General features: G+C 38.1%; 2 protein-coding genes across 2 annotated transcripts; both read left to right on the top strand.

The window, feature by feature from the left end:
- The first annotated feature begins 24,551 nt into the window (after positions 1-24,551).
- LOC104210902 (bidirectional sugar transporter SWEET12-like) lies at positions 24,552-26,098 on the top strand. Its single transcript, XM_009759864.2, has 6 exons — positions 24,552-24,622; positions 24,773-24,809; positions 24,906-25,116; positions 25,234-25,395; positions 25,517-25,636; positions 25,724-26,098. The coding sequence occupies exons 1-6, from the start codon at positions 24,577-24,579 to the stop codon at positions 26,036-26,038; spliced, it is 891 nt and encodes a 296-aa protein (XP_009758166.1). The 5' UTR covers positions 24,552-24,576; the 3' UTR covers positions 26,039-26,098.
- Positions 26,099-48,267: 22,169 nt separating this feature from the next.
- LOC104210901 (bidirectional sugar transporter SWEET12-like) lies at positions 48,268-50,019 on the top strand. Its single transcript, XM_009759863.2, has 6 exons — positions 48,268-48,428; positions 48,577-48,613; positions 48,722-48,932; positions 49,050-49,211; positions 49,334-49,453; positions 49,541-50,019. Exons 1-6 carry the CDS (start codon positions 48,383-48,385, stop codon positions 49,853-49,855), a joined length of 891 nt encoding a protein of 296 aa, XP_009758165.1. The 5' UTR covers positions 48,268-48,382; the 3' UTR covers positions 49,856-50,019.
- Positions 50,020-72,089: the final 22,070 nt, after the last annotated feature.

Raw genomic sequence — 72,089 nt, 5'->3', positions numbered from 1 at the left:
CTAACGCATAAGTCAACATTCAATTGACTTTTCCAACTTAAGTTTCCTCAAAAGAGACTAAGTATCTCAAACCTTCTGAAAACCTTTCCGAACCCGAGCCAACCAACCCGATCACACATAGAACCGATAAACAAAGCAATAAGAAGCAGAAATGGGGAAAATGGAGCGGTAACTCATGAGACGACTAGCCGGGTCATCACACAGGAGTCGTTCCAAAGCCATCCAATCATGGTGTAACCTTACAAAGCATAAACCCGGGGGTGATCCCGTGTCACTCTGCTCCATATAAGCCCGCCAACACAACACCATTAGACATCCTTGCTTTGACCTTGGTCCTTAAACCTTAGAACTCCATCTCTACCATCCAGAATTCATTACAAGACACAAATTTCCATAGCCACACTCTGTATAAGTCTGAACAAGTTGTATCAAGTCATAATCATAACACACGATATAATCACATGATATACCCCGTCACTTAGACACTCACAGTAGGAACTAATGACCACCAATATTGCTCAAACACAAATCCAGTGTTGGTAGTAAACCTCATACTAATTAGAATCGCGTTCAAAACCTTCATACCCCACCGATGATGAAAGAAACACGCATAACCGCTTAACCACTTATCTGATCAATAAGCCAAGAAACTCACTTGCCTAACCAGGGTCATTGTCCAAATCCTCCTCAAGATATAGTGTTATTCTTCCAAACCTTCCTCATTCCAATACAATAGCGCAAAACTCAGATCTAGAAACCTCATCTCAACCAATACAAGCAGACACACTGATAAACATCAACAATAATCATATGGAGCCACACGCGGTCCGGTTCCGTACACTAACAAGTAATAACCTAGACATGACAAATACTAGAGAAAGCTAAATAAGAAGACTACTAAATAAGCTAAACAGACAGGGAAATTTTAGCACTTCACTATGAACTTTTCTAACAAGGTAAAAGCAAAATACACAAAACAGGAATAAGGAGTAACATTTCATCACTATACCGTTGCGGCTTTCAACCCGATCCCATCATATCAATCCATATAGGGTACCCATCGAGCCATAATACTCGGGCTCACTGATCACATGTGTGTCAACATCAAGCACAACAGAGTGCACAAAATATAACTGCAGGGAAATCATTAGGAACAACAATACTAAGAAAGATAAACACAACTATGGTGCAATAAGCTAAGCAACATCACAAGGCCATCTCACCCATAGTGCCACGAGGCCTAAACTGAATCACAACATGCATGCAAAGAATCATATAAACCTCAGAACACATCATAGTATAAGAGAGAAACACACTACAAAACCAAGATGCGAATATCATCCACTCCGCCCGACGATATACATATGGAACCAACTACGCAAGAGCAAGCAAATCCAACCTGATACAGAATACATTCCCTCATTAGGCTCAAAATAATCCCCAAACCAAATTCTAATCATCCTCAAACATGTTATAAACCTCCCAAAAGTCTATAGCAACCTTTCCATAACACTTACGATTAATCATCCAATCTTCTACACTCCTTCACAACTCACAATCGAGGAATAGTCTTCCAACAAGAACATTCAATCTTTGAGCCTCGCGAATACCACAATTCTCATTCCCAATCTCAAGACCGCATCTCAAATAGCTGACACGTAACACATACTACATCATCTTTCGTTAATGCACCCATAAATCAAAACACAATGTATCTACCAACAGGCACTCCAGTGAAAACACATAGTGCCAGCAAAACCTTAAACACCGAAAATCGTCCGAGACATCAAGATCTTGTATCCTTCCCTCCAAAACTAAACCGCAACCTTACATATGCAACTTCTTAACCTCACATGGCGCATCGCCTCTAACATGCTAACTTGCAACACTACGAAAACCTCATAGTCGACTCCGTACTTTACGCAAATTGAACACTTCACCAACCGAGAATCTTCCATCTATCTCAATCTAGGAGAACACCACCACACGCAATATAGCTCCTATAGCTGTAGAAAATATTAACTTCGACTGTGGTCATAACCATGATAAATTCTTCGGAACTCAGTAACACATAATTGTGTAATCAGAACCAATCGCCTCTAACTCAATCAAGTCACGCAGACAGACAACCCGAAAATAACTCAATCTGATATGATCGCCCCTGAAGAAACTTATGGAAACTTGAAAACATTTCTTGCATCACCCCAACATTGACTTGTGGACCTTTCTTGACAAGGAAACGCCAAAGATCCGATTACCATTTACTACCATTTTCAAGCCTACCTGTAGACAAATTTCAAAAGTCCAAAAGGCTACATAACACTTGGAACTCGCTAGAACCTTCTCGATAACCACTCATCTTATTCTGATCTTTGATACACAGCTAATACGCGTCGAGCAACCCGTGCTTCACCGGCATATGGCCATTGGAAGAAATAACCATGAAATCTCTCAGTCTGGAAAATGATACGGCCCATGATCCTACAATCCGATCGTCATTAGAAAACTCCACCACTTAACTCGAAGCCATAGAACACCTCAGCAGCAACCCCAAAGTACTATATCTTCACAGCATGCCCCGATACTACACGACTATTTAGTTGAATACTTCAAAACTTATGCAATGTTGATCACAGAAAACCCCAAAGACTCTGACAAGCACTTACCCATCATTATAATAGTCAAACAACATTCCCCAAATGCTCTGAAATGATGTCATATGCACCTCACCGAATGAAAACCTCATACGAGACACACAATCCAAACTCATCATGCAGGAGATGACCCACTGGTTGTACTTGAATTGACACCTTGCCATGAACTTACCTTAATCACAATAGCTTGGCCACCAACCATTCTTCCCCAAATCTGTGCTTACCAACCAGACATATGAACCTGCCTCCTACCACAAATGAAAGACTAGAAAATTTAACATTGCATCTGCTTCTGAGGCTAGACAGCACATCATGATGATAATCAAGCATCCACAGCCCATCGTAATCTATCTTCAGCATCACCGCTCCACAGCACATAGCAAATACTGAGCGCACAACATCACATATGAGCGATCGGAAGAGTCAAAGTCGTACGTTTCAATCTGAAATAAGTCCACACGATAAGGAAAGAAGAAAGGGAAAGTTTTTTCCTAAATGCCTTGTAGCCTCCCGAAGATAGGTATGGACGTCATCATACCGATCTGCAGGATTCTACTAGATGCTTGCTCATGACTCGTAAAACCTACGAACCTAGTACTCTGATACCACCTTGTCATGACCCAAAAACCACTAGTTGTAATTGCACCTAACTCGATCCTCTAGGTAAGTCAACTAACATAAAAATATAACTCGATTGATATTATAGCAAAATAGAGAATAAATAATTGATCGTTTACAAATTTATCCAAGACCTGGTAGTACGAATCACGAGCTTCTAAGATTTGAAATTTTAAAACAGATACAAATAAATAAACATTATGTTTGATGGTTACTTAAATAGATTAGCAATAATCTAGATTACCAAGGACAAGTGGCAGCTATAACCAAACGCACGAACATCTTCTGAATCAGCACCCAACGTCACCAGCAGCTCCGCTCCAAAATCTGCACGGAACGTACAAAAGTGCAGTATCAGTACAACCGACCCCATGTATTGGTAAGTATTTTGTCTAACCTCATCGAAGTAGTGACAAGGCTTTTACTTAAAAAGATACTTATTGCTATAACTTGTACAATAGATTAACAGTAAAGCAGTTCAAAGTATAACGGATAAAAGTATCATATACAACTCGGTGAGACAGTCAATAATTACTAAAAAGAACCACAGTAGAATATTTACGATCTTTCCTAGTATGAGATATATGTTCAAAATGTCAAAATGCCAAATCACATGGCATGGTAACACCCTTCATGCTTTTATCTCATCCTCACCATGTATAAATAAATTTATGTATCAATTCAATTAACACGGCAACACCCTTCGTGTGTTCAATTCATCTTTACAAATGATCGTATAACAAAGCCAACCATATCAAAGGAACACAATAATAGGAGTTACTAAGAAGGAAATATGCAAGTAACAACGGTGGACAAGGATGCACATGTGGGTCACAGTAAAGGACTAGGTGGAAAGTACGTGAGTAATAACAACAAATGAAAAACAAGGAATATCAACTTCAATTAACTAGCATATTGGAAGCCTAAGTACAAATATAACAATTAAGACGGAAACACATGATCTTTGCAAGTTAACAAGCAAGGGCATGAATGGCTAGCATGGTGGAAAGCTTAAACTAAAGTGCAACAGAATAGCTACAACATGAGTATAATTATAAAAGCAGGAAATAGGTACGGTATTCGCAAGTTAAGCAAGTAAAAGACATGGATAGTGCAACACCAATTGAGATAAAGGTCAAGTACAGGACAATAACAACAAGTCACATAAAATATATAAATAAAACAATAACAGCTCAAAGTAAGGGCACAAACGTATACACGGGAAACATGTATCACATCATAATGCATGTCCCTCTTCCTCACCTGCATGGAAACACCCTTTGTGCCATGACCTCACAATAACATACAAGCATAATAATATAAATGAAATGGCACGGAATCACCCGTCGTGCTTTTACTCTCAAATGATATGGTACGGCATCACCCTTCGTGCTTTTACTCTCAATAATGTGGCATGGCATCACCCTTCGTACTTTTACTCTCAATAATGTGGCACGGCATCACCCTTCGTGCTTTACACTTTTCCTCACATGATAATGTATAAACAATGGCACGACATCATCCTTCATGTTTTACACTCTTCCTTATTAAACATATATATATATATATATATATATATATATATATATATATATATATATATATATATATATATAACACAATAATAAACAAGGCATGAAGCATAAATGACATCAAAGAGAGTATTTTAAAGGATATTCCAAACAACTTCCAATCACAACCTTCCAAGTCAACAATGATTCAACAACCCTCAAGAACCGTATTATTCAAATTCTTCCACAAATCTCACAAATGATCCACAACACAAGTATGGAATCTAGCATCTCAAAATATCGTCCGTAGGAATGTAGAAATGATTTTGCATAGGGATGACCGAACTAAACACATCAATGTATTCTCAGAATTCTATCAAATTTGATCAAGTTATATTAGGCTAAGTCTTGATTACAAACATTTTATACTACGTTCTTAGTATCGGTAAATCTAGTGAGGCATGAAGCAAGGAAGTTATGTAATTCTACAAGACATAATTATACCACAACCTACCACCGAGCATGATTAACACTGGCACATACATATACGCTCGTCACCTCATGTATATATCACCCCTGCATGTGGCAAACAATGACAAATAGGAGGACAAATTCCCACAACAAAGTTAGGAAAAACACCTACCTCAATTCGGCAATTCCAACACTCAATTAGCCATTTCCTCTACAAATTACCCTCCGCTCGACTCAATCTATCCGATGACGACTTGAATACACCACACAATGCAAGAGAAAACAATTTTAGTTAATAGACCGCTCGGTCAAAACCCGAGTCCAAGGGTAGTTCTTGGCTATCCATAGCCTTACGAGTCCAAATATGTGTTTTGTTTTCAAATCCGAGTCATATTCGACTCACAAATCCTAAATTTTCAGCTTTCAAAACTTTAACAAAATTCCCAAATTTTCCTTAGATTTCTCATGAATTTGATGTTAAATCTTGTATAAAATCATAAAATATAGTTGGAAATTGATTAAAGATACTTACCCAATGTTTTGGTATGAAAATCACCTCACCTCGAAGCTAGGATTCAAAAATATGAAAAATGAAGCAAAAACTCAAAATTCTCAGCACTTAACAGGTTGCAGATGTAGAATTTGCGACAGGGGGTTCGCAAATGTGACCCTCTCAAATGCGAACACTATATTGCAAATACGAACTGGAAGGCCTATTGCTTAGGTCACAATTGCGACCCATACTTCGCAAATGCGATGGCAGGAGTTTTGCAAATGCAGCAGAGTCCTTTGCAAATGAGAACTCTACCCAACAGCCCAGACTTTGCAATTGCGATGGCTGCTTCGCAACTGCGGCTGTCGCATTTGTGACAAATACATCGAAAATGTGATGCTACCAGTACCAGTAATCAAAAACTATGAAAAATCATTATGAAACCAATCTGAAACTCACTCGAGCCCTCGGGGCTCCAAACCAAATATGCACACAAGTCTAAAAACACAACACCAACTCGCTCGCACACTCAAATCATCAAAATAACTTCTAAAACCACGAATCGGATGCCAAAACGCATGAAAATTAAACTAAACTTCAAGAACTTCTAGAATCACAACCGAGCGTCTGAACCATATCAAATCAACTCCGATTGGCGCCAAATTTTGTAGACAAGTTCTATATGACAAGACGAACCTACTCAAAGCTTTAAATTATGCATGACAACCTCGAAATGATGAATCACACCTCAAGTCAAAATCAATGAACTTTGAAACTTGAACCTCCACAACCGATGCTGAAACCTACCAAATCACCTCCGATTGACCTCAAATTTGTCACACAAGTCACGTTTGACATTACAGACCTATTTCAACTTTCGAAATTAAAATCCGACCCCGATATCAAAAAGTCCACTCCCGGTCAAACTTCCCAAAAATCCAACTTTCGCCATTTCGAGCCAAATTCAACTACGGATTCCCAAATCACAATCCGGACGTGCTCCAAAGTCCAAAATCACCCAATGGAATGGAAGAAACTCCATTCCGAGGTCAAATGCTAACAAGTCAAACTTGATCAACTTTTCCAACTTAGTACTCAACTCTCGAAGTTCATTCTTCCAAATCGATTTTGGATAACTCGAAAATCAATACCGACGATTTACGCAAGTCATATTACATCATGCGGAGATACTCGAGCCCTCAAAATATCGAGCGAAGTGTAGATACTTAAAATGACTAGTCATGTCATTACAAATAGCATTCTCACCTCGAGGGGAAGCGATTTCGGCTCTTTCTGGCTCGGGGACTTCGACTGAGGTCTCCCCCTCGGGCTCACCAAGTCAAGGCGGAGCAGTCTAAGCTCCTGCCTGCTCGGAGATCTTTTGAGCATCAGCGCCGGCCCGCAATCGGGCCACCAGCCCAGTTTTTTCTTCATCCTCTTCGGGGTCATCTAGTAGCTGACGGACTGATTCCATTGTTAGAGGGATAACATTTCCCTTACAGGTTCGCCTCTTTTTGGGTTTCTCGTCATCCAACTTCGTGGAGCTCGGAGCCCTTCTCCATTTTCGCTCTTTCTTCTGCTTCGGAGCAGATGGATTTGGAATGTTTTATTCATCGCCAGATGGGGGCCTCATCGGTACGTCCTTCCTGAGACCTGCAAAAAAAAGACGAGCAAGATCGAGAAAAAATTCAAATAATGGTCAAAATTGTCGAGTCATGGAGGAAAACAAATACTTACCATGGTTTCGGGCCTGCCATCGACCCTTCGCCAAATCACGCCATGCACTCTCAACATGTGTTGACTTCGATACTAGGATCCAAAACCCAATTCTCGAGGTGGGGAATCGCACCCGGTATCCAGGTAACAGCTGCACCAAGTAAAACGCTAATAAGAAAGGATGAAAAAGTGAAGACAACAAGCAGAAATTAAAGATGGAGTTACACTTACGTCTCATATTCCATTTCTTCGGGAATGGCATACTCTCGGTCGGGATCAAGTCAGAGGTCTTCATTTGGACAAATTGGCCCATCCAGCCCCGGTCCTTATCCTCATCTATGCTCGAGAAAGGTGCCTTGGAGGCCCGATGTTGAAGCTTTATTAGTCCCCTTCGATAGAATCGGGGGCTATATAGGCGTACGAGGCTATCGAGGGTAAAGGGAAGCCTATCGACTTGGCTCACAAATAAGCGAAGCAATATCACTATCCTCCAGAAAGAGGGGTGAATCTGACCGAGGGCCAATTCGTACTTCTTGCAGAAGTCTACAATGACCAGGTCCAAAGGACCCAATGTGAACGGGTAAGTGTAAACACTTAGAAACCTTTCTACATGGGTAGTGATTGACTCCTCAAGCGAGGGCACCACCACGTTCTTGTCAACCCAGTTGCAGTCCTCTTTAACTTGGTTGAGGAGATCGCTAATGATCGTGCATATGTACCTCGACATTGGCTCGCATCGACCTGCAACTGAAGGGGTCTTTTCAACCTTAAAGTCGGAGTCAATGACGCACCCTTCGGGAACGAACTCTTCAGGACGTGGCTCCGTTGCTGGTTATTCGTCGTCCCACCGGGACAGGGAAGCAGCTTCCTTTTGCAAAACGAATTTTGAAGTCTTAGACATTTTTACTTTTGCGAGTGAAGAAGAATGGAAAGAAAAGCTTGGTATTTTATGATGTAAGAGGCGGAGAAATACCAAAGGTTTGGGAGCTCAAAGCTTTTAGGCGGTAAAGGATTTTGGAGATTAGAACAATGAAGATTTGAAAGTAAAGTTTGGGCAAAAGAAGAAAGATATATTTATAGGTTGAAGACGACGGTTCAAAAACCCTCGTTAGAAATGCCACAATTTTGTTAAACGGCAATTGAATTATCTTCCAAAAAGAAATTTGTTCGAGAGGGATGGGCATGTAAATAGATATCAGGAAAGAGAAGATATAAAAAGAGAATCTTTTGTGAGATTTATTAAATGGTGTAAAAAGAAATTACAACAACTAGAATATAATCTGTCTCAAATTTAGTTTTCGATTGACATAATCGCCATGAAATATAACTTGATATATTGTTTGTTATCTCACTGAAACCATCGAAGTGTCCTTAAACAGGGACAAACAATCTTTTGCGACGTGAATTGACACTGCAGTTGTTTATTTATATGCTAGCGTAGACAATAAATTGCGTCGAGAAAATAAAATCAAGACAGAAAAATATTGTAACAATCATAGTGTTTGATTTCAAGTAATTTGAGTGTTACAGTCTCTATGATTCATCTGATTCTACTTTTTCAATATAAATTAAAGGGCCTTTGAGCTTGATCTTGAATTTGAATGTAATTTATTCATCGCGAACGCTTTGACTGTTGCCACGAATTTTATCACAAACAAGCAGCCATGATTTTGAACGCCTTGTATTTTATTTGACTTTGTTCTTGATCTTGAATACTTGAAATTTGTGTTGAAGTGCTTGAATGCTTGAACACTTGCAGTTTTCAGTGAATTGTGGACTTTGATCCACGAGCTCCCTTGTGCCTTCTTGTAATAACTTCTGATCCCTTTTCTGAGTTATGAAGACCCCTATTTATAGTTGTGAAAGGAAGGAGTTATCATAAGAACAAACTCTTTTCGACCATTCAGATTGAACCGTGACATTGCCGTATTTGATTGGCCAGAACATGTCACTTGCACATCTGGCGCGATTTTATTGGCCTTTTAATTTGACTTGGCATGCCTTGTCATTTTGACACATGGCATGATTTTATTGGCTCTTCCGTTTGACTTGGTGTGCCATGTTATTTGACGCGTGGCACCAAACTGGGCCTCTAGGAAGATTGCATATTGGGCCTAGTAAAGTGGGCTCATCATTAGCAACCCAATTAAATGGGTTAGCCCAGTCAATTTTATTGGACTTAAATAATTAATTCAATTATATTAGCCCATAATATTTATTTGAACTAATATTTTGAATTTAAAATATAGTCCAAATTATTTTATGAATTTAATTCTAATAAAATTTATATGCTTACAGTTAGCTTATTATCTTATATGTTTGTTTCTTATGCAGCTATTTTTTGGTATAATAGAATTACATAATTAATTTTCATAACTATACATGATACAATTAATAAGTATTCATATAAAAATACTTAGTTGGACAAATTTTCTATATTGTTGTTTTATATTATTTTCTTACATTTGTTGACTAAAATTTGAGAGAGTTTGTGTTTGAACTATCATCTTTTTTTAGATATTTTTGGGGTTAATAAATAATTAAATGATTAATTTCAATAACTACAAAGATAATTTAGTAATTATTCATATAACAGATACTTAGATTCATAAATTTTCTATATTAATATTTCATATGTTAGTTTTCAACATTTTTCTACTAAAGTAACACTACTCTAAATGGCCATGAACAAAGTCAACTATCATAAGCTAAAATTTATTAGTATCAATTTTACTATGCTAAAGGGCACAACATCACACTAAAAGGCACCAAACAGCAACAAAGTCACATATTAATATACGAACAACAATAAAATCACATATAACATTAATTATTCATAAAATAATAATTTATTTTACTAATTTTTTAGCGCATAAATAATCTAATCCGGATAAAAAATAACAAACTAAGTAAATCACAAAAGGATCGCAGAATAACATAGACCACAGTAAAAAATACCTAATAAGCATTTTATATACACGAGTTTTACCAAAAAGTAAGTGAGAATACCTCGATTTAAAAAATTTTGAAATGTGAAAATTTGATGATTTGGGGGCCGAAACGAGAAATAGACGAGATCCACTACACGATAACGCCTTGGATCCGGTGTAAGCTTGCTAAAATACAGAGAAAATACACTTTTTGTGGGACGGGTGGGCTCCAATGAGCTTTTTTTGCTTTAAAAATTGTGGGGGGAAAGGGGGGGGGGGGGACGCAGAAATGGGGTTTGGGTGTGCTACTGGTTTTCTGTTCGGGGAAGGAGATGGCCCGCTTTTTTAAGTAGGTATTGTGCATGTATAGGAGGCCCTATAATATAGCGCCTCCTACACATGCATTATAGCACCTCCTACACATGCGCTATACCTCCCGTCCTTTTTGAATTCAAATGTATAACTGCGTTATACCTTAATGAACAAACGTGTCGTTAAGGTATAACGCGATGAGCGCTATATATAAAATGGTAGCCGTTTATTTTTCCACTTATTTTTATCGTTTAAGTCCAAAAGAACAACACTTTGGTTCCGGACTCCACTAAAACACTCGACCACCAGAAGCTTTGTGGAATCTCCGATGCTGACTGATGCAGACCATCGAATTGCAGTGGTTGAAGTTTAACCTCTTCGGTCAAAATCAAATAGTTATAGAAAATTTTGGCAACCCAAAGTTCCGTACTAGTAGTTCTTTATAAAATTATGAAATTTTGTGTTGTGCAATAGTCAAAAATCGAATATTCCAGTCAAACAAAAGGATACTTGACAGTGGACGTACATTTTTCTTAGGTATCAATGGCCAAAAGAAACTTGTTTTGCATTTCAGTCTATCTCTATAAACCAGTAATAAAAGTCGTCAAAACTATAGGTCATAAATAGAAAGCCATTCACCAGTTATAAAGATTCAGATTGTACAATAAAAAATTGAGCCCCAACTTATCTTTTCGAAACATAACGGAAACCGTCAAATTTTTTATTGCAGTTTTAACTATAGGTCATAAACAGAAAGCCTCTTGACCAGTTAAAGATTCAGCCTTTTCTATAATAAAAGAATTGAGCCCTAAATTATCTTTTCAAAACATAAGGGGAGCCGTCAAATTTTTATAGAAAATTTTCCCATTGAGTTGATTCATGACCTCAAATGCTAGAAAGCCTCCTAGAAAGGGCTGGTCCATAGTGAATTTCGCTTTCTTCTTTTCACTCTGGTACTGTTACTTGTAGTTGTATGTCATGTTTAAATGTGTATACATTTGTATGGGTATAAAAATTTGTCATTGAAGATATAACTGAAAGTTCACGCTAAATTATTTCCAAATTAAATTTAAAAAGTGATATTCTTTTTTAAACGGACTAATAAGTAAATAGTACATTTTTTCTGGAACAATGGAATATTAGACTAGAAGTAACAATCTTTTCGTAACAAATTAATTTCTTAGGTGTTGTTACTCACATTAAATTAGGCGTAAGTTGCTAGTTAATATATTTAACCAACTTCCTGTTTAACTCTTGATGTCTACCCTATTTACTTCATGTTGGCTAGGGTATAACCCAGATTCTTGATGCCTTTAACTAATGCTTCTTAAGCGTGCAAATTAAAAAGGGTTCTATTTCGCCGAAACACATAGAGTGATCCAAATTTTTCGGCTATATATATACTTGTTCCTTTGGTTGAAGTATTAACTAAGGTGGTCGGTGTCATGTAAATTGACCAAAACATATTATTCCAAACTACCACATGTTAAATCATGACGTTTTAGTCTTTTATGTAATAAAAATCCTCATGACATGTTACTTAATATATATTACATTGTCACCATCTTCTAAACGAGTCAATAATTTCATGGGGCATATAATAGGTATTCAGTATGGTTAGCCCAAGTGAAGGTTAGTTTTGAAAATTGACAAAGGAAGCTCAGGCATGGACCAGGTCCATCCCTCAAGTGCATAGAAACGGGCAGAATCGAGTATGTGGGATGCACGTGAAGGAGATAAACTTAACTTGGTATATTTGATATATCTCCTTATCGAAAAAGTTGCATAATTGATAAGGAGAAGGACTCCTCACTCAAAAAGAACATTATCAAAGATAGGGAAGGAGTTAGAAGTTGAGATCAACTAGAACTCTTCCACCAAGGAAGAGTAGCATTAGAACTCTAGTTATTTCTTCATCTACTAACTCTATATATTGTAGGATGTTCTCATTTCATAGGCATGCACAAGCGCAGAAGTTAAACGTGAATTGAGAGCAAAATAGCAAAGCATTTTGCAAGCAGTTCGTGTGTAATTCAAGTGTGCAAGCCTGAAGATACATGAACCAGATAGAAGAACTAGTTCCAAGTGTCTGTCTTTTATTCTAGTTCAATTGTAGTAGGTGTTTTCATATTGTACCTTTCAGCTTTATCTAGAGGCAATTGTAATAGGTACTTAGAGTATTCAAGTTAGAGTTAACTTGAAGTTATCGCAACAGATAGAGGTTGTTTGCTACAACGGGACTAGAGTTAGTCCTAGGTTTACAAAAGAGTTTTTGTAAATGGAGTTCTTGGCTTAGTGATTTAGTGGATAGTTTGGAAAAATCCTACTGAGAAGTAGGTCGTGGTTTTTTTTACCTTTTGAGACATGTATTTTTCACGTAAAGTACCTATGTTCTTTACTTTTGGCATTTAGTATTTTTGCAATGGTAGGCTAAGGAACACTTAGAAGAACCAGGTTCTTCCATAATCAGTTTAAGCGAAAAATTAGACAACACACAAATCACCCCCCTTCTTGTGTGGTATTGAAGTTAAAACATCAATTAGTATCAGAGCGGGTTATCCTTAAAGAGGCTAAGACCTTAGGAGTAGATCAAGATGAGCGCACCACCTGGAAACTGGGAAGGGCAATCCACTGCTAGGCCTCCACTCTTTAATGGCCAGTACTACTCTTGGTGAAAAAACAGGATGAAAGATCACATCATCGGAGAAGACTATGAGCTATGGGACGTTGTCACTGATGGTCCCCTAGCTACCATGAAGAAGAATGCTAAAGGAGTAGATGTGCCAAAAACAAGAGCGAACTGCAATGCTGAGGACTTGAGGAAATGGGAGAAGAATGCTAAGGCCAAGAAATGACTTGTGTGTGGACTTAGTCCAGACGAGTATAGTAGAATTCAAAGTTTTACCATTTCTAAGGAAATCTAGGACACTTTACAAGTGGCTCATGAAGGAACACCACAAGTAAAGAGGTCCAGAGGAACACTACTGTATTCTCAATATGAGAATTTTACCATGAAGGAAGGGAAAACCATCCAGGAGATGTATACAAAGCTCACCACACTAACAAATGAACTTAAGTCTCTTGGAAGGGTTATTCTTGAAGAAGACAAAGTTGAAAAGATTTTGACAAGGGTTCTGCCAGTCTCTTGGGAGAGCAAAATCACTGCCATTCAGGAATCAAAGAATATTTCCACTCTTAATTTGGACGAGCTACTTGGAAATCTCACTGCCTATGAACTTAGAAGGCAAACTATGAAGATGGATACACCCAAGAAGGAAAAGAGCCTAGCCCTCTGAATCACTGAAGGTGCCGATCTAGAAGAAGATGAAATGGCTATGATCACAAAGGATTTCAAGAAGTACCTAATGAGAGGAACGGGTTCCTCAAGAAGTGCAAGCTACAGCAAACCGAGGGTTCCTGAAAAACAGCCCAACGAGGGCTGCTACAAGTGTGGGAAGACTGATCACCACATAAAAAATTGTCCTCAGTAGGAAATTGAATAGAAGAAGGAAAGAGTTGAATGAAGAAACAGGAAGAAGGAACAGGTTCATCCCAAGAAGAACAAAAGAACAACAAAGGTTATGGTTACTAGCTGGAGAAAAAGCTCACATGAGGATTCAGAGGATGAAGATGGAGATGAACAAGCACTTATGGCAATTGGAGAATCCGATTAGGAATTTGAGGTAAGTATAATTCATCTAAAAGACAAGATTAAGTTTTTGTCTAAAGAAAAGCTATCTGGGATACTTCTAGATTTCATTGATGAATATGAGGTTATAAACAATGAAAAGGAATAGCTGTCTAAGGAATATGTGATTTTGAAAGCTAAGTGCAAATCTGGAACTTAAGGCTAGTGAAAGTGATAGTAAAAATACTGAGTTAAAGAACCAGGTTCTTGAACTTGACACCACTATCCTAGAGCTTAGATTTGAAAATCTAAAACTAAAATTAGGAAGAGGTAAAAAGAAAGTTGATCACACACACAACTCACTTTAGAAGAAAATCTAGGAACAATAAAAGATGGGTTGTACAAAAGAGAAGAGCAGGTAAGAGTCTTAAAGGAGGATCTAAGCAAGGTCAAGCACGAGCTAGACAGAACCTGTAAATGGAACAGGTCATTCGATGCACTTTCATGGCTACAAGAACGCCATAGTAGCAATAAGAAAGGACTTAGCTACGGGACCCCTGCAACTAAGTGGGATCCCAAAAGCAAGTACCTCAGACTTCTTGAGAACAAAATCTGCACACACTGTGCTAAGACTGGTCACTACAAAAGTGAATGTACCACAAAAGAAAAGGCTAGTCAAAAGAATAAAATATTTGTTCAAGGGAAAAATAGGCTGTCAGGATGAGCCAAAAAGAATTTGAATCACCCTTTTGCCTATAGAAAGGGACCTAAACTAGTTTGGGTTCTTAAGACTAACCCCTTATTTCCTTTTGCATGTCCAAGTGAAGGGGAGCAGTCAAATATGGTACATGGATAGTGGTTGCTCAAAGCACATGACAGGAAGCAAGAACCAGTTCCTTTCACTTGAGGACGTCAAAGGAGGTAATGTCTCCTTTGGAAATGGAAAGAAATGTGAGATCATTAGGGTTGGAAAGTTAGGTAAGACAGACTCTCACTCTATTGAGAATGTAAACTTGATAAATGGCTTGAAATACAATTTAATCAGTATATCACAATTGTGTGACAGAGGTAACTTGGTAGCATTCACCTCAACCAAATGTTTTGTGATAAATCTTACCATTAACAAGATTGTTTTACAGGGAAAAAGAGTAAACAATATTTACATTGTTGATTTGTCCACACTCTCAGAAAATGAACTCACTTCCTTAAGTGTGTTGGACAATGATCCCCTCATGTGGCACAAGAGACTTGGACATGCAAGTCTGAGTCAATTCAACAAATTAGTCTCCAAGGACCTGGTGATAAGACTGCCTAACATCAAGTTTAAGGAAGACAAAGTTTGTGAGGCTTGTGCAAGGGGGAAGCAGGTAAGATCCTCTTTTAAATGCAAGAAAGTGGTAAGCACAACCAGAACAATGGAACTGGTCAATATGGATCTCTGTGGTCCAATGAGAACATCAAACAGAGGTGGTAAAAGATATGTGATGGTGCTTGTTGGTGATTACTCTAGGTTTACCTGGACATTGTTTATAACATCTAAAGATGAAGCATTTGACATGTTTACTTCTTTTGTTAGAAAACTCAGAAATAACTAGGTAATCAACTTACATCAATTAGGTCTGATCATGGAACTGAATTTGAAAATGCTAAGTTTGTTGAATTTTGTGATGTGCATGACATAAATCATAATTTTTTTGCTCCTAGGACTCCACAACAAAATGAAGTAGTTGAAAGAAAGAATATGATACTTGAAGATATGGCTAGGACTATGTTTCTTTCTAGTAAACTGCCCCATAGTTTCTGGGCAGAAGCTGTAAATATTGCATGCTATATCATCAATAAGTACATGACTAGATCTCTTGTAGAGAAGACTCCCTATGAGTTACTTAAATGGAGAAAACCAAATATATCTCATCTTAGGGCATTTGGATGCAAGTGCTTTGTACACAACAATGCTAAAGACTCCCTAGATAAGTTTGATCCCAAAAGTGATGAGGGAGTATTCTTGAGATATTATTCACATAGTAAAGCTTACAAGGTATACAACAAAAGAACTATGTGTGTAGAAGAAAGTGTACATGTGATTTTTGATGAAATAAACATTCTTTCTGACAGACAGGAACATGAAGATAAAACAATTGGGCTAGTAAGAAATTTAAATGAAATCACAGCCCAGGATGAAGCTGCACCAGAAGAAGGAATAGGTAATGGAACAGGTTCTTATAATCAGGGCAACCTAATAGGAGGAACTGAACAAAGAGGAACTGAATCTCATACCTCGATGGAACCTGTCCATGAACCTATTTCTCAGCAACAAAACATTGGAGAAACATCAAGAGGAAATCAGTTGGTTGTGAAACCTTACAAGTACCAAAGTTCTCATCCCATTGAGAACATAATTACTGATCCAACCTCTAGAATTAAAACCAGATCTTTATTAAAGAATCTTTGTGCTTTTGATGCTTTATTATCTCTTATTGACCTAAAAATTTTGTTGAGGCTTTTCAGGATGCAGACTAGGTAAATGTTATGCTAGATGAACTCAACCAGTTTGAAAGGAGTCAAGTTTGGCATCTGGTACCAAGACCTAAGGAAAGATCTGTAATTGGCACAAAATAGGTCTTTAGAAACAATCTTGATGAAGATGGAACAGTTACAAGGAACAAGGCAAGATTGTTGGTTCAAGGATATAGCCAAGAGGAGGGCATAGACTATGATGAGACCTTTGCTCCAGTTGCAAGGGTTGGAAGCAATAAGACTCTTCGTAGCCTTTGCTGCTTACATGGAATTTACTCTTCACCAGATGGATGTCAAGAGTGCCTTCCTCAATGGCTATTTAAAGGACAAAGTGTTTGTCAAGCAACCTTCAGGGTATAAAAGCAAGGAGTGTCCGAGTTATGTGTACAAACTTGACAAGGCACTCTATGGGCTCAAGCAGGCTCATAGAGCATGGTATGAAAGATTATCAAAATTCCTGCTTGAGCATGGCTACAAGAGAGGTAAAATCGATAACACTTTATTCTTGAAAGAAAAAGGTAAAGACCTTATAGTAGTACAGATATATGCTGATGACATAATCTTTGGAGCAACTACTGATAAACTAAGTAAGGAATTTGGTAAACTAATGGGGGACTAAATTTGAAATGAGTATGATGGGTGAGCTTAATTTCATTTTAGGCTTACAAATTAAACAAAACTCAAATAGAACTATGATCCATCAGCAGAAATATGTGAAAGAGCTGCTTAAAAGGGTTAAAATGGAAGAATCAAAAGAAATTGGTAGTCCTATAGCAACAGCGATAAAATTCGATAAAGATGAACCTGGTTCATCAGTTAATCAGAAGTTGTATAGTGGAATGATTGGTTCTCTTTTGTATCATACTGCTAGCAGACCTAACATTATTTTTTAGTGTAGGTCTTTGTGCTTGATTTCAGACAAATCCAAAGGAGTCTCACTTGATTGATGTTAAGAGAATATTGAGATACTTGAAAAGCACCACTGACCTTTATCTTTAGTATCCAAAATATAGTAATTTAACCTAGTGAGATATGATGATGCTGATTATCCAGGTTTCTTTGTGGATAGGAAGAGCACATCAGGTATGGCACACTTTCTTAGTTTATGTCTTGTGTCATGGGCTACCAAAAATCAAAATTCAGTAGCCTTATCTACTGCTAAAGCTGAGTATGTTGTTGCTACTTCATGTCGTGCTCAATTGTTGTGGAGCAAACAACAATTATTGGACTTTGGAATTGATGTTGGTTGCATCCCTATATTTTGTGATAACACTAGTACCATTAGTATGACAAAAACCCGGTTCATCATAAGAGAACTAAGCACATAGATGTTAGGCACCATTTTTTGAGGGACAACTATGAAAAAGGCTTGATCACTGTGGAGTTTTGTACTACTAATAAGCAAATTGCTGACATCTTTACAAAAGCCTTAAGTAGAGATTACTTTGAGAGCACCAGGTTGGAATTAGGGGTGATTAAGATAATCTAAAAGGACCAGTTCAATGTTAAACGAAAAAATTAAAAAAAATTAAAAAATGGTTAGAAAATCTATAAAATGTGTATATAATTAGACTAATTTTTGCTCAGTCTCATACTTTCAATAGTATACTCTTGTGTCATGTGTTAAAATGATTCATTAATCTTTAATGTTATTTTCTCTATTTTTGGCAAATTTAGACTTATTCAAAAGACTTATCAGTGAAGAACTTGGTCCATCAAGATAACAAGGTATGTTTTTTACACTCTGCATAATTTGAATTAATGATATTTGAATCCTAAGCAGAGTCCTACCTAAGTCCAAATTTCTCTTAAACCTATCCAATTAATTTGAACCAGTTCTGTTTAAAAGAGTCCTAACCAAATTAAATCACCTAGATCCTAGGGAAGACTCCTCCATCCATTCAAAACTGACATTTCAGTTTGATTAGACTTCTAAAAAATAGATGAAGCATGTCGTTATCCATTAGTTATCCAATCCCTTTAAATTGATCATCATCATCTCTGCATTCCTTTTGTTATTCTCAAACCGTCAAAATTTCTCTCCATCTTCACTCATCTTCCAAAATTCAATCTACCTTTCTTCTTTCTTCCAAGACCCAAGCACAAAATGACTAAGCCCTCTGATAACCCTAGTACTCCCCCACCAAACTCATCATATTCAACCATTCCTCCGCCTAAGAAAAGAAGAGTTAAGATGTTTGCTCGCAAGAAAGTTGCTGGGGAGGAATTATCAAAGAAATTGAACGCATAATTAAAAGCTAGCCAAGCCCAAGAACCCCAGAACTATGACGACTCCTTCAAGTCTGCTACTGAGGGGGAAGAAACTGAGTCTTTTGATACTGAACATGTAAAATTCTAGAACAAATAATACTAAAAGGTTATTTATGTGGTAGTCTGGAAAATAGGTTTACTTTGGTTGGATTTGTGGTGGATGTAGAAACTTCGTAGTCCAGAAAGAGAGGTGGTAAAAATAAAGTGGAAAAAGAAAAAGAGAGTGAGGGCATTCGAAGTGAAGAAAAGGGAATGGGGAAAAGAGTGGTTGATTCTTCACCCACTTCTGATAAAGGTAAAATGGCTATTTGTGGAGCAGAATCAGATAAAGTAGAGGAAAGTGTCAAGAAAATAGGAGGAAGTGGGTCTGGCTAAGCCGCTGAAGGAATGGTTAACCTTGGGAAAAAATTAGATGAACCTGGTTCATCAGTTGAAGAAACCCTCGCAAACCTATTAAAGAAAGTAAGTGACAGCTACAACTCCAAGAAAAAGAGAACTTCCAATGCTAAGACCCCTAGCACTGCTAGGGCTAACAAGAAAAGGAAGACTCCTCCTTCTAACACTATTCAAATTCCCCCCCCCAAGAAGAAGAGCCACTAAAAGTCAACTGAAGCAGAATGAGGAAGAGATGCAGAAAGCATTAGAAGAAAGCAAAAATAAATGGATGGACAAAGGGAAGAAGAATGTGGGAGAGCCTGTTGAGGCTATTGATGTGGATGAGATGGACCTGGTCCATCAAGATGAAGATGAAATTGCTGAAGTGGAGATTCAGACTCCCAAGCCTAAGATAGCCAAGACTTCCACTAAGAAGTCTACTTCTAAGTCTGCTGAACTATCCACCCTAGCAAAAAGGACCAGGTCTGCCGTGAAAACCAAACAAGTAAAAATTACTGAAGAAGAGGAATGGAGTGGATAAGAGGAAGATGAAACAAATAGTGAAAAGGACAAAATGGCCAAGTTTGGCAAACGAACTATTCTGAAGGGTAGGCTCCTCAAGGATTTGGAGGAGGAAGGGATGGTGTTGATGTTGGAGAAATTAGAAGTGCAAGGCTGGAAGGACATGGTCCTTCAGATGGATGGCAGGTTAGCATGGGATGAAATTATTGAATTTATGGCAAATACTGCAGTGAAGGATGGAAGGGTTACCAGCTTGGTGAAAGGGGTGCAAATCTCTTTCAATACGAAGGAGTTTGGTGAAATTCTAGGTGTACCTACTGAGGAGTACAATGGCTACAAAAAGTTTAAGTGGACAAGCCTAGAAAATCTTTCTACTGCCCTTCCAATCACTAGAAAATTCAGTGATCATGAGGAGGAAACTCAGCCCAAGGCTGTGTACAAGAGTGCAATGAAGCCACCTCATAAGGTGTTATTCGAATTTTTCATCAAATGTGTTCTGCCAAGGCAGTGAATGAGGCACGTTGCAAACTTGATTGACTTGGTACTGATGGAGTGTTTGGATAGTGGGAAGCAGTTAACTGGCCTGAATTCATAATCCAGTTTCTTGATGGGGTTGTGAATGGCACCAAGTCTCATGTCATTCCCTATGGCTTCATTCTCATAGTTGTGCTAGCACATTTTAAAGGTGCCTCTGAAGAAGTGGGAGGTGGCTACAAGCAAAGATCACTTTGGGGCGAAAACTCTAATTGTTTGTGACTATGAGGTCCTTGTCACTCCTAATGAACCTGGTTCATCCAAGAAGACATCAGTCAATAGCAAGGTCAGAGCATTGGTGCAGGAGAGTGGGGCAAAAGATGCTGAGATAGCAAGGCTGAAGAAAAGGTTGGCTGAGGTAGAATCTGAGAGAGATGCTCTCAGAACTGAACTTGCAAGGTAAAAGGAGAAGAATGATGGAATTCTTCAAGACATGCTGAAACTTCTCCAAGCCAATAACCCAGCACTTTGTTCTTCTAAGCCTTAACTTCCTAGACTAGTGTAGTTCCTTCAGTGACCTAGTTTGGAAAGTTTTTCTGTTTGCTCATGTTTTCAGTATTTTTATTTCCTTTTATGTTTTGTGGAAGAATCATATCAACTATCAATGAAATCAATAAAATCTGCTGGTTTTTGCTCTAACTGTTTATTTATATTTCTTTGATGGTTGAAATTCTTAGCTTGATCGATGATGATTAATCCATGATTGCATTTGGGATAGCTCCAGTGGCCATGAGTAAGTTTTAAATCTGTTTGTGCTTTAAACAAGTGATGTTTAGCTTTGAACAGTGATGTTTATAACCTAATGAACCTGGTCCTTGATGATAAGTGATAAAAAAGAAAAATGTTTCTAACATTGTGTTGATGTCGAGCTAAGTTGAAACATGGCCTAAGCTTATGAAAAGCACAGAGTTTGTCAGCATAAAAAAGGGGAGAATTTGTTGGTCCAAGTGAAGGTTAGTTTTGTAGATTGACAAAGGAAGCTCAGGCATGAACCAAGTCCATCCCTTAGGTGCATAGAAACGGGCAGATTCGAGCATGTGGGATGCACATGAAGGAGATAAATTTAACATGATATATTTGATATATATCCTGATCGAAAAGGTTGCATAATTGATAAGGAGAAGGACTCCTTACTCAAAAAGAACATTATCCAAGATAGGGAAGGATTTATAAGTTGAGATCAACTGGAACTCTTCCACCGAGGAAGAGTAGCATTATAACTCTAGTTATTTCTTCATCTACTAACTCTTTATATTGTAGGATATTCTTATTTTACAGGTATGCACAACGCAAAAGTTAAACGTGAATTGAGAGCAAAATAGCAAGGCATTTTGCAAGCAGTTCGTGTGTAATTAAAGTATGCAAACCTAAAGCTACATGAACCAGATAGAAGAACCAGTTCCAATTGTATGTCTTTTATTCTAGTTCAATTGTAGTAGGTGTTTTCATATTGTACCTTTTAACTTTATCTAGAGGCAATTGTAATCGGTACTCAGAGTATTCAAGTTAGAGTTCACTTGAAGTTGTCGCAACAGTTAGAGGTTGTTTGCTACAACGAGATTAGATTTAGTCCTAGGTTTACAAAAGAGTTTTTGTAAATGCAGTTTTTGTCTCAGTGATTTAGTGGAGAGTTTGGGAAAAACCTACTGGGAAGTAGGTCGTGGTTTTTTCACCTTTTGAGCCAGGTATTTTCCACGTAAAATACTTATGCTCTATACTTTCCGCATTTACTATTTCTGCAATAGTAGGTTAAGGAACACTTAGAAGAACTAGGTCCTTCCATAATCAATTTAAGTAAAAAATTGGATACCACACAAATCACCCTCCCGCCCCCCGCCCCTCCTGTGTGGTATTGAAGTTAAAACATCAAGTATAATAACTATGAAAGGGAGTCTTGACGTAACTGGTAAAGTTGATGTCATGTGACCAGGAGGTCACGGGTTCAAGCCGTGGAAATAGCCTCTTGTAAAAATGCAGGGTAAAGCTGCGTATAATAGACTCTTGTGGTCCAGGCCTTTCCCAAACCTCGCGCATAGCGCGAGAGCTTAGTGCACCGGGCTGCCTTTTTCAGTATAATATCTATAATTCGTCATAAGAAGACGGGAAACACGGTGTTTATCAGTGAATTATTTAGGTCAGAGAGCTAGAAGTAATTGGTCACAATTTTAAAATGACATATAACTTTCTGTTAAAAGTTAAATTAGCTTTAAGTAGAAAAACGTTACATTACATGCATCCTTAATGTGTAGTGGGAAGGACCATTCTTAATATAAGTAGAGAAATTAGAGTCTTCCACTCAATTTAGAAGAATTGAGATTCACCTTTTGTTCTCCATCTTTCAATTGTTTAATCTTACTTTATAAAACTAACGTCTTTTTCATTTTTATCATGAAACAAATATCAGGCAAGCGATGTATGCACATGATATTATTAAACGACTAAGATTAAAGCAAGAACGTTCAAAGTGGTACCAATTGTTTTTATGGGAAGATTGATCGTAAAAGGAGTGTTCTATATTCCCCTGAGAGTGATTTTGCGCGCATTCAACACATACAAGAGAAGTAAACTTTATATTATAAAGTAAGAGAAGAAGTATGGTATGAAACATCTGACGTTCAATCATTGAAATAGTGCCAATGAGTATATGTTATATTAATAATAACTTTTGTATAACAGCATAAAGTACCTACCAACAAAGTTATCGAGCGTAACAAAATTAAACATACTATTGTAAATTATATATATGTACCCGTGTCAAATAATATTTCTCGTGAAATTATAACTAGCCTAATTAGTGGCGGAGTCAAAATTTTTAGTTTTATGTGTTCTGAATTTTCGAACAATGATTTCAAGTACTAATGACTGAGTTTTGAATTTGATGTTTGTATTACATATTTACTGAATTTCTTAACATAAATATATTGTTTGAGCAAAAGCTACTGAGTTCAGCCGAATCTGTTGCTCGGCTTCTACCTCCGGCCCCGAGCCTAATCCATCCAGACTTGTACAAGTTGGCTAGGCATATGTTTATTGGCGAATTCAGCTCATCTAAAGCTTGGGCCAATTGAGTTGCATAGCTTAAATTGATCCATAAGAAAACTTATCAAAACATAGAAAATAATTATGTTGGAGCTTGATTTGCTTGAAATAATCATAATAAATAAGGAAAAAAATTTCCACCATTAATTTGATTTGATAATTAAACAAAGTTTAAAAGAACAAACAAATGAGAAAAGCTTTTGAATTGAACGGGTTAAATTATGACTCATTGCTTGGTCCAAACTGATATATCCATTGTGACCCATGCAAAACATTGGGCAGATTATAGCCTGATCCATTTAGTGGCTCAATCAATTTTGACTCACTTAAAAATATATGAATCAGAAAAAAATTGAATGCGTTTATATATTTCTGTATACACTACAGAGATCGATAAATTAATGACAACCCACCAAAAAAAGATAAACCTACTGAAGCAAAGCAAAGGGAAGCATATCCTGAATTTCTTCGGTCATTGCAGCAAATTGATCTCCTCAATAGACAATAGCAGCATCCAAAAGCCAGAACTGGATAGCCCCTACATTATTGATAACAAATGGCAGGCAATAATTTGTTCTTCTATCATTTCTGAATTGTTTTTTAGCTGATTAGGAGTTCATTTTGTATATAAATTCATTAAAATCAAACCCCTCCAAAAAAAAAAAAACATCAGTTGTAAGCTGTAGTGCCCCTAAGGATTGGTGGATGACATAATAAAAGAGCAACCTGATATATAGGCATTGCACCTTCCCTCTTCAGAGTGCTCTTTTGCATTTTAGAATAAAATATACACTTTATTGTAGTACAAAAGTTCTTCTTCTGTTGCACCCACTTTCCCACCCCCAACCTATATAAATATATCGACCAAGCTCTCCTTATTTCAGTGTCAAATAGTACTTGTGCAACTCTAGCATTGTGGGTGAGAGACAGAGTGCTAGAGATTTTCAATTCTTTGGCTAGAAGCATAAAATAAAGTAAAAAAGAGATGGCGGGTATTTCTGGTCACTGGGCTTTTGCTTTTGGGGTCCTTGGTAAATACAAACCTGTTTTCCTCCATAAGTAATTAACATAACATTTATTAAATCATTTGCATGCACCACTCTTTGTTAAGTACTTATTTACTTTCTAGCGTAAATAACTCTTCGTCTTTTCTTTCTTTTTTTCCTTCTGGCAATTTGCAGGTAACATTGTCTCATTCATTGTGTTCCTTTCTCCTCTGTGAGTCTCCATTTGCTATTATACTTTTTTTTTATTGTTTTTTTCCGTCGGCTTAATCACAATCTGACTTAACACTATATAATTTCACACCTGCAGGCCCACGTTTTATAAAATTTACAAGAAGAAATCAACTGAAGGCTATCAATCGATTCCATATGTGGTTGCACTCTTTAGTTCCATGCTTTGGATTTATTATGCATTTCTCAAGACAAACACGACCCTTATCATCACCATAAACTCCTTTGGCTGCTTCATTGAAACTATCTACGTCGGTTTCTACCTTTTCTACGCACCAAAGAAAGCCAGGGTATGGTTTTGCAAGAAATTGAATATTTCTTCTATTACATAATAGGATTTATTTTTATTCGTTTCTTTTCTTAGCGGAAGAAAATATACTTTGCTCTTAACAATTTATTTATTGCAGGTCCAAACTGTAAAGATGCTCTTATTATCAGTGGTGGGTGGCTTTGGCGTTATTGTCCTTGTTACCCAATTTCTATTCAAAGGTGCCGCTCGTGGTCAAGCAGTTGGATGGATTTGCCTTGTATTTTCCTTGTGTGTGTTTGTAGCACCCTTAGGCATTGTGGTGAGTTTTTACGTACAAATATTTCACCTATTTCAAAACTTATATAGTCGTCTTTATTTATTTCCCCTGTTTTCCCATGCATGAAGAATATAATGCTGATGATTTTTCTCATTTTATGCAGAGAAAAGTAATAAAAACAAAGAGTGTGGAATACATGCCACTTCTCCTATCCGTTTTCCTCACATTAAGTGCTGTCATGTGGTTCTTCTATGGTCTTCTCGTAAAAGACATTAACATAGCTGTAAGTTCTATATTTAATGCGTTTATGTTACGTAAAATATGTATGTTGAATCTTCTCATGTATTTACTTCCTCCTTTATCATTGTAGATTCCAAACGTATTGGGATTCATCCTTGGAATTTTCCAAATGGTGCTCTATATAATATACAATAAAAAGGAGAAGGCCATTTTAAAGGAGCAGAAACTTTCAGAGAAGATACAAAACCATGTCATTATCGTAGATGAGAACAATAATCAGAAGCTTCCAGAACTTACAGAGGAACAGATTATTGACATTGTAAAGCTTGGTTCACTAATTTCCTCAGGAAAAATTCACGTGGCTTCGTGTCTGCATAATTCTACATGTGGAGGTGAAGCAGCTAAAGTTGAAAAGGTGCCCAAGCTGCAAACTGCCGAAGCCTAAGAAGTGATTACTTTGATTTACTCTGTTCTTACTCCTTACGTGTTTGTACACATTAATTATTCTAAGCTCATATTTTCCTGTTATAGTAAGTAGTAATTAGCTTTCTAGTTAGAAAATTGTCGTCTTAATGCAGAAAACATAGATGTCAGTCACTGATTGTGGTAGCAATAAAATATATTTTTATTCAAGTTCATTTGCGTTATACTTGATTTCTATCTTTTTTATGCACTATCAGCAGTAAAAAGTAGCCCTTTTTTTAATTAGACGTATTATTCATCACGTTTTACATGATCGATAATGGTGTTACATCAAATTTGAGCCCGCGCATATGCATGCATCTATTACAATATGACATTCTCGTTTGTGGCTTTAATGCAAGCATGTAATGCGGATCGAATTCATTTCAACTTAAGTAGAACTACTATATTCAGTCTCATTTAAGTTCTATATACTGTCTAGTACATTATCAGGTTAAGTTCACTTTACCACGATAGGAAAATCATCATGACAAGCTTCACAAAATAATTTTTTGTATTTCAATAATATATATATATAAAAAAAAAACAATGTTGTGCAAATGATGAGCTTACAATTTGCTGAGTCCACTAGCTAATAGGTAATTAAGGCTACCAAATTTTTCCTAAATTCACACGTAAAGTAAATAATTCGCGGTATCCGCATTATGATTCACTTATTTTATTAAGAAAATAGAAATTTCTGTCGGCTTAGCTAGTCTTCCTCGTCCCAGCTTTTCTCTGTTTCTCAATATTTTATCAGTTAGTTTTAAAGTGGTGTAGATTAAGAAAAAGTAGGACTAAAAGATATCTAAAGTGAATCCCAAATTCAAATTGAATATGAGTGTCGTTCATGAGCAAGAATAATGCGTTCAAAGTCTTATGCAAAGTCTCCTTGTGACGTTAATAGTTGTCCCATGGGCTTCTTTTTTTTTTTCCTTGCTTTAAAGCTACCGATAAAGAGCACAATTTTTTTAATCCTCTTACAGTAAATTCTAGTTTTCCATGCAATAAAACATTTTTTTGGTAATAAATGTGAAATTGTATTACCAGTCCGTCAAACAAATTTAGATTTACAAAGAGAGAGCACTTTACCTGGTGATTCCGGGAAAAGCCTCAGTAAAAAAGTTCAAACAAATTAACCCATCTACGACGTCCAGTATCTATCCCTAGTTACATAACCTATGTATTATGTATCTAGCCTTCCTAGCTCGTTTTGAATTCTTTATCATGTCCACTCTTTCTCTAATTACACTTTGAATCTGTTGCACTGTGATATTACCCTGTACAGTAGATTTCCTAAACATCTTCCAGGTTTTTTGCCTGCCAAATCTGATATAAGCCCGCTCCATACACTGCTGCGATAATGCTCTTCTTCATCACACTCCATCTCCTACTCTGTATTCTGCTTAAGGATTGTAGAGCATCCTGCTGCTGAAGTCTGGTACCACTTCATTGGTTCAACATTTCCCATAGCTGCATAGACCATACACAATTAGAAAAAAGATGTGTAGCACTCTCCATTCCAGCTCCACCACACAGTACACACGCAGTATTTTCACATTGTAGTCCCATTGTCAACATCTTTTTCTTTGTCAATAGCCTACCTTGAACAACCAACCACAGGATGAACCTATGTTTTGGTAGACTGATTCTGTTCCGCACTAACTCTGCAATTTCCATTTTTGGTGTGTCCCCAATTAGTTTTAGGTATCATTGCATGACTGAATATTTACCATTTGCATTCAGACTATATCTTCCATTCCTGTACCAATTCACCATGCACAACTTCAGTTTGTGTAGCCTCTTCCAATATCAACTACTATTAGCCTGAGGTATGCGATTCCAGAAGTCCACCCCATTGTTCATATAGAGACCATGTACCCATTTTACCCATAGGTTATCAATTTTTTCCATAATCAACCAAATCATTTTACCTACAGAAGCTTTATTGCAGTTCTTACATCCTTTTACATTTAAATCACCGTGCTTTTTAGGTTTGCAAATTTTTTCCTATGCAACTAAAGATAATTTCTTCTTCTCTTCTGAGCTTCCCCATAAAAACACCCTGCACTTCCTATCTACCTCATTCAACACACTTTGAGGCAACATAAATACTGTACCCCACAAATTATGAACTGAGAATAGTACAAAATTTATTACATGCAGCTTCTCAGCATAGGATAGATGTCTTGCAGAAGTTGCCCTAATTTTCTCTGTGATCTTGACAATCAATTGGTGACGCTCCATCTTATTCCACTTTTTGGGGGATAGAGGAAGGCCCAAGTATCTGATAGGAAAAGTTATCAGGGTGAAGCTAATCGTTTGAACTATTCTTGTTTTTGTCTCCTCATCAACTCCTGCTATGAATATGTGTGATTTGTCAATGTTGGCCACTAGCCCAGATACCTCTGAAAAGTGGTGAAATGCTTCCATGACACTCTTCACTGAGCTATCATTTGCTTTACGGAAGATTATTAGATCATCAGCAAAAACTAAATGTGTAAGCTTTTGTCTTTTACACATTGGGTGAAATCTAAAGTCTGGTAGCTGGCTCATCCTATTTAGAATTCTTGAGAGGTACTCCATGACCATGACAATTAACAATGGAGAAATTGGGTCCGCTTGACACAAGCCACTCTTTCCTTCAAAATACCCATGTCTTGTACCATTCACTTTGACTGAAAAAGTAGTGGTCACACATATCATAACTAGTTGTGTGAAGCTGCTCGAAAAACCAAATCCTTGTATCATCTATGCTAAGAAATCCCATCTAACCATGTCATAGGCCTTCCTTAGGTCTATCTTCATTAAGCACCTAGGAGTAGTCTTCCTTTGGTAGTGCCTCAAAAGGTCATGGCATATAATGACATTATGTACCAATGATCTACCTTGCACAAATGTAGCATGTGATTTATTCACTAGTTGTGGCGATACTTGCTTCAATATTTTGCATAGAATCTTTGAAATGCACTTATATACTATATTACAGTATGAGATGGGCCTGAACTGGCCAACATTTAAGAATTGGTAACCTTTGGGATCAATGTAATTACAGTAGCATTTATTTGCTTGAGTGTTTCCCATTTCTAAGAAACTTCAATACTACCTCAGTCACATCTAAGCCCACAATATCCCAAGATTCCTTAAAAAAATCACTTCCAAACCCATCTGATAGGAAAGGTTATCAGGGTGAAGCCAATCGTTTGAACTATTCTTGTTTTTGTCTCCTCATCAACTCCTGCTATGAATATGTGTGATTTGTCAATGTTGGCCACTAGCCCAGATACCTCTGAAAAGTGGTACAATGCTTCCATGACACTCTTCACTGAGCTATCATTTGCTTTACGGACGATTATTAGATCATCAGCAAAAACTAAATGTGTAAGCTTTTGTCTTTTACACATTGGGTGAAATCTAAAGTCTGGTAGCTGGCTCATCCTATTTAGAATTCTTGAGAGGTACTCCATGACCATGACAATTAACAATGGAGAGATTGGGTCCGCTTGACACAGGCCACTCTTTCCTTCAAAATACCCATGTCTTGTACAATTCACTTTGACTGAAAAAGTAGTGGTCACACATATCATAACTAGTTGTGTGAAGCTGCTCGAAAAACCAAATCCTTGTATCATCTATGCTAAGAAATCCCATCTAACCATGTCATAGGCCTTCCTTAGGTCTATCTTCATTAAGCACCTAGGAGTAGTCTTCCTTTGGTAGTGCCTCAAAAGGTCATGGCATATAATGACATTATGTACCAATGATCTACCTTGCACAAATGTAGAATGTGATTTATTCACTAGGTGTGGCGATACTTGCTTCAATATTTTGCATAGAATCTTTGAAATGCACTTATATACTATATTACAGTATGAGATGGGCCTGAACTGGCCAGCATTTAAGAATTGGCAACCTTTGGGATCAATGTAATTACAGTAGCATTTATTTGCTTGAGTGTTTCCCATTTCTAAGAAACTTCAATACTACCTCAGTCACATCTAAGCCCACAATATCCCAAGATTCCTTGAAAAAATCACTTCCAAACCCATCTGATCCTGAACTTTTATTCACATTGATGCCCCACATTGCTTCTTTTACTTCTTTATCAGTATATATCCCAACAGTTGCATTTGTTGATTGGAATTCAACCTGTACCCATTCTCCAAGAACCAGTGGACTATACCTCCTTTACATTCTCCCTGCTCACCCAATAACTTCTTATAGTAATCAACAAAAATGTCTGCTATAGTATTTGGTTTATACTGCATTTGATCATTATGGTCTTGTAATTGTGTGACTGCCTGCATTAGCTTCATGTGCTTAATTACTAAGAAAAAGTATCTAGTGTTATCATCTCTTACCCTAAACCAAGTTGCTTTAGTGCTCTACTGAAGAAACATCCTTGCTAAATAGCTCGACCTTCTGAATTTTATCCTTCATAGCCTTCTCCTCTACCTGTAAACCAGTGTTTAGTGGGAACTTTTGAAGTTTCTCCTGACTTGGGAGATCTTTCCTTGCTACGGGTAAGGCTCTTTGTAATGTAGCAGCCAGAGAACTCACTTTCTGGGTTGGTGATGAAAAAGTGGTATTCCATGTGCCTAAGTCCATGTGGCAACCAAATAGCAATAAGGTGTGTTCTTTTCTGGACTTGGTGATCGATGTTATTGTTGATGATACAAGTGCTACTATCAATGTTGGTGATATGTTGGAGGCCATTTTGCTTAATTTTGATGATGTCGAGATGGACGGTTTCATGGAATGCGTGAACTCTTTACAAGGAATGTTGTCATACAACCATGCAAACCGAAAATCATCTTTGTATCTTGAAAAAAGGAAGACTCCTCCTACAAAGCCTTCTATTGAAGAGCTACCTACTTTGGAGTTAAAGCCATTGCCTCCACACCTTCTGTATGAATTTCTTGGCCCTTATTCTACTTTACTAGTTAATCTTTCTTCTTGTCTGACTAATGTGCAGGTTGATTCCATATTGGAAGTGTTACAAAAGAGGAAGAAGGATATTGGGTGGACTATGGCAGATATTCGGGGTATAAGCCCCACTTTTTTCATGCATAAGATCAAGTTTGATGATGGTACTAACTGTCCATTGAACATCAAAGAAGACACAATGAGGCTATGCAAGAAGTTGTCAAGAAAGATATTATCAAGTGGTTGGATGTCGGGGTTGTCTACCCCATCTCTGATAGTTTATGGACATCTCTGGTTTAATGTGTCCCAAAGAAGGGGGCATGATGGTGGTTACCAATGATAAGAAAGAATTTATTGCTACAAGAACGGTGACCAATTGGAGGGTTTGTATGGATTATCGATAGCTAAAAGAAGTGACAAGGAAGGATCACTTTCCACTTCCTTTCTTAGATCAAATGCTCGATAGATTGTCCGAACGTGCTTTCTATTGCTTTCTTGATGGTTACTCGGGCTACAACCAAATTCTCATTGCTCCGGAAGATCAAGAAAAAATAACCTTTATATGTCCCTATGGTACTTTTGCTTTCAAGAGGATATTATTTGGTTTGTGCAATGCACCGACAACTTTTCAACGATGTATGATGGTTATTTTCACGGACATAATAGAGTACTACCTTAAAGTTTTCATGGATGACTTCTCGGTGGTAGGGGAGTGCTTTGATGATTGTCTTGCAGATTTGGACAAAGTATTGGCTAGATGTGAACAAACCAACTTGGTACTCAATTGTGAGAAATGTCATTTCATGGTTGAGGAAGGTATTATCGTTGGACATAAAATCTCAAGGAATGGAATTGAAGTTAACAAAGCAAAGATTGAGGTGATTTCTAAACTTCCACCACCAACTTCAGTGAAGGGTGTGCAGAGTTTTCTAGGCCATTCGGGTTTTTACCGACGCTTTATCAAAGATTTCTCTAAATGGTGAACCCATTATGCAAGCTCCTTGAGAAAGATGTCAAGTTCAATTTTAAAGATGATTTCATGAGGGCTTCTGAGTTATTGAAGCTCAAGTTGACAACAATTCCTATCATTACCGCTCCTAATTGGAGTGTGCTTTTTGAATTCATGTGTGATGCAAGTGACGTAGCGGTTGGGGCTATTTTGGAGCAACGTATCAACAAGATTTTCCATCCAGTCTACTATGTTGGTAAGACCAGGAATAGTTCCCAAGTCAATTATACCATTATGGAGAAACAATTCCTTGATATTGTGTTTGCAACTGAGAAGTTCAGCCCGTACTTGATGGGTGCCAAAGTTATTGTCCACATGGACCATGCGACGCTTCGTTATCTTATAAGAAAAAGGGATTACAAAGCTCGGTTGATGAGATAGGTGCTCTTGTTGCAAGAATTTGATATTGATATCCAAGATATGAAAGGTAGTGAAAACCAAGTGGCAGACCACTTATCTCATTTGAGGAGGATGGGAGGCCTTGAAATAATGACTCATTTCCCGATGAGCAGCTTTTGGCAATTTCAATGAAAGAGGTTCCATGGTTCGCGGACTTGGCAAATTTTCTTGTGAGTGGAATCATTCCGGATGAGTTCTCTTCAAACCAAAAGAAGAAGCTCAAAAGATATTGTCAAGATTATTATTGGGATAAACCATATCTTTTTCGGATTTGTACGAATGGGGTGATTAGGAGGTGTGTACTGGAACAAGAGCAAGGTGATATTCTTGGGGCTTGTCATTCTTCACCATATGATGGTCATCGTGGTGGGGCAAGAACGGCGGCCAAAGTGCTTTGTTGTGATTTGTATTGGCCTACTCTTTACAAAAATGCTAGTAATTTGGTGAAAAGATATGATCAATGTCAACAGGCCGGTAGAATCTCAAAGAAAATGAAATACCTCTCACAACCATCTTGGAGATTGATATTTTCGATGTTTACGGCATTGACTTTATCGGACCTTTTGTGAGATCTTGTGGAAACACCTATATCTTGATCGTGGTGGATTATGTGTCCAAATGGGTTGAGGTCATTGCTTCACCCAACAATGAGGCGAGAAGTGTAGTGGCTTTCTTGAAGAAGAATATCTTTTCAGGATTTGGTACTCCACGTGCAATCATAAGCGATGGGGAGTTACACTTTTGCAACAAAGCTTATGACACTTTACTTAGCAAGTATGGTGTTAATCATAAGGTTACGACTCCCTATCACCCACAAGCTTGTGGGCAAGTGGAAGTCTCCAACCAGGAGACAAAGAGTATCTTGTCTAAAAGGGTGAATACTAGTCAGACGGATTGGTCCAAGAAGCTTGATAATGCATTATGGGCTTATCGGACGGCTTACAAAACACCTATCGGCCTCCATACTGGTTGGTGTTCGGAAAATCTTGTCATTTTCCGGTGGAACTATAGTACAAAGCAATGTGGGCTCTAGGGAAACTAAATCTTGATTGGGATGTAGCCGCTAACTTGCGGGTTACACATTTGAATGAATTGGATGAGTTTCGGTTCTATGCTTATGCGAGCTCATCTTTGTACAAAGAAAAGATGAAATATATTCAAGACATATACATTTGGAACAAAGAGTTCAAGGTAGACGATCTTGTATTGTTCTTTAACTCAAGGTTGAGAATATTTCCCGGAAAGCTAAAATCCAAGTGGAACGGTCCATTTGAATTTGTTGGTGTGACACCCTTTGGTGCATTTGACTTGAAGAATAAAAACAATGAAATATTTCGAGTCAATGTTCGCCGGGTGAAGCACTACTTGGCAAGGTTGGAGATATCCACGTGATGGCGGTCATTTACTTCACTTGAGGGTGTTTCGACACTGCATCGTGTCGTGACGTTAAATCAGGTGCTTCTTGGGAGGCAACCCATGTTCTTTTCCTTTTTCTCTTGTAGTTAGATGTTATTTGTGTTCTAACTTGATTTGAAGTGTGCTACAGGGTTGAGTGTGACTTGCAAGAAGGGTGAACTAAAAAATGGCTAAGTGTTGAAGGATCTGCAGACCATACTTTATTTGTGTGGACCGCACAATTCTATGAGCCACAGCAGAAGTACATTCATGGCTGCACATTTCACATGCGAACCACACAATTGAAAGCTTGCCAAGGTGTGAAATTGAAAACTCTCTGAAGTTTGAGCCTGTCAGTGTAGGGCCAATCTGCGACCGTAAATGGAAATCTGCGGCCGCAGTCAAAAATGTGCGGACCGCACATTAAGCTCAGAGAAGGCAGACCCATGTGATAGAGTACGGACTGCACATGGAATTGTGCGGCTGCACTCGACCCTTTTTCCCTCTCAAGACTCTTAGTATAAATAGAACTTTTGTGGTTATTTTAAACTTTTCACTCTCCTCACGATCACTGTTACACTACAAAGTTTCCTAAGAGATTTTCATTGTCCCGCACATATACCTACCTGTGCTTATACACCTTGTGCACTCACTCTATCTGGTATGCTTCATTTCATGTTACATTTTTATGTTAGTTTAATTTTTGAAATTTTAGTTTCTTTTTAGGCCATCTGTTATTAGAGTTCATCCATGTATCCATATAGGGTAGATTTGAAATGGGTAGTTGATAATACATTCACTAATGGGCTGGGTTAGTGAATTTCATATTCATAGCATGTTGCCATACCAATTTGTACAAGTAATTGCAAAATCTAAGTACAAAATGTCACCCAGTTCATAATTTTTGAAATTTGTGGTCGCACTTTAATTTGTATAGTCCATAGTTTTGTGTTTTGGGCAGCTTGGTGAAGGCAAGTACTTCTGCAGCTGCATGTTAATTGTGCAGGCCATAGAAATCTAAGAGAGGTACTTAAAAATGTTCGGACTGCAGATTCACTCTATGGCCGCAAAACAGCCTCCGCATTGATTTAGAGAGGGGGCTTCTGAGCCTCTGATGTTTACTTGTCAGAAGTGCGGCCGCACTTGCAATTGTGTAGTCCGCACTCCCTGTCTACGGTCGCACATAAAAAATATGCTGTCCATAATTCCCCAATCCTACAGCATGTTGTTTTCGTAGTAACCTCACTGTGTCCACAATGTTCTCCCTTGCCAACATAAGTCTTGAATGTGTTGAATGATAGCTGGAAATTAAAAAACTTCTTTGTTTTGGTACAGACAATGGTTTGATCGCGTGGCCGCAGCGAAACCAAAAAGGCAGAGATGAGTCTTCTAGGGGTCGAGGTAGAGGTACCTTGCCCCTTGGCCAGCCTAAAACCATCTAAAAGAAGGCCACTGCAGGCAAAGGGAAGGGTGCAAACCTCTCTGATTCTAGCTCCTATGTCCCATCTAGGAAAGCTTCTGAGGGCAACTCTGCCTTTATTCCAGAGGAGAAATCAATCACACAATCTAGGCCATAGGGGAGATTTTAGCTCATGGATGAGGCCTCTTCATCTCACAACACTTCCAAGGGGTCAAAAAGTGCTAGCCAACCTTTGAGCCAACAGCTGCCCCAGACACAGTTGCGCAGACTATATAGAATATCTCTGATGATGGTAAAGGGGGTGAGGGTACATCCACTGGTGTGGAGAGATCAAAGAAGAAGGAGATATAGGAGGATAGGTTCGTTAGCTTGGCTGCCTTCACTGACTTGCGTATGTGGTGGCCGCAAGATCCCTAACACATGAGCAGCAGTTTCTGTTGAAGGATTTGGATAAATACAACTGGTAGTGTTGAGGCAGTTCAGAGCAAGAAAGGGTTGGATGTGTTGAAGATGCCAATGAGTACCTTGTCTGAGAGTTCTACGCCAACATTTCTCACATCAAGAAGGGAACGAAGGTGACCAAAGTACGTAACCTCAAGGTGAGGTTTGATCAGCACACGCTAAATGCGTACTTGGGGTTTGAGGACTTACAGCCGAAAGAGTACCTAGAGAAGTGCACTATGAAAGAAGAAGTCCGACCATGGCTAGCGGAGATCTTAGCACCACCAGGGCCACTACCACCATGGATCACTACTAGGGTTCTCATTCAGCAGTACATATTGAGCTTTGAGGCGAATGGATGGCAGCCTTTTATGTGTAGCAGACTTGATCCATTCTATAATGAGACCCGTATTCCTATTCCACGAGCTGTTCTAGTTGATTCTATTATGGGCGGGTACCCAATTAATGTGGGTGTCGTGATGTCAGCCAATATTTCATTGGTAGCACACCAGACCAACACGACCTACCTTTATCCCAACACTATTACAGAGTACCCTACTGATGCAAAGGTAGAGCCGAGATCATATGATACAAAGGTGAAGCCAAAGAAGCCGTTTGACTGGTACTCATTGATGGATTCGACCAACCCAAAGAAGAGAGATCAGCTTTCTACCACCACAGGCCAGTCTAATGAGTCGATAGTGGTAGTCTCTAGGACAGCTGACATTCTATCTACCTCTGCTGAGCCCTCTTCTATTGTTGCTGCTATGCCTCCGCCACCATTTTCAGGTCCAACCACATCCCCCAAGGCAGCCCCTGCTACAGCTCCAAGGCTAGTGCCCACGCTTAGAGCTCCATTATCTGCTCTACGAGTCTCCAAACATTGGCGAGTCTCAACAACTGGATACAGATAGCTACTTCAAAGTTGTCTGAGATATATGTACTAGTGCAGCGCATTCATCTACATAGGCATCACAAGTCTCCACTGATCTTGATGAAAAGTTGCAAAAGATTCTGGACAACTAGAAGATGATCATGGACACTCTGGTACAACACGTGTAGGTTATTGAGGAATTGACCAAGGAAGTAAAGAAGAAGAGGAAATCCCAGGTAAGCAAGAGATCAGTGGATAAGCTTAGGAGGGAGGTGACCCGACTTGCAACAGCTAGGAATTTTCCATTTGACATGCTACTTTACCCAGACCAGTCCGCCCCTGATCCATCTATACCAACTGCACCAGTTGCACCAGCTGGCCAGTCTGATGAGCCATGCCTTGTTGTCGACATTGTCGAGGCAGTGCGTGCAATGTTTGATACTCTGCCACTCCCGAATATGATGATGATGATGAGATAGAGTTGGCTAACCCAACGGGCGATGATGTTGTTGGGGGCATTGAGATGTCCAAGGATGTTTAGGGAGTTTTCTCCGTCCCCTCTCTTTTCACTCTTATTTTGTTAAGCATTGGGGATAATACTTACTTTTATTCGGGGGGGGGGGGAGGGGAGGGGTGGATTTTATTGGTTGACTGATACATTTGGATATATTTGGACTGTAATAATTGAATTATTCTGTTTGTGTTCTTATTTTTTGTTTATCTATCTTTAGTAGTTATTGTTCATTAGCTTCTTTAATTTTCCACTTTAGATTTTGTTTTGGTAGTAGCTTCTTTTTATGTTCTTTATAGTAGTATGAATAATAAGTTTTTGGTTTTCTTAATGTCACGGTTCTTTCCAAAGGTAGTTTTGTGTGAACCGGGTGACTTGTCTCAATGATGGATAGCGTGACAACCTTCTTAAGGGAACGAGTCCGTTTTTATGTTTAGGGAATAATAATAGTAATAGTAATGAATAAAAGGCCTAATCAAGTCATTCTAAAAAAAGAGTTATTCATGCTTCATTTGGTACCAACACACTTAACTACGTGCTTATGGTTTGAACCAAGGTTTTTGAAAGAAAAATAGCTCTAGTTAGTGACTTTGAGACTCTTGAGTTGACTTTGGTAATCGTCGAGTGGTTTATTGGACCAAAGTGATCTTTAACTTGATTGTGGTCGTTTTAGGCTCTCGACTCTATCCTTTTTTACGGTCTAGTTGCATGAGGGATGAGGTGATTTGTTGCTAGTCCAAGTACCCGTGCAAATGGTCTAAAACTTGTCCCGAATGTGCTTTAATCCTAAGTTTTGCTTGGTTTGGAAAATGATTATATGCTTTTCTTGGTCCGTTTATGCTTTCTATTGCCAACCAATGTCACTATCCCTAGTCAACCTTCTTTGAGCCTCTAGCCGTTCTCATTTGATAACCACGATATAAGTTTTTACCTATTTTCTCGTGATCCTCTCTTGGCACCAGGACCTTACTTAACACTCTTGTGAAATAAGTAAGTCATATGTTTTGGGGGAGAGTTGAGGAATTTGAAAGAGGTATCAAGGCACCTAGAAGAGAAAAGAAATGATCTCTATGAAAAAGGAAGGAAAGAAAAGAAAAAGAACAAAAAGAGAAAATGCAAGAAAGAGAATAAAAGGAAGGGTTGTTGGAATTAAAAAGAGGTAATTATCCCTAACATGATCATCAAGGGAGAAAAAGAATGAAATGAACAAGAAAGAGTGATGTCAAGTCTCTCTAACCCCCAAGAAAAAAAAAGAATGTCTCTAAGAATTGGTAAATGTGAGCCAAGAAATGAAAATGTGGAGTGTTTAAGGAAAGGTGTAACCACTTACCCATGTGGTATCCTACCCCAATCCAAAAGCCTTCATTACAACCCGAAAGAAGTCCTACTTGATTTCGAACCGAGCGAACTTACATTAGTGATGATCTACATGAGGGAAAAGCCTACGGTACTTGAAGCTATACTTGTGACATTGTTTTATGAGAGAAGAGTGAACCTTTCATTGATCTTAAGATTGAGTGCTAACTTTTGAAGTGAGCTTGGCAAATGGAAGGTAAAGGAGGAAGAGTTTGGAGTCCACCATGATTTATATGATAGAACAAGAGTCCTACATGAGTAAAGTCAATTCTTGAAGCGTAAATGTCACATTAGAACTATATGTGCATGATACTTGATTTGTCACCTTATTGATAATGCATGAGTAGTGTGGAAAATTATTGGTCCCAACTGAGTATGAATGGCTTGCCATTGACTCGCTGAAATAACCTTTCACTCTAAGGAGGTGGGACTAATCTATTTGCTTGAAGACAAGCAAAGACTTAAGTTTGGGGGAGTTGATAAGTGTGTATTTTGACCACATATTAGTACCTTTTGCTTTAGTTTTAGTCCGAAAGTATTGATTTATGTTTCCAAAACTAATGAAAATGTGCAAATTATAAGAATATTGGAGATTTGGACTCTAATAAAGAAATCCAACTCAAAAAGGAGTGTTCCGGCTCATAAGGCAAGAACGGGTGCAGCAGACCAAAAATACGGTCCGCAGAAGTATTTCTGCGGCCGTAGATAAAAGTGCGGGCCGCAGAATTTTCTCTACGGCCGTAGAGAAAAGTGCGGGCCGCAGAATTTTCTCTGCGGCCGCAGATCTGCTGTTGAAGCTCAGAGGTTGATTGGAGAGAAGTGTGGACCGCATAAAATTTGTTCAGCCACAGAACATGGTTACACTAAAAAGAATTCAGAAAGTTTAAAGAGTGTGCAAAATGACCAAGACTGAAGCCTTGCCAGAAGTGCGAACCACACATAAAATTATACAGCCACGAAGCTGAAGTGCAGCCGCAGGTCAAATTGTGTGGCTGCAGAATCCCTCTACCTGTAGACTCGAGCAAAGTGTGGACCGCACATGAAATTGTTGGTCGGCATAACCTCCCGAAGGGCATTTTTGTCAGCAAATTTTGAGCCACGATAAGTAGACAAGAATCATTTTTTGGTCAAGTTTGGTAGTTTTTTTAGCTGTAGCCGTTGTAGTTTACTACTTTGGATAATTTCTGACCAATTTGGGTTAAAAACATAATAGTTTATCATTTTAATTTTATATTATGGCTTTAATTAGTGTTTCTTCGTTATTTTCTTCAGTTTCTACTATAAGTAGCTAGACATTTACTAGGGTTGTGACCCAACTCTAGTGCATAAACCTTATGGGTAATGCTTGTTTATGATTGTGTATTTGTTATTTAGCCTTGTTCATGTTTTAATTTTATAATTATTGGTTGCAAACATTGATTCATGCCATTTTGACTTGGTCTTTATTTGAGAAAGAGAGACTTAGTCTAAGAAAACTTGGCTAACAAAAAATTGGGCTGGTTAAGCTTTTGATTAGCTTAATTAAAGGGTTTGAACTAGAGATAGGGAAAACCCGACTTAAAATCATATTAACTATTTGGTTTGATACCCATTTGAGTTTGAGAAAGCCAAATTGGACAAAATCGCTCTATGACCGAGAGGTTTTGAGCGGATAATTTAGAATTAAGAGCTATAATACACCCCAATCACTAAAACAAGTGTTAATATAATTAACTCATGAGGCTAACACCTAGGCGAAGGTTACATCCCTAGGCTTTTTACCTATTTGAAAACAACCAAAAACAATTAACCAATTTCTAGTTTCATTTCTCTAGTTATGTATTGGTAGTATAGTTTATAGAAGTAATTTTCAAAACCAACTTGTTTGGAAGTATATTTAAGTTATTTCTTCTATACGCATCAACTTACACTTTAACACCCATTCTTAGCTCCCCGAGGAAATCGACCCCGACTTATAGTTGGGGACTATTCTTCTAACGACTTCTTCCACCATTGTTGAGTGTGGATTGGGAGTGGATTAGATGTGCTGACCGGTAGGGTGATTTCATCCTTCGTTGTATCGCTTGCCATATTGAACCCATTCCATACTCGAACTACTGGTATGATCTGATCCAACAGCCCCAGTTGTTCCACAACTCTCCATCTGATGATATTGGTTGAGCTACCTGGATCAATTAACACACGCTTAACTCGAGATTTATTAATAAGTACAGATATTACCATTGCATCGTTGTGAGGTTGGATGACACCCTCAGTGTCCTTGTCATTAAACGAGATGGATCCTTCCAGAACATAATCTCGAGTTTGTTTTTCTCGTGTGATAGAAACTTTGGTGTGTTTTATCATTGATCATTGTGGAACATCTGCTCCTCCGATAATCATGTTAATCACATGTTGATGTTTTTCCTGCTCGATCTGCTTTTTGGCATCCCTATTTTTGAAATGGTTTTTGACCTGCTCACTTAAGAATTCCCGATGTTGCCCATTGTTAAACAGATGAGCCACTTCTTCCCTTAACTGTCTACAATCCTCGGTTCTATGCCCGTGAGTACCGTGATACTTGTATATCAAATTGTGATCCCTCTATGCATGATCGGACTGGAGTGGCCAAGGCCACTTGGTCTCCTTGATGCGATCGATAGTTGAAACTATACTTGTTGCATTCACATTGAAGTTATGCATCTCTGACCCCGGATGATCTGTCGAAACCGTTTCTACTCACGAACCCTCAAATACTTGGACCCTGATCATTTCTTCTATCGTTCTTGTTCGAATAGTGACTGGGGTTGTTTCCCTTCTGTCTAAGTTGTAAGGCTGGTATCAGTCTTGGTCGTCCTCGACTCTAATCTTTGACTGGTACCTGTTGTGGACATCGGCCCAGGTAACCGCTGGGTACTATACCAAATTTTGCTTTAGTTGTTAAGACGCAATCGAACTTCGGGGGTTGAGCCCTTGAGTAAATGCCTGAACAGCCCAATCATCTGCAACTAGGGGGATGTCCATTCGTTCCATCTGGAATCTTGACACAAATTCCCTAAGCATCTCGTTGTCCCTTTGCTTGATTTCGAACAAATCTGATTTCCTTGTCTCTACTTTAATAGCGCCACTGTGGGCTTTAACAAAGGCATCTGCAAGCATAGCAAATGAATCAATAGAATTTGGAGGAAAGTTATGATAACCTATCATTGCTCCCTTGGACAAGGTTTCCCCGAATTTCTTCAGCAATACCGACTCGATCTCGTCATCCTCAAGTTTGTTGCCTTTTATTGCGTATGTGTAGGAGGTCACGTGCTCGTTTGGATCTGTGGTCCCGTTGTATTTGGGAATATCGGACATTCAGAACCTTTTGAAATTGGCTTTGGTGTCGCGCTCGGGTGAATGGCTTTTGAATCACTGTTTTTGAATCTGGTCCCTTCAATATCAGAGGTTTTCCCGGAATCTGATCGACGTTGGAGTTGTAAGTTTCTACTTTCTTGTCGTTTGCCTCTATCTTCCTTTCGCCGAATTCCACCAGCTTTGTCACTGCCCGAGCATCTTCATCACCTCGTATGTTTCCTTCGATCCAGACCCGTCAGGTTCTGTGACAATCCGTCCTTCCCTCCGAGTGTCTTCACCGACCTATTCGGGTTCAGCCATATTGTGTGTGTGATTTTGACTCTGGAGTTGTGCTATGACAATTTGCTGAGCTTGTAGCATCTCAAAAATCAAATGCAAGCTAACTCTATCACCTCCCCCTTTGAGTGCCTTACGAGCCGATGGCCGAGGCGCCCCGTGAAAATAAACCTTCAACACTCCCCAAGACAACAGAGCCATCATTGCAGGGAGGTTAAAGAGCATCCAATGCAAAGAGGCCTTTCATTCCCTTGTTTCGTCGTGACCCTCCCCCCTTCACACCCAAGCACCCTAGCTCAGGGGCGACCATAGAGAAGCGGAAGGGACATCTTGAACTCAGGGGGGAAGGGGCCTTAATAACAAAAGAAGAGCGTGCATTTCCTAATCAAAGAAGCCTTTGCACTCACCTCCATTCAACAAAAAAATTTCACTCATAAACTCTCCTCGGGATTGTCTGTTATAGGGATTAGTTGGTAAGTTGATGTTGATAGCAACCTATGTAATTAGCATCAACTGGATCAGCAATCGAAATGCCATTGGGGTCGACAGGGGGTATGTTGTTGCTTGGCACCACGTTGTTATTTTCATCGTAGTGTCCTGATTCGGCTTCAACACTTAAGTGAGCACATAGGGGGTTTGATATATTAAATAATCCTGAAATCAAATTTCAAAAACGAACTGTAAAATAGAGTGTGTTATAAAGATTCGTATTAAATCACCACTATTATCCTTAGCTTAACGGTGGGTACTAAACTGTTTGCCCTTAAAATGGATAACAATTAAATTTATATGCGATTTAAAGGATACATGGTTTAATTCAACACGAATGATTAAAGAACAGTAAATAACTAAACTAAAAAAGAAATAAAACGATAAAACCAAGTGTAGTGAAGTAATTAAGCCTGGCGTTAGATGCAAACGTTAAAGATTGGTTTCAGTCGAGCCCTCGGAATAGGGCTCGGTTGCAACTAGATGGAAGAACGGCTGAAAAACACTTGAACAATTGTTGAAAACTAAAAATAAACTTTATTGCTTTGATATGCATGCTAACAGTGACCCGGAAAATGAAAAGGCTCTCCCCCTTATGTAGTAGGGAAATTTTAACTTTGGATGAAAACTAAAAAAGATATATTTGCCTCTTGCGTACGTAGCCCCCACAAATAGGAGCACATATTCAATCATTTCACCTATGGGGATAATTCTCTCTTACAAGGTTAGAAAGGAGACTTACCTCGCTTCGAAATTCTATAACCGGCTTCCAAACCCTTTCGACGACTCAAACCGATACCCAACGCTCCAAAACTAGCCAAATAATGGGAAAATCAATAAAAATATACCCTAATACTCATAACAATTCAATTTATATAAATTCCCAACTCCGCTCGAAAAGTTGACAAAAATCGCCCTCGGGCCCACGTCCTCGGATTCCAAAAAATTTCGAAGATAAACTTTACTCATAACCTCACGAACTCAAATATATAATTTACTTTCAATTTTATGCCCAGATTCGTGGTAAAATTCAAAATATCACTTTTTAGGTCTTTTACCCAAAACTCACAATTTCTACTAATTTTCATGTTTAAATTCTTATACAAACCATGTATCTAAATAAGATAAAAATCCTTTCCATACTTTTCTCTCATGAAAACACGATCTACAGCCAATACCGAGCGTGATCCGTGTCGTAATATTCGGTTGATGGCGGATATTTCAACTCTCCATTTGTCTTCTTTAACCGTTTCTTCCTTTACTCTCGGTTCTTCGTATTACTCGAGTTGGAATCTCTCCGGGTTCAACCATGATCGATTCCTGACGTGTCATCTGTACGCTCCTGGTTCCGGTCTGCAGGCACCCTCGGCCTTACTCGAGCTAGTGACAAGTAGCATTGTTCCTCACTTCTCAACGGAAAATCGGGGGTAACTTTTATACCCGATTTTATTCGTACACAACATATAGTTAAATATATAAAAAAAGCCATACATTGATTATTCATAAACACGTTTGTTCTATGCATATTATATATTAATGTACAAAAAAGATATATTTGCCGGCTATTATTTTGGGTACCGACTATACTGTGTAAATTTTCCCTATTATTTATCTTTGCACTATCTAACTCACTCCGACAATGTCATCCGTGGCCAAAATGAATATTATCTAAATCTGAATACATATCGTTGGCAAATTCCTAAAGTTAATTTTGTTATGAAGATCAACTTGGTGATATCTAACCAAAGCCTATTGCTGTGATTTTTGGTTTTCATCCAAGCTATGTACTTTTCTGAAATAGCTTATAGTCGTAAATTGAGCGCACATTTCGTAAGTTCAATCCTGGAGAAAATCTTAATTATCTCGCTCTTTTTTATATTTCAGAAACGCTGCCAACTTATTGACTGAAATTAGTAGACAAAGAGAAACATAACAGCCTTGACTTGCGTGAGGAATAAGCATATTTTAACATAGATCGCCCATAACTATGCAAATATAAACATAGAGTGGAGTCTTTTTCTCACCTTTATGTTTTAAGACTATGAACTTCACAAAAATGTTAGTGAACTATATATACGTCTATAGTGAAGCACCCTTTTTTGGCTTAATTCTGAAAGTAGGTTTAATATACCGTTTACAAAATAAATAACTCGCGAGATACGTTCGAAGTTTTATCACTCGTCTATTTATTTAATATTGCTTATACACAGATACATTTGTCACAGGTTAAAGTTTATTTACGGTTTGTAATTCCAATATTATTTTTGGTTGCACATGTATTATTACATAGTTAAATATTTTTTAATTAGAAAACTAAAGTTAATTATCTCAGACAAGTTTAAACTTAAACTTATCTTGTTAGGTTTTCGATTTTCATATAAATATATTAAAACTTTCTCTGAAAAGATAAGTAGTATTATAGTTGAGGCTCTTTGTGTCGAAGTCTAGCTAAAGAAGTAATATTTTCAACTTTTTGCATAAGAAAACAATTGATATTTCTCAAACTAGAGAAGACATTTTGGAAGTTATGTGGCAATAAAATTTTATCATAATGTAAAATGGAAGTTTATAGTTCAATTGTTTCAAATATATAATAAACTAAAAATTATGATAGGGATTTTTCTTCCGTCGAATAGTTTAGAGGAAAAATTGAATTTTTTCCCTCTAAATAATACTAAAGGACGTGTCTATGTAAATTTACTCTATAAATAGACTCATTTATTTTAAATATAAATACAAAAAAAGATGTATCATTTTAATACTAAAACACTCGACCACCCGAGTATAGTGGTTGAAGTTTAACCTTTTCAGACAAAATCAACAGTTTAGAAAATTTTGGCAACCCATAATTACGAAATCTCGTGTTGTTCAATAGTCAAAAATCGAATATATATTCCAGTCAAAACAAAAGGATACTCGACAGTGGACATACACTTTTCTTAGGTATCAAGGGCCAAAAGAAAACTTGTATTGCATTGCAGTGTATCTCTATAAACTAATAAAAGTCGCCAAAAGTATAGGTTATAAATAGAAAGTCACTCACCAGTTAAAGATTCAGCCTTTTCTGCAATAAAAATTTGAGCCCTAAATTATCTTTTCAGAACACAAGGGAAGCCGTCAAAATTTTTATTGCAATTTTTACTATAGGTCATAAATAGAAAGCCTCTTGACCAGTTAAAGATTCAGCCTTTTCTATAATAAAAGAATTGAGCCCTAAATTATCTTTTCAAAACATAAGGGGAGCCGTCAAATTTTTTATTGCAAATTTTTCCACTGAATTGATTGATCTCAAATGCTCGAAAGCCTCCAAGAAAGGGCTGGTCCTAAGTGAATTTTGCTTTATTCTTTTCATTATTATGGTACTATTACTTGTATGTCAAGTTTAACAGTGTATACATTTATGTGGTTATAAACGCTTGTCAGTAAATTATTTTCAAATTAAATTTAAAAAGTAATTCTTTTTTTAATGGACTAATACATAAATAATACATTCTTTCTAGAACAAATGTAATATTAGACTAAAATTAACAAAACTTTTTATAACAAATTTATTTCTTAAGTTGTGACTCACATTAAATTAGGCGTAAGATGCTAATTAATATGTTAACCAATCTCTTTCGTCTTGTTTAACTCTTAATACCCTATTTACTTCATGTTGGTTAGGGTATAACCTAGATTCTTGATGCCATTTACTAATGTTTCTTAAGCATGCAAATTAAAAAGGGTTCTATTTGGCCGAAACACATAGATGATACAAATTTTGAGGCTATGTACTTGTTACTTAGATTGAAGTATTAACTAAGGTTGGTCGTCTCATATAAATTGACCAAAACATATTATTCCAAACTACTTCATGTTAAATCATGATGTTTTATTCAGTATAATATCTATAATTCGTCACAAGAAGAACGGGAAACACGGTGTTAATATAAGCAAATTATTTAGGTCTATTAACCAAATAAAATTTTAACCGTGTTAGGCTCATTCACTTTTAATTTCAATTACTCGGCAACGCCGACGACATACATCCAATGAGAGAGCTAGAAGTAATTGGTCACGATTTTAAAATGACATATAACTTTCTGTTAAAAGTTAAATTAGGTTTAAGTAGTAAAAAGGATACATTACATGCATCCTTAATGTGTAGTGGGGAGGACCATTTTTAATATAAGTAGAGAAATTAGAGTCTTCCACTCAATTTAGAAGAAATGAAATGCACCTTTGGTTCTCCATCTCTCAATTGTTTAATCTTAATTACTTTATAAAACTAACGTCTTTTTCATTTTTATCATAAACCAATATCAGGCAAGCGATGTATGCACATGATAAGATTAAAGCAAGAGAAGTAACTTTATATTATAAAGTAAGAGAAGAAGGATTTTATTTTTTGAACGCGTTCAATCATTGAAACAGTGCCAATGCGTATATGTTATATTAATAACTTTTGTATAACAGAATAAAGTACCTACCAACAAAAGTTATCGAGCGTAACAAAATTAATAAACTCTATTTCTGTATTTCTGTCAATTTGAACCATTCCTTTTGCTTTTCTTTTTTGGTTCAACATTTGACCCTTTCCATGCATAGAAAAACATAGTAGTAATGTATATACATGTACCCGTGTCAAATATTTCTCGTGAAATTATAACCAGCCTAATTAGGAGCGGAGTTATGATTTTTAATTTTATGGGTTCTGAATTTTCGAATAATGATTTCAAGTGTTAATGATTGGATTTTAAATTTGATATTATTTTTATATATTTATTGAAAATCTTAACATAAATACACTGCTTGAACAAAAGCTAACGAGTTCGTCCGAACAATTGCTCGGGTTCTGCCTCCTCCCCTTAGCCTAATTCATCCAGACTTGGACAAGTTGGCTAGCCGTATGTTTATTGGCGAATCATTTTGGGCATAGTTCAATTCAGCTCATCTAAAGCTTGGGCCAACTGAGTTGCATATGTAGCCTAAATTGATCCATAAGAAAACTTATCAAAACATAGAAAATAATTATGTTGGAGCTTGATTTGCTTGAAATAATCGTAATAAATAAAGAAAAGATTATTAATCTATTAGTCTCATTTGATAATTAAACAAAGTATAAAAGAACACACAAATGGAAAAAGCTTTTGAATTGGACACGCTAAATTATAACCCATTGCTTAGTCCAAGTTGACATTTCCATTGTAACCCAAGCAAAATATTCGACGGATTATAGCCCTATCTATTTATTGGCTCAGTCTATTTTGATGCGCTCAAATATATAAGAAACAAAGAAATTGAATGCGTGTATTCCTTTATAACTATAGAGATCGATAAGTTAATGACAGCCCACTAGGAAAAGATGAACCTACTGAAGCAAAGCAAAGGGAAGCATATCCTGAATTTCTTCGGTCATTGCAGCAAACTGATCTCCTACATTATTGATGCCAAATGGCAGGCAATAATTGGTCCTTCCATCATTTCTGAATTGTTTTTTAGCTGATTAGGAGCTCACTTTCTATATAAATTCATTAAAATGAAATCCCCTCCGAAAAAAAAATTAACGCATGTGTTTTAAGCCATAGTGCAATTGAGGATTGGTGGATGACATAATAAAGGAGCATCCTGGGATATTGCCATTGCACCTTCCCTCTTCAGAGTGCTCTTTTGCATTTCAGAATAAAATATTTGTCCAAATAAAATATACACTTTATTGTAGTACAAAAGTTCTTCTTCTGTTGCACCCACTTTCCCACCCCCTACCTATATATATCGACCAAAGCTCTCCTTATTTCAGTGTCAAGTAGTACTTGTGCAACTCTAGCATTGTGGGTGAGAGACAGAGTGCTAGAAATTTTCAATTCTTTGGCTAGAAACATATATATAAAAAATAAAAAATAAAAAAAGAGAGAGATGCCGGGTATTTCTGGTCACTGGGCTTTTGCTTTTGGTGTCCTTGGTAAATACAAACCTATTTTCCTCCATAAGTAATTAACATAACATTTATTAAATCATTTGCATGCACAACTCTTTGTTAAGTACTTATTTACTTTCTAGCGTAAATAACTCTTCGTCTTTCTTTCCTTTTTCCGTTTGGCAATTTGCAGGTAACATTATCTCATTCATTGTGTTTCTTTCTCCACTGTGAGTCTCCATTTGCTTATACTTTTTAATATAATTTTTTTCCCTTATATATCGGCTTAATTATAATTTGACTAATACTATATATATAATATAACTTCACACTTGCAGGCCCACGTTTTATAAAATTTACAAGAAGAAATCAACAGAAGGCTATCAATCAATTCCATATGTGGTTGCTCTCTTCAGTTCCATGCTTTGGATTTATTATGCTTTTCTCAAGACAAACACGACCCTTATCATCACCATAAACTCTTTTGGCTGCTTCATTGAAACTATCTACGTCGGTTTCTACCTTTTCTACGCACCAAAGAAAGCCAGGGTATGGTTTTGCAAGAAATTGGATATTTCTTCTATTACATAATAGGATTTATTTTTATTCGTTTCTTTTCTTAGCGGAAGAAAATATACTTTGCTCTTAACAATTTATTTATTCCAGGTCCAAACTCTAAAGATGCTCTTATTATCAGTGGTGGGTGGCTTTGGCGTTATTGTCCTTGTTACGCAATTTCTATTCAAAGGTGCCGCTCGTGGTCAAGCAGTTGGATGGATTTGCCTTGTATTTTCCTTGTGTGTGTTTGTAGCACCCTTGGGCATTGTGGTGAGTTTTTATGTACAAATATTTCACCTATTTCAAAACTTATATAGTCGTCTTCATTTATTCCCCTGCTTTTCCATGCATGAAGATAATGCTTAATTATTTATTTTTCTAATTTTATGTAGAGACAAGTAATAAAAACAAAGAGTGTGGAATACATGCCACTTCTCCTATCCGTTTTCCTCACATTAAGTGCTGTCATGTGGTTCTTCTATGGTCTTCTCGTAAAAGACATTAACATTGCTGTAAGTTCTATACTTAATGTATTTATGTTACGTGAAATATATATGTTGAATCTTCTCATGTATTTACTTCCATCTTTGTCATTGTAGATTCCAAACATATTGGGATTCATCCTAGGAATTCTCCAAATAGTGCTCTATATAATATACAACAAAAAGGAGAAGGCCATTTTAAAGGAGCAGAAACTTCCAGAGAAGATACAAAACCATGTCATTATCGTAGATGAGAACAATAATCAGAAGCTTCCAGAACTCACAGAGGAACATATTATTGACATTGTAAAGCTTGGTTCACTAATTTCCTCAGGAAAAATTCACGTGGCTTCGTGTCTGCATAATTCTACATGTGGAGTTGAAGCAGCTAAAGTTGAGAATATGCCCAAGCTGCAAACTGCCGAAGCCTAAGAAGTGATTACTTTGATTTACTCTGTTCTAACTCCTTACGTGTTTGTACACATTAATTATTCTAAGTAGTAATTAGCTTTCTATTTAGAAAATAGCCGTCTTAATGCAGAAAACATAGCTGTCAGTCATTGATTGTGGTAGCAATAAAATACATTTTTATTCAACTTCATTTGCGTTAAACTTGAATTCTATCGTTTTTATGCTCTACCACCAGTAAAAAGTACTAATCCTTTTGTTAATTGGACAAATTATTTCATCACGTTTTACATGGTCGATAATGTCGTTACATCAAATTTGAGCACGTGCGCAAGCAGATATCTTCAGTTGCATCTTGTGTCACAATATCTGCATTTGTTGCAGTATGACTGTTCACACAAATAGCCATTTCTCGTTCATGGCTTTAATGCAAGCATGCAACGTGCATAGAATTCAGTTCAATATTATCGAGTTTAAGTTTTTCTATGCACTATCAGTGTATTTTACACCATCAGGTTTAATTAGTTCATCTATAACAACAGATAAATTTTCATGAAAAGCCTTATATAGTAACATGAAAAATAGAAGAGCAACCTACTACACTCGATTAAATTGTGGTAAAAAATTGCATTGTCAGTATATATAATTAATTTGTATATTAATACATGAGTCAAGGCAGGGATATAGCTAGAATACGGGTTACAGGTTCGGTCGGACCTGTAACTTATGTTCATACACAGCTTTGTCTTAAAAAATTTATTGAAAATGTACACATTATTAAATTAGAATCCAATTAACTTACAACTTACAAGTACTAAAATTTTGAAGTAATAAGCTTCAAATCTTTTTCCGCATCTAGGTAATAGATACTTACGACTACCAAAATTTTCCTAAATACACACGTAAAGTAAATAATTCGAGGTAGCAGTACTCTCCGCATTATTGTTCACTTATTTTATTAAAATGGAATTCCCGTCGGCTTAACTAGTCTTCCTCGTCCCAGCTTTGCTCTGTTTCTCAATATTTTATCAGTTAGTTTTCAAGTCGTGTAGATTAAGAAAAAGTAGGACTAAAAGATATCTAAAGTGAATCCCAAATTCAAATTGAATATGAATTTCGTTATAATGTGTTTAAAGTCTTATGCAAAGTCTCTTTCCGACGTTAATGGTTGTCCCATTGGCTTTTTGTTCCTTGCTAAAGATTACTAACAAAAATTTAATTCCACGACACTATAAAATTCATCTATCTTTAAAAAGAAATATAGTTGTTCACGCATTAAAAAATTAACTAGTATACCTATGTACGTGCGTTGCACGTTAATAATGACACGTGATGATTTAAACATTATTTATATGAAGGAATAATAAAATTTAATTAATGAGAGAAATTTTATGTATAATTATACAACAATCGTCTAAATGCAGAAAAATATTACTTACATTAGCATAATACATGAATTTAAAATAAAAGGACACCACCAAAACTTATACAAATGATCAATTTTGTCATATTAGTTAGATAATTATGTATTATAATTTAAAAATATTTATTGTGATGGTCTCTTTACGAACACTTCTTTGTGGACAATATTTTTTGTGTATGTTTCCTCCTAATTCTTTGGTTGCTCTGCCTTAACCAGAACTCCACAAATTCCATTTTAATCTAATGATGAAAATATTTTCCTTATTAAATGCACTATTATTACCATTTGGTATGATAACCAAGTGTTCTACAAGAACCTAATCATCTTTTATTGGATGTTCTTCTTCGTTCCTACACGAAGCAAGAATTCACTGAATGTTGGATCTGTTCTTACTTTTATATTTCTTGCCATTTCAATATTTTCATTTGAGGTCATAAGTATAATTTTGGCAAGCTAGCTTTTACAGTTCCTGCTTTGGTCAATTTTGGAACTACTTATCGTACTTGACAGAAATCACCTCCCAAACTATTACTTTTCCACCAAATGGTTCATTGATATCCAATATATCTCTAAAACTCTGGGGGATTGTTTCAATCGTTTTACGCTTAACCAAAAGCGTTTCATCCCATATTATCACTTTTTCTTTCCTTATAAATTTAGCACTATTTCTCTGATTTGATATATTTGTGATGGTTATTTCAGTTATTTTGAAGAGGTATATCAAATCTGAAGTGAGTTATATGACCTCATAATAAAATTGTTGCTGGTACATCACTTATTTTTATTGCTAACAATATCATGTCTCTTGATCTGACATTTGCAAGTAATGCATGACATAAGAATATTATTTCGATTCCATTAGAGGCATCTACAAAGGATAATCCCACTATTCCAGAGTCGCTATTTTATAATATAGTCTTGAAAGCTTATTCATGTTAAGGATTTAGCTTTTATTGTGCTTCCTCAAACACTTGTATGACCTTCTTAATGTTATACTAATCTCTTTTGCGTTCTGATCTATTTTTTTCAATCTCTAAAACTCTTTTTATGGAATAAATTTATGTACCCTAAGATTTTTTTTAACTTAAAAAATAATTTTTCACGACCCAAGTTCTCCCTCCGTGAATCGTCGTGGCGGCACCTAGTCCTTATGACTAGGTAAGCCTAACATTTGTAGAAAAGGAACGAAAACATAAAAGCTATCAACTAGCAGGAAAATTTAAATAAGGAAAGGAGATGCCACTCGGCATATACAATAATCACTTTCGAAAAGTACATAATCTCTCCCAAAACCCGTAATGTCATAGTCACAAGCTACAGAAAGAACAGTACTTCTATACTCCAGAGCCTCTAAAAAAAAGAAAAATGCAATATGTGTTTGACATGGGGAGGAATAGATAGGGACTCCGAGGTCTGAGGACGTGGCAAATATACCTTGAACTCTCTACAGCTGGCTCGCCTCACTAGTAATGTGGCTGATAAGCGATACCTGGATCTGCACACGAAAACATGTGCAGGGAAGGGTATGAGTACACCATAATGGTACCCAGTAAGCGCCAAGCCTAACATTGATCGAGTAGTGACGAGATCAGGTCAGGGCCCAATTGGAATAAATATAATGAAATAAGACAGAATGAAATATCGCAGTAAAAATAAATACGGAAATATAACAGAAATGAAATCATAGAATGACGACAGCTCATAACGTAGAGATAATAACAAAAGATCTCCCGAGATACCGTCTCATAGTCCCTAACGTAAATATGTAGGGGGTCTCCCAAGATACCGTTCCGCAGTCCCAAAGTAATTATGCAGAACAGAGAGATCTCCCGGAATACCGTTTTGTAGTCCCAAAGTAAATATGCAACTCAACCAACAGAAATAACTGTTACAGCAAGAAAACCTACAGCTTATACTAAGTTCAAATCAAGGGAAACAGGTTATTCCACTAAACATGCTGCAAAGAGTTCAATTAGGCAGTTAAAACACGTAGGCATGCCATTCTAAACTAAACAGGATAGCTATATATGCTAATGTAGTTCAAATAAGGAGAAACATGTTATGACTTAGTGAAAAACAAAATTTTACAACAAATAGCCCGTGTACGTACTCATCACCTCACGTACACGGCCCTCACAAATCAAAATAGTACCAAATCCTAAGTGGTGTCCCCCCCCCCCACAAGGTTAGGTAAGCCACTTACCTCGAACCAAGATTAAATCAATCTGTCACAATGCTTTTTCTATGAATATCCGGCTCCGGATGGCCTAAATCTAGCCAAATCAATTACATAACATAAATATAGCTACAAGAAACCAATCTAACTAATGAACTCAAAGCTAAGGCAAGAAATTAAAAAAATCTCCCAAAAAGCCTCTTTTCGCCCACGTCTCAGAATCGGGTACAAGTCACAAAATACAAAGACTCATTCCCTCAGAATTCTAACCATACTAGACTTACTCAAATATGATATCCAAAACTCGATCAAAATCCCAAAATTCAGTCTAAGAACTCTTCTCTATTTTACCCAAATTTTCACCCCAAATCCAAAATTAAATAATAAAATTAATGATAGATTAGTGGGATATAACTAAAATTAAGTTAAGAATCTTTACCTTATTGATATCTCTGAAAATCCCACAAAATCTCGTCCAAATCTGAGCTTCCAAACTCTAGTTTTGTTAAAAAGGCCAACCCTCATTTTTGAAATGTTTAAGTACTGCCCAGTGATTCCTTCTTCGCGATCGCGGAAGGCCCCTCGCGTTCGCGAAGCACAACTTGCCTTGGACCACAATTTCTTTATCGCGAACGCGATGAACCTGTCGCAAACGCGAAGACTACTCAGTGCGACCCTATACGAATGCGAGACCAACATCGCGAATGAGTAGGCATAAGGGCTTGGGGACCCAGCTGGCCATTCCTTCTACGCAAACACGGGACCTACATCGCGAACGCGTAGGCTAACCTTCACAGTGCTTCGCGAATGCGGGAAACATAAAAATACGCCTGCCACAAAGTACTATTCGCGAATGTGAGTCTCCTTTCTCGAACACGATGAAAGATTTGTTTGCAACAAAACATCAGAAAATCTGCCAACTTTCAAAGTCTAAAAATAATCTGTTAAGCATCTAAAACACACCCGAGGCCCCTGGGAGCCCAGTCAAACATACCAACCAATACTAAAACACCATACGAACTTAGTAGAGCCCTTAAATCACATTAAACAACGCTAAAATCACTAATTGCCCTCCAATTCAAACTTAAAGAACTTGAAACTTCAAAATTCTACAACCAATGCCGAAACATATCAAACCATGTCTGGTTGACCCCAAATTTTGCACACAAGTCATAATCAGCACTATGGATCTACTCCAACTTCTGGCTTTGGAATTCGACCCCGATATTAAAAATTTCACTACCGGTCCAAATCTCCAAAAAATTGACTTTCGCCATTTCAAGCCTATATGAGCTACGGACCTCTAAAACACAATCCGGACACTCCCCTAAGCCCAAAACACCCAATGGAGCTAATAGAATCAACATAACTCCATTCCGAAGTCGTCTTCACACAGTTTCGACTACGGTCCAAATCCTAAGTCTTAAGCCTCCATTTAGACTAAATATCCCAAAACACCTCAAAAACCAAAACGAAACCTCCCGGCAAGTCACAATAGCAGAAATAGATATGGGGAAAGGAGTTAATAGGGGATCGAGGCTCTAACTCTCAAAACGACCGGCTAGGTCGTTATATCCTCCCCCTCTTAAAACAATCGTTCGTCCTCGAACGAGCATAGAGACATACCTGAAGTGGTGAAAAGATGAGGATAACAGCTGCGAATATCATTCTCGGTATCCCAAGTCACCTCCTCGACCGGATGACCCCGCCACTGAACCTTTACCGATGCAATGTTATTTGACCTCAGCTTTCAGACCTGCCTGTCCAAAATAGCCATTGGCTCCTCAAAATACGATAAATCCTTGTCCAACTAGACTGAGTTGAAATCCAATACGTGAGACAGATCGTTGCGGTACCTTCGGAGCATCGAAACATGAAATAGCGGATGAACTCCTGATAAGCTAGGAGGCAAGACAAGCTCATAAGCAACCTCCCCAATTCGCCGCAACATCTCAAAGGGGCCAATAAACCTTGGTATCGCGAACCTTGAATGCGACATCGCAAACCTTTCGGTCCGCATAACTCTTCTATCTGGACTAGATTGTGTGAAGTCTATCCTGAATCACTTTAACCTTCTCCAAGGCATCCTGAACCAAGTCCATACCCAATAATCTAGATTCGCCTGGCTCGAACCAACCCACTGAGGACCGACACCGCCTACCATATAGAGCCTCATATGGTGCCATCAGAATGCTGGACTGATAACTGTTGTTGTAGGCAAACTCCGCAAGTGGTAAGAACTAATCCCAAGAACCTCCAAACTTCATCACACATGCACAAAGCATATACTCAAGAATCTGAATAGTGCCCTCGGACTGACCGTCCGTCAGAGGGTGAAATATTGTGCTCAAGTCAACCCAAGTACCCAACTCATGTTGTACGGCTCTTCAGAACTGTGATGTAAACTACGTACCCCAGTTAGAGATGATAGATACCTGCACGCATGAAATTGGACAATCTCCTGCATATAAACTTGAGCCAATAGCTTGGAAAAATAGGTAGTCATCACAGGAAGGAAATGAGCTGACTTGGTTAGTCTATCCACAATCACCCATACTGCATCAAACTTCTACTGAGTCCATGGGAGTCCAACAACGAAATCCATAGTAATTCGCTCCCATTTCCACTCTGGAATCTCTAACTTTTGAAGCAATCCACCCAGTCGCCGATGCTCATACTTCACTTATTGACAATTTAGATACCGAGTAACATACTCTACTATGTCCTTATCCTCTTCCACCAGTAATGCTGCCTCATGTCTTAGTACATCTTCGCAGTACTCGGATGAATGGAGTACCGCGAGCTATGAGCCTCCTGAAGAATCAACTCACGCAAACCATCTATATTAGGCAAACATAGCATGACCTGCATCCTAAATGCACCATCATCCCCCATTAGTGACCTCCTTAGCATCACCGTGTTGGGCCGTGTCCCTAAGGACAAGCAGATAGGGGTCATCATACTGATGCTCCCTAATACAATCATAAAGAGAAGACTGAGAGACCACACAAGCCAATACTCGACTAGGCTCAGAAATATCCAATATCACAAACTGGATGGCTAAGGCCCGAACATCCAACGCCATGGGCCTCTCTGCTGCCGGTAGATAAGCTAAACTCCCAAACTCTTTTCCCGGTGACTCAAAGCATCGGCCACCACATTGTCCTTCCATGGGTAGTACAAAATGGTGATATCATAATCCTTAAGCAGCTGTAACCACCTCCTCTAACGCAAATTAAGATCCTTCTGCTTGAACAACTGCTACAAACTCTGATGATCAGTGTAGATCTCACAAGGGACACCGTACAAATAATGCCTCCAAATCTTCAAGGCATGAACAATAGAAACTAACTCAAGGTCCTGGACATTATAGTTCTTCTCATGCACCTTCAGCTGTCTAGATGTGTAGGGAATCACCCTACGGTCCTGCAACAACATCGCACCGAGGGCAACTCGTGACGTATCATAATAAAATGTATAAGACCGCCAAACCTAAAGGCAATACCAATATTAGGCTGTAGTCAAACCTATCTTGAGCTTCTAAAAGCTCTCTTGACACTCCTCTGACCATCTGAACGGAGCACCCTTCTAGGTCAGCCTGGTCGTATGCGCTGCAATAGATGAGAACCCCTCAACAAATCAATGGTAATACCCTGCCAAACCAAGGAAGCTTCAGATCTTTGTAGTTGAGGACAGTCTGGGCCAACTCTCCATTACTTCCACCTTCTTTGGATCCACCTTTATCCCTTCACTCGATATCACATGACCCAACAATGCTACGGAATCTGACCGAAACTCACATTTAAAGAACTTTGCATATAACTTCTTTTCTCTCAAGGTCTAAAGCATTGTCCTCAGGTGTTGCTCATGATCTTCCCGAATCCGGGAGTACACAAGAATGTCGTCAATAAAGACATGACGAATGAGTCAAGACAAGGCCGAAATACACTGTGCATCAAATAAATATTGTTGGGGCATTGGTCAGCCCAAATGACATCACAAGGAATTTGTAATGACCATACAAAGTCCTAAAAGCAGTCTTTAGGATATCTAGTTCCCGAATCTTCAACTGATGATAACTTGAATGAAAGTAAATATTGGAAAACACTTTGGCACCCTGTAACTGATCAAATAGGTCATCAATACGAGGCAAAGGATATTGGTTCTTCATTGTGACTTTGTTTAACTGGCGATAATCAATGCACATATGCATAGAACCATTATTTTTCTTTACAAACAAGATAGGAGCACCCCAAGGTGACACACTGGCCCGAATAAAGCCCTTATCCAGCAATTCATGTAACTATTCCTTCAACTCCTTCAACTCAGGAGGGTCCATACGATAAGGAGGAATAGAGATGGGTTGATTTCCCAACAACAAATCAAAGCCAAAATCAATATCTCTGTCGGGCGACATGCCCGAAAGATTAGCTGGAAACACATCTGGAAAGTCCCTCACTACTAGAACTAACTCGATTGTAGAGATATCGATACTGACATCTCTCATATAAGCTAGATACGTATCACACCCCTTCTCAACCATTTATTGAGCTTTACGAAATAAAATAACTCTGCTAGGAGTGTAATCTAAGGTACCCTTCCACTCTAGTCGTAGTAAACCTGGCATAGCTAGTGTCACGGTCTAGGCGTAGAAGTCAAGAATATCATAATGGGGCGACAATCAGTCCATGTATATCAAAGTCTACCATGCTGATCAGTAATAAATCGGCTCTGGTCTCAAAACCACTCTAAGCAATCAAACACGACCGGTACACGCAGTCGACAATAAGAGAATCTCATACATGAGTAGATACATAAATAGGGGAACTCAAAGAATCTTGAGATACAGCCAAATACGGGGCAAAATAAGATGACACATAAGAATAAGTGGAGCCTTGATTGAATAGAGCCGATACATCTTTATGACAGACCGAAACAATACCTGTAATGACAGAATCGAAAGCAACAACCTCTATACGAGTAGGAAGGGCATAGAATCTGGCCTGGCCTCCCCCTCTAGAGCAACTTCTACCTCCCCGACCTCCACCTCGAGCTGGCTGGGTAGGTGGAGTGGCAGTTGGTGTCGTAATCATAACCTGAGAACCCTGTAGAGCATGCAGTAGTTAAGAAGTCTGTGGAGCTACACCCTTCATAAGTTTGGGTCAATCCCTCACCATATGACGAGTGTCACCACACTTAAAAAGTTCTGGGAGGACATGGTGGCTGTGGCTGGCTCAAGCCAGGTCTGCTAGACTGACCGCTAAAAGTACCATGTGCAGGAAGCGTACTAGATACTAGAGGTGCATAAAAAGGCTCTTGAGGTCTAGGAGGAGCTGAAATACCACTGGCGGCTGGAAGAGCTGAATGAATGGGGTGACTCACATATCCCTTACCATGATGAACTACAGTTGGGGCATGGGCACCAGAATAATGGCAAGACTCTTGAGACCTCTTGGCCTCTCTCTCCTCAATATCTCGAGCAAGCATACCCTCTACTCTCCTAGCAATACTCACCACCTACTGATATGAGTATCCATCTCTAACCCCCGGGCCATGCTAGTCCTGACATTGGGAATGAGTCCCTCAATAAACCGACGGACCCTCTCTCGAACTGTAGAAACTAATGCCAGGGCATGTCTAGCCAGGTCGTTGAAACAGACTACATACTCTGAAACAGTCATGGTACCCTGGTGCAACTGCTCAAACTCCGCGCACCAAGCGTCCCTGAGGCTCTGAGGGACATACTCTCTCAAAAACATATCTAAAAGCTGAGTCCATGTAAGGGAAGATGCCTCAGCCGGACTGTCTAACTCATAAGTGCGCCACCAATGATAGGCTACTCCTCAAAGCTAGAAACAGTGAAAGAAACCCCACTCGACTCTGCTATGCCTATAGTGACGAAGATACAATGACACTCCTCCAGAAATCTATGAGCATCCTCTGATGCTAGACCACTGAATGTAGGAGGGTCGTAATTCTTGTACCTCTCAAACATATATTGTTGCTCCTCTAAAACTGATGCCCTACCCTCGGGCTGATTGGGGCTGTAGGTGGTATCGGTATAACCTCTAGAATCTGATCATCCTGAACCCGTTGCTCTGGGTTGCGGGCGATGGGAGTCTATGCTCCTCCCCCAGCCTAAGATGTGGCTGGAGCAAGGAGAATCAACCCTGCATGAGCTAGAGTGTTGTATATGCTCACGAACTGTGCAAGGGTCTCCTAAAGAGATGGAGTAGTAGTAGTAGGCGTCTCAGGTGCATGTGCTCCGAATAGAGCTACCGGTGGCTCCTCGGTAGTAGCTTGCTCGGGTTCTCTGGTTGCACCACGTGGAAGTCCTCGGCCTCTACCCCGGCCCCGACCCCGACTTCGGGTGACTCTAGCAGGGGGCACAAGTGCCTGGTTATCTCTGGTTGCACGTGTCCTCACCATCTGTAAGAGAATAAAAGACAGAAGTTTAGAATTTCGAAGTCAATAATCTCGCACGACAAGAATTAAATGAAGTAGAATTTTCCTAACAATTTCGTAGCCTCCCGAAGATAAGTACAGATGTCTCCGTACTGATCCGCGAGACTCTAATAAACCGTCTTGTGACTCACAACTCCTATGAACCTACAACTCTGATACCAGCTTGTCACGACCCAAGTTCTCCCTTCGTGAACCGTCGTGACAGCACCTAATCACTATGACTAGGTAAGCCTAACATTTGCGGAAAATGAACGAAAATATAAAAGCTATCAACTAGCAGGTAAATAAAAATAAGGAAAGGAGATGCCGCTGGCATATACAATAATCACTTTCGAAAAGTACATAAACTCTCTCAAAATCCGAAATGTCATAAGTCACAAGATACAGAAAGAAATAGTACTTCTATACTCCAGTGTCTAACAAAAAAAATATAAGAAGTGTTTGACATGGGGAGGAATAGATAGATATTCTGAGGTCTGCGGACGTGCTAGATATACCTTGAAGTCTCTATAGCTGGCTCGCCTCATTAGTAATGCGGCTGATAAGTGGTACCTGGATCTGCACACGAAATCATGTGCATGGAAGGGCATGAGTACACCATAGTAGTACCCAATGAGTGTCAAGACTAACATTGGTCGAGTAGTGATGAGATCAGGTCAGGGCCCTACTGGTATAAATATAATGAAATAAGACAAAATGAAATATCGCACTAAAAATAAATACAGAAATCTAACAGGAATGAAATCATATAAAGACGATAGCTCAAAACACAGAGACAACAATAGGGGATCTCTCGAAATACCGTCTCATAGTCCCAAACGTAAATGTGCAAGGGGATCTCCCGAAATACCGTTCCGTAGTCCCAAAGTAATTATGTAGAATAGGGGGATCTCCGAAATACCGTTTTGTAGTCCCAAAGTAAATATGCAGTACATGGGGATCTCCTGGAATACCGTTCCTTAGTTCCAAAGTAAATATGCAGCTCAACCAATAAAAATAACAATTACAGCAAGAAAACCTACAACTTACACTAAGTTCAAATCAAGGGAAATAGGTAATTCCACTAAACATACTGCACAGAGTTTAATTAGGCAGTTAAAACACGTAGGGATGCTATTCTAAACTAAACAGGATAGCTACATATGCTAGTGTAGTTCAAATAAGGAAAAACATGTTATGACTTAGGGAAAAATGAAGTTTTACAACAAATAGTCCAGGTACGTACTCTTCACCTCGCATACACAACGCTCACATATCAAAACAGTACCAAATCTTAAGGGGAGTTTTCCCCACACAAGGTTAGGCAAGCCACTTACCTCGAACCAAGGTCAAATCAATCCGTCACAATGTTCTTTCCACGAATATCCGTCTCTGGATGCCCAAATCTAGCCAAATTAATTACATAACATAAATGTAGCTACAAGAAACTAATGTAACTAATGAAATCAAAGCTAAGGCAAGAAATTGAAAACATCATCCAAAAAGCCTCCCCGGGCCCACGTCTTAGAATCGGGTAAAAGTTACAAAATACGAAAACTCATTCACTCACGAGTTTAACCATACCAAATTTATTCAAATTTGACACCAAAATCTCGATCAAAATCCCAAAATTCGGTCTAAGAACTCTTCTCAAAATTTCCCAAATTTTCACCCCAAATCCAACATTAAATGATAAAATTAATATTAGATTAGTGGAATATAACCAAAATCAAGTTAAGAATCGTTACCCCAATTGATATCTCTGAAAATCCCTCAAAATCTCGTCCAAATCCGAGCTCCCAAACTCAAGTTTTGATAAAAATGGCCAACCCTTGTTTTTTAAATGTTTAAGTACTGCCCAGTAATTCCTTCTTCGCGAATGCGGAAGGCCCCTCGCATTTGCGAAGCACAACTTGCCTTGGCCCAAAATTTCTTCATCACGAACGCGATGACTCTATCGCGAACACGAAGACTACTTAGTGCAACCCTATGCGAAAGTGGGACCAACATCGTAAACGCGTAGGCATAAGGGCTTGGGGACCCAGTTGGCCATTCCTTCTAAGTGACCGCGGGACCTACATCGCGAATGTATACGCTAACCTTCCTAGTGCTTCGCGAACGCGCTATAGATAAAATGGTAGCCCTTTCTTTTCCACTTATTTTTATCGTTTGAGGCCAGAAGAACCATACTTTGGTTCCGGACTCCACTAAAACACTCGACCACCCGAAGCCTTGTCGAATCTCCGATGCTGACTGATGCAGACCATCGAATTGCAGTGGTTGAAGTTTAACCTTTTCGGTCAAAATAAAAAAGTTATAGAAATGTTTGGCAACCCAAAGTTCCGTACGAATAGTTCTTTATAAAATTATGAAAGCTTGTGTTGTGTAATAGTCAAAAATCGAATATTCCAGTCAAACAAAAGGATACTTGACAGTGGACGTATACTTTTCTTAGGTATCAAGGGCCAAAAGAAAACTTGTTTTGCATTTCAGTGTATCTCTATAAACGAGTAATAAAAGTCGTCAAAACTATAGGCCATAAATAGAAAGTCACTCACCAGTTATAAAGATTTAGATTCTACAATAAAATATTGAGCCCTAAATTATCTTTTCGAAACATAAAGGAAACCGTCAAATTTTTTATTGCAATTTTTACTATAGGTCATAAATAGAAAGCCTCTTGACCAGTTAAAGATTCAGCCTTTTCTATAATAAATAAAAAATTGAACCCTAAATTATCTTTTCAAAACATAAGGGTAGCCGTCAATTTTTTTATCGCAATTTTTCCCATTGAGTTGATTGATCTCAGATGCCAGAAAGCCTCCAAGAAAGGGCCAGTCCTAAGTGATGAATTTCACTTTCTTCTTTTCACTCTGGTACTATTTACTTGTATGTCACGTTTAATGATGTATACGATTTGTGTGTTTATAAAAGCTTGTCATTGAAGATAGAGGCGGATGTAGAGTATGACTGTTGAATTCATTTGAACCTAGTACTTTTGTCGCGGAACATAAATTTATGTGTAAAATTTTATTAAATTTGTAACAAATGGTAGGTCTGAACCCATAACTTTAAAAATACAATGAGTACAACATTAAAAATCTTAGAAGTTGAACCCACATAATCTAAATCTTGGATCCGCATTCGAAGATATAATTGAAAGTTCACATTAAATTGTTTTTAAATTAAATTCGGAAAGCAATTCTTTTTTTAATGGACTAATAAGTAAATAATACATTCTTTCTGGAACAAATGTAATATTAAACTAAAATTAACACAAAAAAATGATAACAAATTAATTTTTTAAGTTGTGACTCACATTAAAATAGGTGTAAGATGCTAATTAATATGTTTAACCATTTTCTTTCGTCTTGTTTAACTCTTGATGCCTACCCTATTTAATTCATGTTGGCTAGGGTATAACCTAGATTCTTCATGCCAATTACTAATGCTTCTTAAGCGTGCAAATTAAAAGAATATTATCATCCATGCACCCAACCAAGTGATAAAGAATATTTGTTGCGAGACCACAAATCTTAAATAGGTAAATTAAAGTAGAATGCAGAAAAATAAATAAAAAATATGGAAAAGGGCCAAAAATGCCCTCAAATTATTCGATATGGTACAAATATGGCATCCGTCCACCTACTGAGCCAAAAATGCCATTACCGTTATCTTTCTGGCTCACTTATGCCCCTAAGACTAATGGTCAATGCCAAATAAAAAAGAAAAATTTTCACATTAGAACAATTGGGTTCCATACTTTTCAATTTTATAGCCTATATTTTAATTTACAACCAATTAGCCCGAAAATAATAGGCTAAGATTCAACATCAAACTCCAATAGGTTCTCAAAATTACTATTTAATTTTTAAAAAAGATTCCTCAAGCTTTTAAATTAATTTTCGAATCAGTAATTGTGACTCAAATATTAATTCAACAAACCAAATTCATTAGGATAGTGAAAATTAGATTTTTAACCAGCTTAAATATGTAGGTTTATATTTCGAATTTGATTTTGTGAGAAATTTGGAGTGGGTGTTTATTTAGACTTGTTAGAAATAGTATAAGGAGGTTGTATATAAAATTTGAAGTCATTTAATGGAGATTTGGACTGGTTTTGAACAAGAATTGTAACTGAAAATTGTGGAAGAAATTCGTCTACTGACGCTTGTATAAAGGTGTATAATAATGTATAAGGTGTGTTTCTATACTCATATGCACTATTATACAATATTATACATAATTATACAAAAAACGGACTTCGTTTTCTTCCTTGCGTCTTTTCTGAAATTTAACTCAAATCTTGCTCCAATCTACTTCAAATCACTTCAAATTTAAATTTTGAACTCCTTTTGATATTTTCAATCAATTGGAACAATACTCAATCCAAACAGCTAACAAATTCAAAAAAACTCATTTTCAAAAGCAAAGTTTTGAATGATCTTCAATGGTAGACTTTATTCTTTCTTACGTTGCAAGGTGACACAAGAAGAGAAGCAGAAAATACACAGCCCCTTGAAGCGTATGTAGAAGATGTGAGAAGAAGAGAGCGTGAAAGCAATGGTTGTGAGAACAAAGAATTAACTCCATAGCTTTTAGAAGCAATGATTGTAAGAACACGGATTTTGAATTTGCAAGTGCTTTCAAAATATGTATAATGTGGGCTAGGTGAGGTAAAAACTTTAAAACAAGGGCTATTTTTGTTATGGTGTGAAGTCATGTGTATTTTCTTGTAATTCTTTCAATAAAAAATGGTTTATTTAAATTACATGTGACAGCTTTTTATTGATCCAATTTTAAACCATGACTCCAATTAAATAAACCCACACTTAACCCATTTTTTTTACCCAACCCAGAATCCGACCCACTTAAAAAAAATGGCCAAACTCTTGATTGTCAAAAAAAAAAAACTAACTTCTCTATCTTTTCAATTCGACCACCATCATAGCTGCCATCATCCCCTTTCCTCCATAGCAACTACGCTGCCACTACATTTTTAGTTTAGGGGCAGTTTTGGTCATTTTTCATATTTTAATCATCTTATTTATTTTACATTTACTATTGGAGCTGTCATTTTTCGAAAATGTCGTCAAATGACCTCAATTTTTACATTCAAATGTCACTTACAATGGTAAATCTTTTTTTTTTCTCATCACATAAGATAATCAAAGAACCCATTATGAATTCATGGGTTTTAAATTTCGGAATAGTCTAATTTTTTTTTCACAATTTTTGTAAATTTTGCAAATTCTTAAAAGGTTGTTAAACCCAAATGGTAATTTATTGTAGAAAATAAAAAAATTATGGCCTAGGTACTGCTCCTTAAACAAACTCCCACTTTTACAACAAAAAAAGTACATCAAATCGAAAAAAATATAGATTTTCTAATCTGACCCTTTCGATTAGCATAATATTCTCGTTATTATTGTTCGAAAATGGAGCAATGGAGCAAATATGAGAATCATGGTTGTGGTGGCAGTGTGGTTGTTATGGAGGAAAGGGGGGGAGGGTGGCAGGTGATGGTAGAGTTGAAAAGATGGAGAAGTTAATTTTTTTTAACAATCAAGAGTTTGGCCATTTTTTAGGTGGGCCAGATTTTGAGACTAGGTAAAACAAAGGGTTATGGGTGAGTTTATTTAATTGGCATCATAGTTTAAAATTGGACCAATAAAAAATTGCCACGTATAATTTAAATAAACTTTTTTTATTTGGCATTGACCGTTAGTCGTTGGGGCATAGATGAGCCAGAAAGATAACGATGAGGGTATTTTTGGCTCAATAGGTGGATGGAGAGTATTGTCACACCTCCTTTTTCCGCACCCGATGGGGTGCAAGGGGGAGTTTTTTTCAATTAAAGGACAATCGAAACGGGATTGGTTTAATTATTTCAGAGTCGCCACTTGGGAGATTTAGGGCGTCCCAAGTCACCAATTTTAATCCCGAATCGAGGAAAATAATGACTCTATATTATAGTTTGCGTACCAGAAATCCGGATAAGGAATTCTGTTAACCCGGGAGAAGGTGTTAGGCATTTCCGAGTTCCGTGGTTCTAGCACGGTCGCTCAATTGTTATATTCGGCTTATTTATCTGATTTTTAATACAATTATGAACCATGTGCAAATTTTATCTTTTACCGCTTTATTATTATTGTTTTTACAAGAATGTGAACGTCGCTTAAAACATATGTCTTTGGACTGCGTCACATGAAATGCGCCCACAATCCGGAACATATTTTATTTGACGTTTTGGGATTTGGATTTGGGTCGCATGAAATGCGCACCCAAGTTTAAGAAAGTAAATTATTAAACACGCGCCTAAAGAGACTATCGCGTTATTATTTTGCGGAGGCCGTGAAATTCGCTAAACGACCCTCCTGAATTCTAAGTAATTTTAAACAAGTATTTACTGAGGGCCCCGCAATTTGTGTTTTTATTCGGCGAGGCTCATCTCATTCTTATTTTTTTTTAAAAATGAATTTGCAACGTCATGGACATGCATCTCGGGCCACGTCACAATCAATGCGCCCGTGACTAGAGACATATTTCGACTCCGTTGAGATTTGGATTTGGGTCACATAAATGTGCACCCGAGTTTAGGGAGATGACATTATTAAAGGCGCGCTTAAAGCGACTAGCGCATTGTTATTTTGGGGAAGGCCGTAAAATTCGCTAAACGGCATGTCCCGAATTCTAATTATTTTAATATATACATTTAGAGGGCCCCGCAGCTTGTGCATTTTTCGAGGCTCGTCTCATTTTTATTTATTTATTTATTTTTATATATTTTTTTTTCCTTAAAAGAAAAGGTAAACTTAAGGTTACTACATTTTTACTTTATCTATTTAAAGAGTTAATTCAAAGTTATTAAAATATATTGCAAGCCATGCTGTACGCAACGCACTAGTGGTTCACGACAAGTTCCATTTAACTATGTTCCGAATTGGAGCCGGGTCACATGAGATGCACCCCCGGTTCCTTCAATCTAATTACATGCAAACAAACAATATTGCCACAAATTACTAATTTGACGCTATTTATAAACTATCATTCTTTTCCCTCTAAATCTAGTTTAATGAAATATAAGCTACTAATCTAACAATAAATGGCAAACATCTAACAATTTAGTGATAAACAAAAATATAAAACTAACAACAGAACATAACATTAACAAACAACGATAAACTAACATGACGAGATAAACTTCACAATACGGCAAATGTACTACTACTAACTCAAATTCATCGAAACAAAACATGGAAGCAAAGAACACACCGAGACAAAAAATAACATGAATACTCACGTTTAACAGCAACGTCGAGTTTCAACATCTCAAACTCGCCAAAAATGGACAGCAACAACCTCGGCGTACCGGACCTCGACGAACCAAAGTCGACCTCGACGGAACTCATCCCGGACAGAACTTCTGGGCTGTTTTGTTGAACGTTTTCGTTAAGTTTCAGCTTGTGCGTATCTGTGTTTTCTTAGTCAGTCATGGCAAGGAGGAAAGGTCGTTCATGGCTGGACGTTGCAGGCAACCGTTTGGACGTGGGGGTCGCCTTGGCGTGGCATTACAGGTTGGTCGCCGGGGCTCCTAGGGGTCGTCTGGGTAGTGGCGTTTAGTGGTGGTGCTGAGCTGGGTTGTTTGGCGATAGGAAGGTGGCGGACTGGAGCTGGAGCTCCGACGATGGGGCAGTGGTGGTTGACGACGAGGGGTCAGCTGGGGGAAGGTGATGGACTGGTGGTTTTCGTGGTGGTTTTGGGTTAGGGTTGGGGTGGTTTTCGTCACGATGGGGGAGGAGAAGTGGTCGTGGGGCTGGTTGGAAGATGGTGGCGACGAAGGGAGCTGGTGGTTATGGTCGACGGTGGTTCGGACATTGGAGGAAGCTGACGGACTGATAGGTTGACGATGGTGGAGGGGGGGGGGGGGGGTTCTGGTTTTTGCTAGGGTTTTGTGGTGAGGAAGAAGGCGATGGGCCTGCGACGGTGATGGTGTTTGGGTCCTTTTGCTGGGTTCCGGCGTCGGGGGGGGGGGTGACGCTTGGTGGTGTTGGGTTTGGACGCGGGGAGGTCGTGGTTGTTTGACGGAAGGGGGAGGGGAGCTGTTTGCGACGTGATGGTTATGGAGGAGGGAGAAGGGGTGGTTGATGGGCGTTGCTGGGGGAGTAGGGAATGGAGTTTTTAGGGTTTTAGGTCTTCTTCCTCTTTTAGGAAGAAGACGAGTGAACAGTAGTATCTCCCTCCCAAAAAAAATTTCAAAGTCCTCCTTGTCCGTGTTTTGTAATGCTTTGCCAAGAAAAAATGAGCCCCACGCGTGGTGGGGTTCAAGGCGTATGTCCCCCACGCGTGGTGGGGTTCCCCACGTGTCCTGGACACGGTTTATTGTGGGCTAGGTCCGAAAATTAGGCCTAAAACCGGGTAGTTTGAACCCGAATATTATTCTTTTGCCCGGACCCGAGAAATAGGAACACGTTGCTTAACTAGTCCTATGTAAGCAAAATAACTACCAAAAATAAGACTAGTATTTAAACAAAACTATATATTTTTAAATATTTTTTCAAGATTTAAAATAGCTACAAAATATTAATAAAACTATTTTTGTAATTTTCGTTTTTTTAATAAAGACAAAAATATAAAGTAATATTTTTTGTATTTTTCCAAAATTAAACGACTACAAAACATTAATAGAATTATATTTTTTTGTAATTTTCGAATTTATATAAAGTACCAAAATAAAGTACAATTTTTGTATTTTTCAAGTTTATGAGAAATACATAAACTAAAATTTATATATATATTTTTTGAAATTTTCTTTTTGCAACGAAATAAAGTAAAAATAGTTAAAATAGCTATATTAGTCCTAAATTAGATATTTAAGCTTAAGAACGTAAAAATTCCCGGGGAGGGTCAAAAATCACGTGCTTACAGCTGCCCCTCTTTGACTGGAAACACGAAGAGTTTTCCGACAAAGAACGACTAGACGTGTTTTTGACCCGACCATTACTTGGACGGACTACACTTTAGGAAAGGGAGGGAATGTGACCGAGCCCTGGTATCTGAGCTGCCTACATATCCTTGGTTATACAGGAATCAGGCCACGTGTAGTTCGGGATATGAGAGAGATAGTGAAGTTGTACCGAGGTGGAGAGCCGATCGAGGTGCCGTTCCGTTGAGGTTCCGGTCCGCGGTCCTGTCATTACAACAAAAATGAAAACTGAAAAAAGACTAACTAAGCCTATCAGCTACTAGTTACAAGGATTCCTATCTCTTAAGTCTTCTGAAACTTGGTCTCGAGTCTTGAATGGTGCTTCATATAGACTTTGGATCTGAACCTTGATACTTGCTAGTTGTAGGTGCTAGTTCTTGAGCAGACCACATTTGTTCTCCACTTCCGTAATTTGGGTTCTTTTTCTTTTTTTAATTTTTTTCTCTTTTTCTTCTTGTTTTTTTTTTGTTTTTTTGGTGACCAGCTTCTGTTGATCATCCCAGACTGTTGACTTGCATTCTTGGGGCGAGCTTCTTGTTGCTTCTATCTTGGATTGAGTGCTGGGGATTTTTGTTGTAACCTTCTGCTTTCCAGTGGGTCACTGCTTGATCTTGAAAAATGTTTCCCCGTTCTACAAGCGGACTCCTGACTTCTTCTATCTTCGACACGCAACAACCTCCGTTCTACAGGCAGGTCCCTGACAATCAAAACAAACAAAACAAACAAAATTTCCTAACCCAGTTTGTACTGGGAAGATTTGTGAGTCGTTAGCAAAATCGTAACTCACTTACACTACTGATGCAATGATGAGAGTAAACTAAAGACTAGGCTAGGATGTGCATCTCCTATGAGTAAAACCAAAACTCTTGCTAGCAAATGTGTCTGCTAAAATAAAAACCTCAATGACTCAAACTAGAAAGTGTGTCTTCTATGGTTGAATCGGAATGAGCTAAACTAGGAAGTGCGTCTCCTAAGGGTGAAAACTTCAGTGACTAGAACTAGGAAGTGCGTCTCCTATGAATAAAATCTCGATTAGGAAGTGCGTCTCCTACGGGTAAACTTCAAAAAAACTGGACTAGGAATTGTGTCTCCTATGGTCGAACTTAAAATGAATCAAACTAGGAAGTGCATCTCCTAGGGGTGAAATCTCAATTCCGGAAGTGCGTCTCCTGAAATAAAATATAATCTAAAAAGCCAAACTCGGGAGTGCGTCCCCTAAAGCAAAAGTATAACCTGAGTGAACCAGACTAGGAAGTGTGTCTCCTAATAATGAAAACTTAATTCAGGAAGTGCGTTTCCTGTGCATGGAATTAAACTTAGGAAGTGCGTCTCCTAGGGGTAAAACTAAACTTTAGGAAGTGCGTCTCCTAATGGTAAAACTGAACTTAGGAAGTGCGTCTCCTACTGGTGAAACTTTTTAGGAAGTGCGTCTCCTACTTGTGAAACTTTTTAGGAAGTGCGTCTCCTACTTGTGAAACTTTTTAAGAAGTGCGTCTCCTACTTGTGAAACTTAGGTTAGGAAGTGCGTCTCCTATTGGTACAATGGACTTAGGAAGTGCGTCTCCTATTGGTGAAACTGAACTTAGGAAGTGCGTCTCCTATTGGTGAACCTATTCTTAGGAAGTGCGTCTCCTAATGGTAAAACTGAACTTAGGAAGTGCGTCTCCTATTGATGAAACTTGCTTAGGAAGTGCGTCTCCTATTGGTGAAACTTGCTTTAGGAAGTGCGTCTCCTATGGTGAAACTGAACTTTAGGAAGTGCGTCTCCTATGGTGAAACATATCTTAGGAAGTGCGTCTCCTATGGGTGAAATGAACTTAGGAAGTGCGTCTCCTATGGTGAAACTGAACTTTAGGAAGTGCGTCTCCTATGGTGAAACTGACTTAGGAAGTGCGTCTCCTATTGATGAAACTTGCTTAGGAAGTGCGTCTCCTATGGTGAAACTGAACTTTAGGAAGTGCGTCTCCTATGGTGAAACTGAATTTTAGGAAGTGCGTCTCCTATTGGTGAAACATATCTTAGGAAGTGCGTCTCCTATGGGTGAAATGAACTTAGGAAGTGCGTCTCCTATGGTGAAACTGACTTAGGAAGTGCGTCTCCTATTGATGAAACTTGCTTAGGAAGTGCGTCTCCTATTGGTGAAACTTGCTTTAGGAAGTGCGTCTCCTATGGTGAAACTGAACTTTTAGGAAGTGCGTCTCCTATGGTGAAACATATCTTAGGAAGTGTGTCTCCTATGGGCAAAACTAAACTTTGAGGAAGTGCGTCTCCTGTGGGTACAATAAACTTAGGAAGTGCGTCTCCTATGGGTACAATAAACTTAGGAAGTGCGTCTCCTATTGGGGATAACTGTTCTTAGGAAGTGCGTCTCCTACTGGGTGAAACTATTCTTAGGAAGTGCGTCTCCTATTGGTACAATGGATCTAGGAAGTGCGTCTCCTATTGGTAAAACTTAACTTAGGAAGTGCGTCTCCTATTGGTGAACCTATTCTTAGGAAGTGCGTCTCCTAATGGTAAAACTGAACTTAGGAAGTGCGTCTCCTATTGGTAGAACTAAACTTAGGAAGTGCGTCTCCTATGGGTGAAATGAACTTAGGAAGTGCGTCTCCTATGGTGAAATAAACTTAGGAAGTGCGTCTCCTATTGGTAGAACTGAACTTAGGAAGTGCGTCTCCTATGGTAAAACTGAACTTAGGAAGTGCGTCTCCTATGATAAACTGAACTTAGGAAGTGCGTCTCCTATGGTAAAACTGAATTTTAGGAAGTGCGTCTCCTATTGGTACAACTATTCTTAGGAAGTGCGTCTCCTATTGGTGAAACTTCTTAGGAAGTGCGTCTCCTATTGGTACAATGGATCTAGGAAGTGCGTCTCCTATTGGTAGAACTGAACTTAGGAAGTGCGTCTCCTATCGGTGAAACTTAACTTAGGAAGTGCGTCTCCTATTGGGTACAATAAACTTAGGAAGTGCGTCTCCTATTGGTGAACTATTCTTAGGAGGAAATGCATCTCCTATGGGTAAAAATAAACTTTAGGAGGAAATACATCTCCTATGGGTAAAGACGTGGAATGTATGCCTCTGTTATCTGGGCGGGCTCCCAACTTCAATACTTGAAACGTAAAGACTGAATGTATGCCTCTGTTATCTGGGCGGGCTCCCAACTTCAACACTTAAAAGTAAAGACTGAATGTATGCCTCTGTTATCTGGGCGGGCTCCCAACTTCAACTCT

This window comes from Nicotiana sylvestris, chromosome 3 (genome assembly GCF_000393655.2).
Source record: "Nicotiana sylvestris chromosome 3, ASM39365v2, whole genome shotgun sequence".
Taxonomy (NCBI): domain Eukaryota; kingdom Viridiplantae; phylum Streptophyta; class Magnoliopsida; order Solanales; family Solanaceae; genus Nicotiana; species Nicotiana sylvestris.
The sequence above is the reverse complement of the archived record's forward strand: the minus strand, read 5'-3'. Positions and strand labels throughout refer to the sequence as shown.

What these genes read in the sequence shown, in the direction of transcription:
- LOC104210902 (XM_009759864.2), top strand. Translation starts at nt 24,577, where the DNA reads ATGGCGGGTATTTCTGGTCACTGGGCTTTTGCTTTTGGGGTCCTTG. An exon ending in TAGCACCCTTAGGCATTGTG is followed by an intron (nt 25,396 to 25,516) that starts GTGAGTTTTTAC and finishes CATTTTATGCAG; the next exon opens with AGAAAAGTAATAAAAACAAA. An exon ending in TAAAAGACATTAACATAGCT is followed by an intron (nt 25,637 to 25,723) that starts GTAAGTTCTATA and finishes TTATCATTGTAG; the next exon opens with ATTCCAAACGTATTGGGATT.
- LOC104210901 (XM_009759863.2), top strand. Translation starts at nt 48,383, where the DNA reads ATGCCGGGTATTTCTGGTCACTGGGCTTTTGCTTTTGGTGTCCTTG. An exon ending in ATTGTGTTTCTTTCTCCACT is followed by an intron (nt 48,614 to 48,721) that starts GTGAGTCTCCAT and finishes TCACACTTGCAG; the next exon opens with GCCCACGTTTTATAAAATTT. An exon ending in TAGCACCCTTGGGCATTGTG is followed by an intron (nt 49,212 to 49,333) that starts GTGAGTTTTTAT and finishes AATTTTATGTAG; the next exon opens with AGACAAGTAATAAAAACAAA.